A 72,089-nucleotide genomic window follows, 5' to 3' on the forward strand; every position below is an offset into this window, starting at 1 on the left:
TCAGTGTCACTCCATCAAATATATGAACATTGATTCATCGTACCGAGATCATCTTTAATGACTAGCTAATCAAATATATATTATGTTAAGGACTAAAGATAAAGTGAACTCTTTATGATGATAAAGTCACTCTATAATATATTTTTAGAGCCTGGAATGTATATAATATGAGCTTTAATTAATCCCCGAAGTTTAATCATATCTTATGCCCCTTGGGAGTAAGAAATTTACTATTTAGTATCTCTATTTCCTATAGTGAAGCTGAATTAAACCGACTTTCGAATCCTTCAAACTTGTGGAGGCTAGAAATGGAATTGTCTTAATGCAGCCTTATTATTAAAACGGTTACCAACGGTGACTGCCCGTTTGTCGTTTGACCTTTTTATCAAGATTGTTACCGCTATTATCGGTAGGATTTCACTTGATCCTTTAGCACAGTTTATGTCTACCTTATTAGCCGTTTAATTCATTAGTAGTTACTAGATCGATAGTACAATTACACATTTCTAGAATCAATTCAAGTGAATTATTATTGGATTGAGCAACATGTGATTAGCCTCATCTCAAGTATAATCACATTTCACTTGTTCTCTATATAATTAAATCGGACTAAAAAAACAATACAAATTTCAATTGTTAAGTGTTAATAGTGTTCTTTTTTTTTTTCTCCTATTGTTATTAGCAAAACGATTACATTTTAATATCAAGAGTTCAACATCATATCCTCTACAAACATACTTACATAAAATATCGTTGATACTTGCAGTTATGGTCTAAGAAAGATCACATTAATGCAAACACTTCAACGGATACTTCGAATCCTCTCTTGTAACAATTTCAAAGGCACCGTAATTAATGATGATACCTCCTTATTTTTGTCTTCTTTCCCCGTTTCTCACTAGGCAAGTTATTATGGAGAGGGAGGGGGGATGAGTTGAGTTTGTGTCTAAAGGCCTTTCGTAAATGTTTTCCCTTTCTGTTTCCCCTCTCTTGAGTGCAAGAAAAAAGTGGATTATAGGGAGAGACCTTGCATTGTTAAGTTTTCTGATTTTGTTTGCCAAGGTTAGCAGCATAATTAATAACTCATGTTGTAGGTTTGACCTTAAATTCTTGACGTTTCACTTTGCTTTGGCTATAAAAACCACTCCTGTCTCGCTCACTTCTCTCCAGTCCCTAGGATTAGAGAGAGAGAGAGAGAGAGATGCAGAGAGTGACATACAATGAGTGCCTCCACAACCATGCTGCGAGGATGGGCAAATATATGTTGGATGGCTGCAGTGAGTACAGCCCAAAGAACCCTAGCACTGACCTTCTTTGTGCTGCTTGTCGTTGTCACAGGAACTTTCACAGGAAGGTGGCCATCTTTGACCTTGAGATGACTGAAGCTAGTGGCAACTACATTACTGGTGGTCAGAACATTATCACCCCAGAGGAAGAGAGTCTCGACCTCGAGGTAGCCCTGCCGATGCTCGACGCCGGCAGAGAGGAGGAGAGGTTGAACCAGCTGGTCGCACCGGCACAGCCGGAGAAGAAGCAGAGGAGGCGCAAATCCAAATTCACAGACGAGCAAGTCAACCAGATGCGAGCTTTTTCCGAGTGGCTGGCGTGGTCGACGAGGGACCGCACCCGGGCGGAGGAGATTAAAGAGTTTTGTGCTAAAATGGGCATCAGCTGGACAGTGTTCAAGACGTGGCTGCACAACAACAAGAAGCATTATGGTCGTGGATCTAGCTCTAAGAAAAATTGTCTCTCGTCGAGGGACAAGATCTGAAGTTCACAGTGTCGAAGGAGGCGGTGATACCCAGCAGGGTTTGAGGCGTTTTGTATGTAGAAAAAAGTTAATGCGCCTCGTTGGGTCAAGCCTCAGTTTATCATAATTTTCCATTTTGTGATGTTCCCTGCTTAGCTTTTCTGTTCAGTGTTCTTATTTCCTTTCAAGCGAATAAAGAATCCTAGCTGTTCCTTCAATCGAATGAATGTGAATGTATCGCTTTCGCCCCATAAGCAAAAACAAGTAAATAACGTATCGTTATACTTACGAAATATGATTTAACTATTCCCTTTGGCAAGTAAGTTGATCCCTGCCGTAATTACATCCGCTAGATTATTGTGGAATGGGAAATCAGGTAGAACAACATGAAGAACAAGCATGAGATAAAACTCAGAGAAAGTGCAATGATTTACAACTCTTGATTTGTATTCCGATGCCGTGTTAGACCAATCTTGTTCCTCCTAAAGCTTATTATGTTAGGGAACCTGTCAAAACTTGTAACGCTCAATAACTAACTAATCGAATCTATACTACGTTAACGGCTAACGGTCAAGTGAATCCATAACGATATTTACGCCACTCTCTTAGAAAAAAAAAAGTACAAATGGATAACAACTAATCAAGTTCAGTAATTACAGGAGTGATTTGATTTACCATACCAAGATTAGCATTAATGACTAGCTAATCAAATCTATATTACATTAACGACTTAACAGTCAAATGGATGTATAACGATATTGATGTCACACTGTATAATATTCAAATGACCAACATCGAATTATAGTCGGTAATTACAAGAGTGATTTGATAAGCCATACGAAGATCGGCATTAACGACTGACTAATCATATCTTTATTATGTTAACGATTAACGGTCAAGTAAACCCATAACGATATTAACATCACTCTATATAATATACGAACGGCTCACAGCAAATTAGTGTCGCTAATTACTGGAGCAAATTGATTTACCATACAAAGATCGACAGTATATGATTGACCAGATTGCATAAATTGTACTTACAACATACAAATTATGCCCTTATGCTAAAAATATCATTAGCAAAGCACACTAAAATCACTTGCATTGAATATAGAATCCTCACATGTATTAATTTCGGTCAACCTTATTAATTATAATAACTCTATTATGTCTTCTTGTCCCCATCCCTCCCGAGGCACGACTTGGAGGGACGACTAGAGATGTATCTGATCGCTCTTTCGAATATTTGACTCATGGTTTGGTTAGATGTCATTGTACCGATTATCATTTTCAGTAACTGGGTTTAAAATTGATTACAAATTATTTTTTAGGCTCCGTTTGTTCAACGAAAAATGAATGATTTGAAAAATATTCCTAAAAATGATAGCTTGTATCTCGTAAAAAAATGAACGAACGAAAAACATTTTTATCGTTTATGAATATGTTTAGACATAAATGGTTGTCGATAGTGAAAACATTCTTCTTGACTGATTATTTCAGGCTATACAAAATATCATTTTTAGGAAAAATATTGTTCAAATCACTCATTGTTCACGAAACAAATGGAGCCTTGATGTGTTGGGTTTTAACTGAGGCTTACAAATAATTAAATTTACTCTCTAGGGAAAAGAAGAGAGAGAGATAGAGATTCTACATTGTTAATTTCTCTTTTGGCTAGTTTCTATGTGGTAACTCAACTTATAAATGACCACTAAATTTCACTTCTTTTACGGCTTTATATAATAATAACTTTTTGTATATTATTGACTTCGCAATGGCCTCGACGATAAGTATGCACGCATGCGCGCGGGGGAAGAGAGAACGAAAGATAACATTATAGGGTAACATTTAGTGTTGTACGTGGACTATCGGTTGAGAGGGGGAGAGAGAAAACATTACAGCCTATTGCATTGACGTCAATTCAGTTATAAACTTTTTATTGGTGCCTATTCAGTCATAAACCTTTTGCATTGATGCCAATTCGATCTTAAACCTTGTATTAGTGATAATTCGGTCTTAAATCTTATGTATTTATGCCAATTCAATCCTAAACATTTTGTATTTCTTTTAATTGAGTCAATCCAACCAATTTTGATCGAAAACTTGCTGACGTGGACATCGGTTGTTATACATGGCATGCCTGGCACTGACATGATATTTTTTTAAATATTTTTAATAATTTTTAATAAATATTTTGATTTTGTCTTCTTTTTCCTTTCTCAATCATTAAAAAAATTATTAAAATTATTTGTAAATATTAAAATAATATTTAAAAAATCTATATCAGCGTAAGCCGTGCCATGTAGGACAAACGATGTCTACCTCGGTGAGTTTTTGGCCAAAATTGATTAGATGGACTCAATTAACAGAAATACAAAAGGTTTAGGACTGAATTGGCATCTATGCAAAAGATTTAGGACTGAATTGATACTAATAAAAGATTTAAAATTGAATTGGCACCAATACAATAGGTTTAAGACTATTTTGACACTTTTCCCTTAATTTCTCTTTGACATATTCCCTTGGTAGGACATGTAAATTGTCAACAATATTGCCGGAAAAAAAGGTGCAAAAATTTCTAAATCTAATTGCACTTTTCTCAATTCAATCCTAAACTTGTTATTGGTGCCAATTCAATCCCGAACAATTTTTAAGTTTTGCCGGTTGAGTCTATTCAGCAATTTTTGGCTAGTAATCGGGCCGATGTGGATGCCGATAATTCTACATGGCATAGCCGATACTGTGTGAAAATTTCTTAAATATATTTTATTATTTATTATTTGTATACCTTTTTTCCTTCTTTAATTTTTTCTTTTCCCTCCGATGGCTGCTACCGGGCTCAACAATGGCATGTGGAGGTCGCCGGTCTTGGGCGAGTTCAACCCTTGCCGACCTTGCACAAGTTCAACCCTTGCCTTCATTGATCTTACAAAGGGCTGCCCTCACCAAGCCAAGCAAGGGTGGCCCTCACTAGGCCAACAAGGGCAAGGGCTGCCCTCGCCTGGTCGTCGGCCATCGACAAGGCCTAGCTATGGCCGGTCAAGGAAAAAAGGAAAAAAATAAAGAAGGAAAACATAAAAAGAAAAAATATTTAAAATATTATTAAAAATTGTTCGCGTCGTTGTCCGCCATGTCATATAGGATGGTCGGCGTTCACGTCAAAGATTTCTAGTCAAAATTAGACGAATAGATTCAGTTGGCAAAATATAAAATGGTTCGGGACTCAATGGCAAAATGAAAAGGTTTATGATTGAATTGGCAAAAGTGCAATAGGTTTAGAATTTGTTGGATAATTTTTCCTAAAATTGCCATCTGGACACACATTGTACAATGTCAACTTTTCTTTGGCTTGGTTTCCTCGACATGTGTTTGAATGCCTGCACATTATCGTGCGTATTTGTCTCTATTATAACTCATCTTTTGGCGCAATATGTATATTTGATTTACCAAACCGATGATGAAAATAAAATCAACATGATCAGTTATTGACATTGCCTAGGTTAACCAGGAAAGTTTCTACATAGTGAAATATCTCTCTTCCTCCTACGGAATTCGAACCTCAGGATCAAGATAATTGTGAATCCAAGGAGATGCTCGTATTAGTCATCGAAAGACTTGATTAGGTCGATGAGAGCCTATCGAGTTCATGTGCTTAGGCAACAAATAGCCAAAATCTTGAGAAGCAAACATTGGTGGCACCACAGGTGGAAAAATTACCAAAACAAACTAAATTTATTGTATTTGTGTCAATTCAATCATAAACTTTTTAATTATGTCAATTTAAATATGAACATTTTCATGTTCTATCAATATAATCTATCCGACAAATTTTGACTGGAAATCGCTGACGTGGTTGCTGGCTGTCCTACGTGACATGGCCAGCATTGACGTGGACAAAACTTATTAGTATCTTTTAATATTTTTATTTCTACTTTACCTAGATTTTATTTTTCTTTCTTTTTTCCTTTTTTCCTCCACCGGTGTCACGACCTAAAAATCGGATTTTCCAATTTTAGGTTAATGGATTACCAAATTAATTAATTAGATTATTTAATTTAACTCTCTCAAGTTCTACCAAATCGTGACTTAAGGTTCAAGTGATTATTCTGCAAAATATTTTTATTTTGTGGAGCCGCCACTAATCATTTATTGGTAGGTTGATTAGAAACCTAAATAAAATAGCAGAAGAAAACTATTTTATTTCTGCAAACCAAAGATCTTAAGTTCGGGACTTGTTTACATTAATTTTTCAATTAATACCCTTTTGATACCAATTTCATGAAAAAGGTTTGATTTGACAATTTTGATGAATTATGACTTGCAGTTCAAAGGTGCAATTTTTGGGTTTTATTTTTATTTTTATTTTTTGTGTTTTTTATGTATTTTCAAAATTAAAAATTAAAGGAAAATGAGAGTGAATTGGTTCAAGATTATCTTAAATTTTTTGGATTTAACTTGCATTAATGCCCAAAAATTTTTAAGAAAATCTCTTAACCCTATGTCTGCATCTTTTAATATCTATCCTAATGGATTCCCAAGATTTTGTTTATTGAATGTAATCCATGAGATAGGATTTCTAGAAAATCTTGTCTAAGAGGTGGTTTTTAAGAAACCATATCTTCCTTAATTTTTTTTTTTCTGAGATTTTCTAACATGAAATGAGGCATGAATGATTTTTATTTGTTCCATTTTTCCGAATTTTCTGATTTTGTTGTGATTTTGGGTTTTTATGAATGAATTTAAATTTAAATTGCGAATCTTTTAGTGAAAAGGATAATTATCGCTGAATCTTTCGAATTAAGTTTCGGTATGAAGCCTAACAGATCGAGCCTAAAAATTCGAAATTCCCGCTATGGAAATAATTCCATCTAAAGCCCGATAGATAGACTTATTCTGATGTACGCGGTTGCGGATTAGGAAATTTTCCTAATCGATCACATTTTGAATGATTTTTGATATCTTGAGTATATGCAAGGATTTTCAAATTTGTCCCAATTAAGCAAGTAATATATCACAAGATGTTCAAGAATATTCAACCTAGACTTCAAAATTGGCAAGTGATAATTACAAGATTACACGAGAATATTCAATTGTAGATATACATCAACCCCAAAAAAACAATCAAATATTCTAATCTTGCAATAGAATTTTTTAGACATGCAATCTAATCTTCAATCCATGCAAAATAGGTAACACAATATTGCAAAAATTTAAATTCGGAAATATACCTAGATTGCGATATTGTTTTCTGAATTTGGACTTGCGCCAAACTTGTAGATTGAACTTCAATTCTTCGGACCAGTCACTCAAGGGTGTCGCACGGCTACGACTTGAACTGTGATGAGGTGAATTCGCAGCAGCCAATCTGAGCTTCAATTAGCACTAAACGACAAGAATTTCCCCTCCCAAAGTAACATAGAAATCAACCCTGCTTGTGAGCAAAAATCTGCACCGATTAGTATCAAATAATCGCCCAAAACAGAGCTGTCTCGGGTATACACCAGCAGAAAAACAGCAACAGAACTGTGAGTATTTGAGCACCGAAACAGCAGAAATTTCAGTGTCAAAACAGCAGCCAAATAAGTCCGGAATAGCAGCAAACTCCAACACCAAAGCAGTGATAAGTCGGTCCTTGAATAGCAGAGAATAAGCTGCAAAACAGCAGCCAGAAAAACTGCCCTGACAGTTGTGAAAATCAGCACGAACGGCGGGCGATTTGGTCTTTGAACAGCCCCGAACAACTAAGTTGTCGAGCTGAATAGAAGCGCGGCAATTCTGCCGGAACTGCCGCGCCGGTGGTCGACTTCGGGCACAGTAGGAGCTGCGAACGCCAGATGAACGAAACTTGGACCGCTTTTGTCTTTTTCCTCCACTGTAAAAACACCAACAACCACTCTCTCACTCTCGCCCTTTTCACGTGAATTCCAAGATTGTGAGCAGAGTATTTTTTTGCTGACCCTCTCGCTGAATGTGTCAACCTAGCTCCTTCTTTTATAGGCATGAGAAGATTGGACTCCAAGACAAAAATTGAAATTTCACGCACGATTCCCTTCTAATTCCTTAACCGTGCAGTATAATCCCTCTTTGAAATATAGTCTTGCCTCTTTAAAACAAAAAGAATATACTCTTGCCATTAAAATCTTACAGATTATATTCTCATCAACCCCCAAACTTGACGATGTCAATCCATGTACATATGAAAAGATAATCTTGATCCCCTTGAATAAATAAATAAAAAATGCTGCTAATCATGGTGGATTGTGGAATCAGCGGGCGGCTTTAGCCGTGAAGTGAAAGTATTGTCAAAGCTACTGGATCTCTTATTGCAGTGTTCACCCAAGATTCTCGCAGGAAGGAGACTAAATCTAGCAGAATTTTTCTGAAGGTTCTCTCTTGGTTGAGCTCATCTTTTCCAAAGTTTTAATATGCCATTGGAGAGGCTTAATTCATTAGCTGAGGCATTTAATCTCCAACAATTTTTTAAGGAATTTAAGTTTTGCTCAACCATGTACCTCTACTAGCAAAGAAAACGGACATCTGTCTATAATGAGTCCTTGGTGTCGGTCCGAGCTACTTGCATCCATTAGATCCAATTCAATCCTTTAACCGAGCTCAAAACAATTCAATTATGCCCATCTACTGCCGATCCGATGCATGATACGAAACCGAATAAATTATTTTTGGTAGGAACTAAAGTTTAATTCCTATTTTTTATGTAAAATAAATTACTATCAAGATTAGTCAAAATTTAAGTGTCAACAACCGATTACCAAGCCTTGGCGATGGCTTACGGTCGGCCACAAGCTACAACCCGTGAGGGTCGTGCTCCTCGGTTGCGGGGGAGGTCACACTCGCCGGGACCTTGCCGGTGGAGCAAGAAGGAAAAAAACTGAAATAAATAAAAAAGAGAAAAGAAACTACAAAAAAATAAATAATAAATTAAAAAAATTATCAAAGTAGGACTGTCGGCATCTACATGAGCGATTTTCGATTAAAATTAGTCGGATAGACTACATTGGCAAACATGAAAATGTTTACAACTACGTTGGCACAATCAAAATGTTTAAAACTGAATAGACACCAAAAAATATCCAAACAGTCCTATACTAATTTAACTTTGGCCAATTGAGTCTTAAATCTTATAATTGTGCCAATTGAGTCTTAAATCTTTTAACGATTTTTCAATTTAGTTATTTCGATAAACTTTGACCCTAAATTGTTGACATGACAGTAGTCATCTTACGTGGCACGATCGACGCCGACGTAAACTTTTTTAATTTTTAATTTTTTTGTTTATTAATTCTTTTTCTTAAGGGCTAACTGGGGTTGTCGGTCATCGGTCGAGGCTCAACAACCCCACCGACTATCGAGTGAGAGTCGTAACCCTTGCACGCGGTCGAAAAGGTTGACAGCCCTCACTCGGATCTAGGCGAAGGCTCGTGCCCCTCGTCGCCCACAAGCCAAGGCCCGGTGACCCCTATCGCCCGTAGAACGAGGGCATCATTAGTTGCGGTCAAGGGCCACGAAGCTATGGCTAGTGGCCGGCGGCCCCCTACCACCCTTAACAAAAAAAAAAATCGTAAGAAATTTAGAAATATCTGAAAATTGTCAAAAATTTTCATGTCAATGTCGACTATACCATGTAGGTCGGAATGACTAAATTTGACAAATTGTCAAAAGGTTTAGGATTTCATCAGCATAATTAAAAAGTTGGGGATTGAATTGGCCAAAATGCAATATTTTTGGATAATTTTTTCTAATTGGCACAAGTGCAATTATTCAAGATTACTTCATATTCAATCTTTGGAATTATGTTATCCTTCAAGCTAAAGTAACTCTCGCCATGCTCATAAGGAACTCTCTCTCTCTCTCTCTCTCTCTCTCTCCATCAGCCAACGACGTTCATTAATAGTTGCAAATGCAGTCCCACCTAAACCTACGATTAACAGTTAGACACCGAAGACAACAAGACTTCGGTCTGAACTATTACAAGTCATTTGTTGCGTAACATGAATCTTTGATTTACAAACCCAATGATCAAATGAACATACCCAATTATTGTTATTGCCCAGTTTAACCAGGAAATTTTTATGGCCCATTTCCCTGCAAAAGTACCAATTTCAGGCGGAGTCCAAATTCTGCCGAACGTTCCTTTGTCACATAAAATGTCAGAAAGTTTCACTTGTGTTGCCCAACGTGGCAATTCCACGTTAGTGATAAATCTATATAGTACCGTTCATGAAACTCTTCATAATCCCGACCTCACCCGCAACGCCTCATCCGAATCTGGTCTGATTCCACCCAGGACAACATCCCGGCCAGCTCCACCATGGAGCCGCCTTCACTTCGGGACTCCCCTCTCTCTTACGACCGGGACCTCGCGGTGGTGGACAATGACGATGAACAGTTATCTACCGGCACTGTTCGTCTCGCTATCATTCACTCTCTCTCTCTATCACGGGTGAGCTTATTCGCGTCGGAGTCAAACTTACCCCGTCGGAATCAGGAAATCAGTTTCTTATTTTTTTGGTGCCTATCACGAGTTCGAGATTTCAAGCGAAACCTCAAGAGAGAGATAGAGTGACACTCGCAGGCCGTCGAAATCGATTCCATATTTTTTGTGTTTGGATCCTACTCTACATGCTTTGGAACTTGAGACTTATTCTGTCACGAGCTCCCGAGTTTCCCGAGTCAACTTCAGAGTCCACTCAAGTTGCACATATATTCTTAATTGAATGATTGTAATGAACTATCGCCTCTTATGACCACCATTTATTACTATAATCCATTAACTATAATTTATATTTAGACACACGAAGAATATAAAACATTAACAAAATAAAAATCTCGATCATAAATATTACCGGAAATGGAAGTTCGGACTAATAGTTCCATATAGCACACGTATCATCAGACGCCATGAAAGACCGTAGGATCGCACTAAAACATAGAATAAGAAAATCCTAATGACTTGTTCCGGGTTTCAGGTCTTAGAATTTGAAATCTATCCCTTTGAAATCAATTCCCTAATTTTTGAAACTTAGAACCTATCTAGCATACTCTAGAACCTACCCTGTTTCAATCAACCCGGTCTCGGCTTTGCCTTGAAACCATGCTCACTCCCAATGTCAAGCAACTAACGACGACTTCGGGTGGCATCTTAACAGATCCCAAATTTTGAAACTCGAGTGAAAGTTGATAATTTATATAAGACGGAGACAAGTTTGGGCCAAATTGTGACTCGACCTCAAGTAGATGCTTTGTTAGGGAATCAAGCGAATCTTCTACATTAGAAAAATATCCCTTTCCCTCATAGTGGAATTGGAACCACATGATTCAAAGGAGACGCTCGTGTAAGTCAAGAAATGACTTAAATTAGTTCAACGAGCCTATCAAGTTCATGTGCTTAGAAAACAAACAGCTAAAATCTTGAGAATGCTCGAGCAAAAATGTTCTCTTACAGAGTCTCTCAGACTCTTAGGTTATTTTCTGAACATAGATTCTCAATTCTCAAGCTCTGTAGCAAACATCGTTAGCACCATCACACGGGCACCTCTTGTATTCAATCTCCGAAACCATGTGATTTTTTTTTTTTTTTTTCATCTTCAGCAACTTCCCCCACACTCACAAAGAAACTCTCTCCCATCAGCCAACAAAATTCATTCACAGTTTGCAAATGCAGCCCCAACTGAACCTACAAAATACAGTCAGACTGAAGACAACAGAAACTTTCGAAAACAGAACGGGATAAATGTACAATGTATTGAAAGTCCTCAAATTTGTAGTGAAATTGCAATTGAGACATAAAACTTTCAGAAAATGCAAATCAAATCATAAAACTTGCAACGAAAGTGCAAAAACTTCAAGAAAATGCAATCGAGTCCTAAAATTTTCAAAAAGTGCAATCAAATCCGAAGACTTTAAAAATTACAATCAAGTCTCACAACTTGTCACAAAAGTGCAATCAATGGAAAGACTTGATTTGCACTTTCTAAATGTTTTAAGACTTAATTGTACCTTTTGAAATTTTTAGGACTCGATTGCACTTTCGTGATAAGTTTTTAGAACTTCTAAAGCACTTATCCCAAAAAAAGAACACTCTCTTCCAAAAAGCCCCCATCCCTTTCGCCATTAATGTGACTCAATCCCCTCACGTAAGATATATTGTTGAAGCATAAAGAGATGCATCCAGCTGGACCAACCTCATGCTCAAAAAGCCAAATGAACAGGAAAACCGAACCTAAGTCCAGCTCTAAATCATGCTAAAGTATCAAGGTTGAATCAGCTTTGCCTAGAAGTATACTGGTGGAAGTGTATTACGAAAAACCATATTAGTAGTCTCTCGGCAAACAAGCACGGTGACATTTGCATGAGAAATGTGTGCTAACCTATAGCAAACAATGCACGAACTGTGTACAAAAGACTCCGCAGGCATCAATATGTACAGGGTACTCCATTCAAGCACAGATTCACATGAAAGGGGCAATGGCTTCACACTTAAGCATAGAGAGATTATGGAGAATAAATTTGTCACCCTCCCGACAGGTAGACCCTATGCTTTGAATACAGATGATTTGCTGCAATACTAGAGACAGTATCCAGAAATGCATTGATCGATCATTGAAATAGCAAGAGAAAAATGGACAAAAACAGAACATGATAGTTCCTCAACTATCAACTTTAAGGCTGGTCAGCATAGGAAAAATATGAGATAGATCAATTTCTAATGTCTGCTCAACATTTCAGTAAGAACTGCTGCAAAAATTTACCTGAAAATACAATAGATACCAAACTCATTCACATTGAAACAGTGGCAACCAGAGTCTACTGGATAGCAAAATTAGCAGTGGCAAAAAATTCTGGACGTCTCAATTTCAAAACATGCATTGTCACAAAAATTCATAAACTACAAAGTACATTAACCTCTCTACAAATGACCTTTGGTGTAAATACAGGTAAGACAGGCCATATGCATCAGAACTCGCTCAGCAGCACGAACAATGTAAATCTACCTGATAGTCACAAATTTGTTGGTACCATGTTTGGCCCAATGGGTCCTCAGGTCAATTGGGTTAGCAAAATTGTAGCCATCAGTTGCAAGTTTCTCCAGAACCTTCTTAAATGCACCTAGGCTCATTTTCCGCCCAGCTATTCTTGCACCCCGTCGCTTGGTGCTCATCGGCAACGGATACATTGATACCTGTGTGGTACAACACGCCGATTGCCAACCACCACAACCCCAGCGGTAACATTGCTGAGGAGCACCAGTGCACGAGCAGACTGGTATCGGAATACCTGATATATCCATGTCCATGCCATTGATAACAACGTCCATGCTCTTCTTTGGTGGCTTTGCCCGCTGAATCGGAGGGTTTGTATTGTCCTTCGGCTTCCTGCTCTTTTTGGCTTTGGGGGTCTTAGGAATACCATTGCCCTGCCTTTTCTTCAGTTGTGGACTCTCCTTTTTAATCCCCGGGCTTGGCTCTTCAATCCTGCCCATCCTATCATCCCTCAATGAGTCAGGCATCTGTAACATTTGCAGATTATGGGCCCCAGAACTTTCCGGGAGCATAGCATAATTATGATTCGGGGGCAACATGTTGAAAAACTTCTCTCTCTGGTTCATCCAATTGTCCCTCCCGTAATTGTATTGGAGAGGAGCATCCGAAACAATAGAATCCCTAGGATGATAAGCTCCATTGGGAGCTACCAGAATGGTCGGATCACGCCCAGGCAGAAAAGGTTTCGTATCTCGCTCAGGCATGGTTGGCATAAGCTGTAGATTGAGGTGTCCTTTGCAGGATGGTTCATAGTAACCCCAATTTCGCATGTTCAGTGCGTCGTCGTCCATAATAACTATACAATTGCGAGAAAACAATGAAAAAGTTTCATTTTTGCCGCATGTTCAGGGTAAAAGCACAAACCAGACGATGCTCAAGCAAATAATGTAACAGAGAAACACGTAGAAAACCACTAGATTTAACAGGACCCCAGAAAAAAACACATGATTATAAGCAGCAACCTCGGAAAGTCCCAAGAATTTATACACATAGAAGATAGAACTGGTCTTGGGACAAAAAGACGTTCCAATTGCTTGTTACCCATTGAATCAAGCACAAAAAGGAGAACTAGAGACATTGCCAATACAACTATTGAACCTAATCAGACTAACAACTGCCATCTCCGAGCTTAAAATAACACAAAGCTAAGAAAGATTCATTTCACAGGTAACAGAGAGCAAATCTATAATGCCCTACACGTCTCGCGATCAAACAGATCACCAATCAAACCTTTCCCAATCTCTCCTGTCAGAACAACGGAGCTAAAGATGCTTCGATCAAACGCAACAGCAGGAGAGCTAAAAATGCTTCGATCCGCAGGGAATTTTGAATGTTGCAGGAGAGCTAAAAATGCTTCGATCCGCAGGGAATTTTGAAAAGATTCAAAATCCCCAGCCGGATCCCGTCCTCTACATTTTTTTTTTCTCGCGATCTCGCTAGGGCACAAAGAAGCAATAGCTAAAAGGGGGAAAACCCAGAGATCGGAAAATTAAGCATTTTGATGCCAGATCTACACATCCCAATGAAGGAATTAGCGAACCCAGGTGCCCATCTAAGCTCAAACGGGCGCCGCGCATGGACATACATAAGAGGAATAACAGTACAAGGACCCATCTATTGAAAATTATGGAGAGAGAGTGAGGGAGACAGAGAGAGAGAGAGCGCGAGAGAGAGAAAGAGGAGAGAGGAGAGAGAAAACTTACTTGGGTGGGTGTAAACGGCTCTTTAGGGTTTGCCCTTCTGGAGAGAGAGAGAGAGAGAGAGAGAGAGGAGAGAGGAGAGAGAAACCAATGAGAGAGAGAGAGACAGAGAAAGAGAAAGGGAAAGAGAAAGAGAGAGAAGGTAGGAGAGAGAAAGAAAGCTCTAAAATTTGAGAGAGAAAGAGAGGCAGACAGAGAGAGACCTAAAATTGGTGTATGTATCTATCAAGAAACAATATTTATTTCTATTCTTAAATTAAAGTGAAGAGAGGAAAGAGAAAAGAAAAAAAAAAAGAATGAGCAAAATCTTAAGGCATATCTACAATGGAGGGCAAGTTGCCCATGTGACAATCTCAAAGGTTTAAACCTTATCCTCCTGTTGCCCGCAGAGGAGCCCACCTCCCCTGTTTCATCGTTTTTCCTCTTTCATATACAATTTTATAAAAATACAATTACCTTGTGCAAAGCATACTTTACTTTATATTTAAACCTATGCTTTCCCTATAAATATAATGCAATCTATAGGTGTTGCCGCACCAGCTGATTATTGATTGTAGTTTGTGTCTTATTTGGATTTTTTTTTTTTTTGGTGTTCTCGATGTTAAAAAAAAATAAATAGAGAATTTGCCCGTGATGGTAATTATAGAAATGATTGGTAAGTTTTGAGAATTGCTGATGACAAAAAAAAGCCATGGATAGATTATGTAACGTTTAATGAATTACCGAATCCTATGTCACATGTCAATAGGCATGTAGCATCGCTAGTAAAGGGATTGGGGGTGAGGAAGCTAGTATCAGAAATGTGTGGTTCGACTCAGGTAAAAATCAAAGAGTGTAGAGTAAGAAATATGACGGACAAAAAAAAACCTATGTTAGATCACCAACCGCTATGTGATAATCTCGAAATTTATCACAAGCAAATTACCAATTGTTATCACCATGGAGCTTAACCAACCTTTATAGATTATTACCAACCTTACTTCAATTGAGTTATCAACTTCTCTTCGATGATGTTTTTAACTAGTTTTAAATCAATGATTTTTATTTGAGCTGCGCTTTTATTCAATTGATGTTGAATTGTTAAGTTTTTTTAATAACTTAACCAATTCCGTTGAAGTTATGGACTCCCATATGACATTACCAACTTTACTTTGGGATGAAGTTACAAATCGACTTTCTAGGTATCTCTATTTGAGCCTCTCAACAATGCTTATTAAGTCGTTTTGGAATTGCCAATTATTTCAATGATTTACCCGATTTTTGTGGAAGTTGGTAACTTTCTATGTGGCATGCAAATATTTTTGAGTTACTTATCAACTTTTGATACCACGAGAATAATTTTAGGTGATGGTAATAGTAGGCGACAAACTGACTCGATTTCGTATAAAAAAAGAATTAAGGAAGACTTGATTGCACAAATCAAGATTGTTTTAGGGTGTTAATTAGAATAGGAAAAAAATTTGAAGCCTGCTCTTCCAATTGTAAACAACCACCAATCCCAAAAACAATCGCATGTTCCATTTCTTGTATAGATAGAGAAAACGAGGCGTGTTTTGTCTCAACTTTGCATTCTTAATTGCTCCGAGTGTCAATTACGTTCCTCTACCGTACACTCTAAAGCTCCATTTATTTTACGAAAAATAAATAATTTGAAAAATATTTTCGTTAAAATAATTACTCGTATCGCCTACAAAAATGAATAGACGAAATATAATTACATCATCCGAGAAAATATTTAGACGTAACTTGTTATTGGTAATGAAAATATTTTCACCGACTAATTATTTCAAACGATTAACTTTAGGAAAATATTTTTCGGATCATTCATTTTCCGCGAAACGAAATGGAACCTAAGCATCGGCTTGCGAAGCATCCGATTAGCAACTCTCTCCCAGTCCAAACTCGTCGAAAAGATTAAGGTGCGATCAAGTCGTCTAACTCCCTTGTGTTACAAGATTAAGTACTTGCGTACTTTCTCTCTAGAACACGCCTAAACTTCAGTTTGACACGTTGATATGAATTAGTGATAAAAGTTGTTCAGTATCGCCCATTTTTTCTGATCAAGTCACCGGAATTAAGTCGAGCTCTTTATGTATGAAAGTCCCTCCGCCTTCAACTCATGTTAATTGGATTTGGCAAGAATCTGACGAAAAGCTCAGAGTGTCGTGTTCGCGTTGAGAAATCTCATTGTTTACGGTCTAGTCACGGGGCTTCATCTCCAAAAGTTTTAGTCCTGCGCATTCGATGATAGTCGACTTCATTGATCCCAAACGAGGGAGAGCAGAGATGAGACCTGTACTCCCATGAGTGCTCTTCTTTGCCAATGAAGCTGGAGATGGACAAATAACTTTCATGTCACCCACCAACGCAAGTATATCTTCTGTAATTGACGAATGACACAGCAATAACAAATAAGGCGAGGAACGAGAAGTTGGGTGCAAACGGGCGAAACTAAGACGCTCTATAGGAGAAGATGGATCCCAACTCGAAGGAGCTCCGGAAGGTATGACATGCAGGCGCTTGCCGAGATTCAATCGATTATCTCGTTCTGGGGGTTCGCAAAATCGGCGAGAGCGTCCTACGCGACAGAAGCCCAGAGCTCTAAAACAAACTCTTCCGTACTTGGAAGCTCACTTTGATCTGAGCAGTGCGGCTGATCTACCATTTGAGATACGAACTAGTAGCCTATCAGTTGGTCGATACACACCAGAGTCCCTGGAATGTGCGGGCCACGATTGAGGACTGCCGAAGAAGCTTAGCCCAGTTCAATTTCATTCAAGCGGCCCGCTGTCTGTAAGAGACTAATCAACTAGCCGACTGACTGGCCAAAGCCCAACGTAAACAGGCCCTTTCTTTTTGTTGGTTGTCTAAACCCCCCCGGCCTCTATGTGATTTTTTTTATTTTTCGAAGCTTAGCACCTATGTTTTAATAGTGGTATTTAATGAATGAAGCAGGTTTTTCGACCCCCCCCACCCCCCTCCTCCCAAAAAAAAAAAAAAAATTGGGCGGTTAGATTGTTGGCCCACCTAGGCCCAAAAGGGTAAATGAGAGAGCTTGGGCAACATTCTTACACGAGAAAGCTCCGCTTGCCCAACTTGCCCCTCTGCCCGGCCCATTCAGGCTCGAACTTTTCTATGTGAGTTTTACGCTACGAGCTGGCATCGATTACACATTAGGCCCACCTTCGGACTCGGCCCGATTCGATCCCACCGAATGCTCGCCTCTGATGTAATGTAAGTATAACCGAATCAACATTCCGCGGTGACTTTAGCCACACGGCCAACAGCAACCTGGGCAAAGAAATGTCCTAAAGCCTAAAGCCACATCTCTCCTCCTAAATAGTTGCAGACCCCATGAGGCCCACTCGTTCCATTTCCATCAGCAGCATTCAGTGCCGAGGCTCGTACGTTGGACAGGTCTTACGCACTTGGGGCATATTTGTCTCTGACAAAAAAAGGCCCAAAAGACCGCCCATATTTCCCCCCCAAATCCTCCTTGGTACCCAACTTATCCTTCTAATTCCTGGCACTGTTCTGCACCACTCTCTCACATTTCTGTCTTTCTTTTTCCTCTTTATTTCGTTCTTGTCTATAATATCTTCTTCACTCTTTAATTTTTTTTCCAATTCTTTCGATTCACCTGTTTCATTCAAACTTTGCATTATGAGGCAATAGGCAGAGGCCATATGCACGTTTTGCTTTTCAGAACCTCTGACATTACCCACCAGACAAATTTTGTCAGCTCCACCTCTCCTCTGTCTCTGTCTCTGTCTCTGTCTCTCTCTCGGACTCGACCCCACAAACAAATTCCTCAGCAAAAACATGTTATAACATTTAAATAATATCTCGTCCATCCTATTACAGTTTAAATTTTTAGAACAGCTGACATACGATAATCCAATAAAAGCTTATATGATATTAGAGTATAAAATCAGTTCAAATCCTTTTAGGCCTCGTTTGCGTTCCCAACATGAGGTCAGCTCAAATCTTTCAGGCCCCGTTTGCGTTTCCAATTAAATATGTTCACGTCGGGCAAAATCTCACAAAATTCAAAATAATAATAATAATAAAAAGCAGAACGAAGAAAACAAACAATGGAAATTCTAGACAAACGGACAAAGTCTAACGAGAAAAAATGCCCCAAAGAAAGCGAGTGCAAGAGACTGGGGGTTGCGTCTTTGCAAAGGTTTCTGGGTCCTACTCTTGGGAGATGATGGTCATCGTTTTGCTGGATGCTGTGTCGTTGTTACTCGTGTGAAGTGGCCAAGTTGTGGCTCACGAGCTTGCCAGTGCAATGGTGCAACCGCAGGGGCCATTGGTTTGGCTCTTCCCACCATGGAATAATGGGGAGGTTCATCATCCAGGTTGATTTCACCGATCACGTCAATCTTCTTTCTAGCCACCCACAAATATCACGACAAGCCCTCGTGATGGCCTCGAGGAGGGTTATCATCTATGAGATTCGTATTCGTGATCCACACTCTTTATAAATGTGGTGCGATGCTCACCTCGCAATCTGTCAAAGTTGTTCAAATGAAGTTCATACCGAAACCGAATTCAGAGAATTGATTTCATCACTTTTCTTGAGATGAAGATTTAAACCATGTACACCCTCATGTCATCTAAGAGAACCTAAAAAATTGCGAGTCAACATAAAGATTTTAGATGCTTTTACAAACTTTTGAAACTCCCTTTTATGTCTTTCAAGTTAAAACTTCCAAAGTAAAGGAGAAAGTCTCCGGTAGTTAATATTAGAGTAAAATGATTAGGGAAAATACCAAATAAGGGCCCGAAATGTCCTCGTTTTTTCAAATAAGTGCCTAAAGTAGCACGACAGTTTCAAATAAGAGCGTGAAGTAGTCATGGCTGTTTTGAATAAGGGCTTGACCTCGCTGATTAATCGCCTAAATATTCCAGCTTGTCAAGGTTATTTTCATCAAAATACAATTTTTACCAAATTTTTAATTAAACTATAATTAAAAATAAAATGTTAAAAGTAAAAAAAAAAAAAAAAAAGGAAATACAAGAGAGAGGACAACCCTCTCGCCCGTAGCCGCCACCCCACCGGCCATGGTTGGTAGGGTTTTAGGCACCTCAGGAAGAAGTGGCGACCCCGATGGCCATTGTTATAATTTCTTTTTTTACTTTTACTTTTTTATTTTTAAAAACAGAAAAAGGGAAAAAACTTTAAAAATAAAAAATTAAAGTTTAAAGGACGAAAATTCTCTTGACCAACCCGTGAATCGGGCCTTTTTATAGAATGATATGATCACTTCAAGTGCTTCTTTAAAACAGTGTTCACTTCAAATCTTTATTTAAGAAAATGATAGCACTTCGAATACTTTACATCAGATTTTTATTTGAAAAATAATAATATTTCAAGCCCACGTTTGAAATTTTATCAAAGATTTAGGATCTAACGCTGCTAGTCAAATTCGCAAAACCCTAGAAGGCACTTGCCTTCGAGTCACATATGTCATATCACATTTATGACATCATGGTCGAGCCTTGGTCGGTGGCTTTTGTCTAGCAAATTGCCCCAGCACAGGTAACGTGTACTTCTCTAGTTCTCAATATTCAGAATTGAAGGGTGCCGAAGGAGAAGTTCTGCCGTTTAACATGGAGGGGTAAGCTTTGAAGGGTCGCTCTGGTCGGGGCCTCCACTCGACACAAGGCATCATCAAAATCAATGGATGCCGCAGCTTCATGGGCATTTTATGTCTCATTTGCGCACATATGATCCCTTGCTCCATTCGAGTCCGAAACCACTGATGATATTTGTTGAACATATCTCACATCGCTCCATAATGAGGTTTGTATGCTTATTATATATATGCAACTTCTCTCCACTCATTAGTTAAAAAAATTTTTATTTACACATTTTAACATAATTAGAGTAGGATTCAGTCCATTTCACTCGGGCATTCACCCCCTACCCTTCCCCCAAGTTAGTTAAAATCTATGTGACACTCCCGATCTGATTTGCACATTAAGGATGGTATTTCCTATCGTCTGTGACAATTGAATTTTTATGTTCTTCATATACGTATGGCCTTTCTTTACATATCAATTTTAAGTTTTGGAGTCGTATTTTCAAGTAAACATTCGATATTGGTGGTTTTGGAACTTTAGAAAGTAGAAGGGCACGGAGTGGAACTCTTCTTATTTTTAAAAGCCGTGTCCGTGGGGAGTAGATTTTTTTTTTTTTTTCTGGTCGAAGTGGGGAGTGGACTTGGAATAAGCAAGAATACCAGTTGTCCCTTTATCCACATGGAATGCCAGAAGACTTGAACTTTTTTTTCTATCTATGTTTAAAAAAGGTGGTGGATAGTTAGACTTTATCCCAAAGTCAAGCATCATAGAAGAGCAAATGGTGACACCTTTAGATATAAAATAATAATTTACCTAGATTTGGAATCCTAAACACTTGGGGAAGATGATGGCTGGTGATGCCACCTTCACGTGCCACAGAAACCACGTCTCAATAATTTATTACTCCATCCATTCTTTCCAACTCATTACCAAAATGGAATCCTCTCTCTCTCTCTCTCACACACACACACATCAAGAATCTTAACCCCAAGAAGTACCTTCCATACTAGTGAATTCATTGGGTTGTCATTTATTGTACTTTGGAAAAATTACATAGACGATATCTAAATTTCGATTCAATATGTAATGTCGTTCTTGAATTTTTAATTTGTTCAATTTTAATACATGACCCTTTTGTATATGTTCAATATAATATATAAATCTGATAATTCATGGATTAAATTGAACCCATGTATATAAATAATCCATGGACTAGATTGAAATTTGTCCTAAAGTTCGGGGACCACGTTGAACGGTTCTTGAATCATATTGAACAAATTAAAAATTCATCAACGACGTTGTACAAAGGATCAAAATTCAGAGACTATATGTATAATTATCTCATGATGCGATTGCCAAGGTATAAAGCAACTGTTGCTCTGGTTGGGAAACTTGATACTGTGCAAATTACAAGCCCCAAACACGGAATTGTCTGTAAGGGGACAATTTTGTAATTTTCTCGTTAATAGGAGCTTGGGACCAGCGAATGAGAAAGGAGAGGGCACAAATTGGAAAATGACTGCCAACCTTCCTTTCACCCATCTTTTCATCGTTGGGTTTCCAATCCAACCCCTAAGGTACCCCAAGCCAAGTTCTCCCCTGGTGGCCTATTCCGATTGTTTCATCTCGATTCAACTGAAAGAATTTAAGAACGCAAAGCTAATGTCAAAGGAGATGGCTAAATGGATTAAGCGCTTAATTTGAATTTCCATGATTCCTGGGTTCGAATCAAGACATCTTCAAATTACAGTAATCTTCGGGGGCAATGTCCATCATCCTACGATTGGAGTTTTACAAGATAGATGGGGAAAAGGCGATTTATCCACCCCAACGTAAATTACTTGAGCCGAATTGCTCGGATACTCTTGTAAAAATAAAATACGATACTTCTCACAAATGAGAATTGCCTTTGATGCTTCCATCCATCTTTTAAAAAAGCTACTTTCGGAACATTAATAAAAAAGCATTGGTTAGCTCCATCATCAAACTCCAACAGCTACTTTGGCATCAGTCAATGAAGACAACATCATTAAAAGTTGCTCTCCCGCCTTCATTTCGAAGGAGATTAGATCAAGATGAGATAACAAAAATAAAAGTGATGTGAGGATTAGACACACAAGCATAACGAAATAAAGAGTAAAGGCGAGAAAGAGAAATCAAGACACGAGATTTATTTTGGGGTGTCCTTAAATTGGGGCTACATCTAGTAAATGATCTTACTGTAATTTGCATGGTGAATTTTGTTGGAGTTGGCAAATACTTCGGGGACCATTGTTTCTCATATTGGGCATGCCCACGTGAACTTAGGGAAACCGAAACATGAACCGACGACATAGGACCCCTACACATGGAATGCGGGGGTTCGAGGGCAGCACCCCCGAAATGGGGTTCCTGTCGCCCGATCATCGGGTGGGGGTAGGTCGGAGGACGATTGTCTTGCCTACCGGTGAGCGAGCGGGGGTTTGAGGGCGGCGCCCCCGAAACAACAATGGGTTTGGGCTTGTGTTTAAGTTGGCCCATTTGTTGTGGAATCAAAGGGGTTTGGATAGACTTAGGTTTTGGACCTATTTTTTAGGTCATATATATTGTGCTCGTATGAGAGATCAGTGTAACGAGTTGTGCAACTGTAAACCTAAATCATAATGAAGACTTTTTGCATGACATAGCCCTATTCTGGAGTGAACCTGGGTAAATCGTGCTTCATCTATTTTCTATTATCCGTGTGATTGTTATGATTCAGATTAGAATACAATCCATTAGATTTTAGGTTCCAAAAATTAGCGAACTTGTTTCGACGGGCAGGTTCCAATAAAACTTGTCTTCGCATGATTACGTAGTATTCTATGGCACCTAATGATGAGTGTATAATTTGGAACCATTAGTCCGAATTTTTATTTTCAGCGATATTTGCGATCGAGACTTTTACTTTGTTAATGTTTTATATTTATTTATATGTATAAGAATGAACGTTGTTCACTACTAACAACTAATGGTCAATGTGCAGAAGATCTTGAAGTAAGATAGTGAAATCAGGTGGAGCTGCACCCGCTGATCCTCAGGTGGACGGACTTTTGGAGGCCCTAACCCACGTAAGAACTTTATTTGAAGGACAACCTCAACAGCAAGCGGATGCTAATGCAGGAGGTGGTGAACATCGTGTACAAGGGCTTGTCGAACAATTTCTAAAGCTGAGACTACCCCATTTTTATCGGAAATGGAAATCCGGAGGAGGCAAAGAAATGGGTTGGTGGAATGGTGAAAATATTTGGCCTACTGAACTGTAATGATGTCGATAAATTGACCCTAGCCGAATACCAACTTGAAGGAAATGCGGAACATTGATGGAGAGCATCAAAGGAGACAGTATATCCAATTGGTATGACGGGTTACATGGGAAGATTTCGTTGGAGCATTCAACGATAAGTACTTTTTACTTTGTGCCCGAGATAAAAAGGTGACAGATTTTATGCAATTGACTCAGGGCAACCTGACAGTAGACCAATATGAGGCGAAGTTTGCTGAACTGTCAAGTTTTGTGCCCAGATTGATTGAGAATAGAGATGATAAGGCAAAAAGATTCTTGAATGGATTGAGGACTGACATCAGATAGCAATTGGTGCCTTTTGATATAAAGGATTATAACTTTTCGACCCAAAATAATATAAAGGATTATAATGCACTCTATAGGCTGGCTCAACTCGTAGAACAAGAGTTAATGAAAGAAAAGGAGGAGACAATGACTCATATGAAGTCGGGCCACCAAGTAATGAATGTTGGACGTGGTAAAAGGCCAATGCAATCTAAACGACCCTAGTTTGCCAATAAGAAGCATAATTTTGGGAATGATGTAAAGATAGGAAATGATCGAGGAATAGAGCAGATGCACATAAGAAGGATGTGCCTATCAGATAACAAGGGTATGCTATGGTTATGGGCAATGGGGACACATACGCATAAATTGTCCTCGAGAAAGATAGCCACAACAACCAATTCCAGCTAATGCTCCAATGCCGTAAGGAAACCTGCAAAGACCCCCAACGCAAAGAAGAGTTTATGCGGTTACTTAGAAGGAAGCAAAAGCTTCCAAAACTGTCATAGCGGATACACTCTCTTTGTGCAATCAAAAGACTTATGCTTTGTTTTATAAGGGTGCAGCCCATTCTTTTGTGTCGGCGCAGTTTGCGCAATTATATGGATTAAGGTCTAGATTACATGAGGTGCCGCTTAGCATTTCGACGCCACTAAGGACGCGGCTATATCTATTTTAATATGCTTGGATTGTAGAGTTACGATAGGAGGACGAAGTCAGTCGATAGATTTGATAGTAATGAATATGTATGACTTCGACGTCATCGTAGGGATAGACTGGCTTCATAAAGTACAAGCCAATGTGGATTGTTATAGGAAGACAATCTAGTTTAACCCATTAGAGGAACCCATGTTTGAATAAACCCTTATGTGCCATTGATTTTGGCACTCCAAGCACATCAAATGCTAAATGATAGATGTCAAGGGTACCTGTCATTGTTTCGACAAGTAAGTTTCGGGTAAAAACTATATGGAACTTGGAACTGCTCGCCTCCATCGCTATCCCCTGAGACCCTCGCTGAAGCAGCTCTCGGATCCTCGAGGAGCGGGACCTCGTGACTTTCTGTTAATGGGGAGTATGAACCATGCTCATAACAAGTGAGGGAAAAACAAAATAACGAGAGGAGATGTCACGTGAGGAGGGGGCGAGGTCACGTGGGGCGGAGGCCCGGCCCGCATTCATTCATGCAAAACGTATTACAGTGCCATGATGAACAATGACTGTTTGTTTCTTGTGGGGAGGATGTTTTCTCGTTTCTGTCCAAATGCTTGTGTTGTGTGTGCGTGTGTGGCTCGAAGTTTGAAGCAACGCGATTGGTTCAGAGTCACTTCTCTCTCTATTCTCTCTCTCATCTGAACAGAAGCTTGAATAGCAAGTGTTTGGCTCCTCAACCTTCACCTGCTGAGCTGACTACTGTGGGTGGGGGGTCAATTGAAAAGGAAGGGCCAAAAAAAAAACCCCACAAAGCCAAGGAAAGCTCTCAGAAAGAAAAAGGCTCAAAAGAAAGCTGGTTTCAGAAAGCAAAGAGCTTTTCTCTCTTCACGTCCCCTCTCCTCTCTCTCTCTCTCTCTCTCTCTCTCTCTCTCTCTCTCTCTCTCTCTTTCTGCCCATTATCAGGCTTTGTGCTTCAGTAAAGCTGAGTTGAACCCACTGTTCACCATAGCTCCACCACCACCACAAGAGCTCTGTGCAGGCGTGGGGAAGTCCATAGATTTTTTCTACAAGCACATAAATATTAGCCGAGACCCTCCACTCCACATATGTTCCATAACCCTCCGCCTAACTCTCCTCCTTCCAACGCGGCTTCTGCCATCAACCCCACAGAGATCAATGCCTTCTCCAACAGCAAAAGGAGGAGAAGACCTGCAGGCACTCCAGGTAAAAAGGAGAAGACGGCAGTGAGGAAAGAAAGATCGATCCGAATTCACCGCAAAAGCTCTCTCTGTCTCTCTCACGTAATTCCACAGATTGATCTAAGCCTGATCAAGAACTTGCCCTTTTTCTTTTCCCTGCAGATCCGGATGCAGAAGTGGTTTCGCTGTCGCCGAAGACCCTCCTTGAGTCGGACAGGTTCAGATGTTGAATTATGTCCCTCGCCGCTCTCGGTTAGGCTCGCGGGTTATCTGTGTATACCCGTGTGTCCACCGCCTGTGCATGATAGCTTAAGGTGTTTTCTTATTTATTTATTTATTTATTTTTGCAGGTACGTGTGCGAGATCTGCAATCAAGGGTTCCAGAGGGATCAGAACTTGCAGATGCACCGGAGGCGGCACAAGGTGCCGTGGAAGCTGTTGAAGCGGGACCGCGGGGGGGCCGCCGATCAGGACCAGGCACGGCGGAAGCGGGTCTACGTGTGCCCCGAGCCGAGCTGCCTCCACCATGACCCGTGCCACGCACTCGGCGACCTCGTCGGGATCAAGAAGCACTTCCGCCGGAAGCACAGCAGCCACAAGCAGTGGGTTTGTGAGCGGTGCTCCAAGGGCTACGCCGTCCAGTCCGACTACAAGGCCCACCTCAAGACCTGCGGCACCCGGGGACATTCTTGTGACTGCGGCCGCGTCTTCTCCAGGTATAATTGATCTTCCATTTGCTCTTGATCCGAATTCTTGCCGTTCTTCTTGTTTTCTTTCCTGGTTTGAAGAAGCTATGACTGTAGTCAATACGCGAATGTACTTTTCGACGATTTGTAACAGCTTAAGCTTTAAGACAAAAAGGCTGCGCTCCGAGCAATTTTGCATGATGTTGGGTGGGGTTTATTTTTGATAAAACCCTAGGGTTATGTTCAAGAAGAGGAGGCAAGCATGTTTGGAAGCAATTTGGATAACCCTTTTGTTTTGTTTTGTTTTTTTTTCCCCCTTCGAGCTTTGGCCTATATAAAATATTTGAACTTGCTGGGTTGCCTTCTGAAATTATCATCATTGTACATTGCTTTTCCTTTTTGTTCAGACAGCAAGAGTTTATTATTAGTCATTCCGAATCCAAGAATGATTTCCCAGGTACGGTTTTGCTAGGCCAGCCTCATGTTCCTACTTCTTATTTTTACTTTTATAACAATCCTTAGCCTGCCATTTGACTCATAATGAGCACTGCATCACTTTTTCCAATGGCATTTCTTTTTGGTGTTGATGACACAGCCTACTCCTGTGCGGAATTGTTTTGGAAAAATAAGCCAAATCTCCAATTCAAGTATCAGTCATTAACAAAGGCGCTCCCCGTCTTGTTTCTGTTGTTTATTCCTCCTATAAATGTTGCAAACCTAGTCATCTGCGCATTTTTTTTATTTGCCTGTCTCTTGTTAACCCTGCATGAACAGGTCTTCACTGTCGTTTCTTGACATGGTTTGCTACAGACATCCGGACAAAGCCAAAGCCAATATCTTAATTCAGTCTTGTGATCTACCTTTTGTTTTGGTCCTTCCAGGGTTGAGAGTTTCATAGAACACCAAGACACGTGCACCGTCCGCCGAGCTCAGCCGCCGGAGATGCAGGCAGCCCAGCCGGCCTGCTTGTCCCAAACCGCTTCGAGCACTAGCCCTTCAAGCGAACCCAATTTCGGCGTACTGCCCTCGTCGTTTCCCGGATTCCGAATGCCAAAACCAGCGGAGACCATCCTCCTCAACTCAGACATGTGCAATCCCTCAACCTCTTCTACCCACCACAACCTTGAGCTTCAGCTATTGCCGTTGTCGAGCCCGTGCGCGAAGGGGAACTCGAAGGAAAAGTTAGCAGACAACTTGAAGCTTTCGATTGGTTCGTCATCCACCGATGCAAACAAGGACGGATTAGCCACCACCAAGAGCTCTACAGTTTGGGAGCGTTATTTCAGGCGCGAACCCGAGATGTTGGAGGCAGCGAGCATAAGGGAGCTTGCGAGCGAGCAAATGAAGCTGGCAGTGACCGAGAGGGCTTTCGCCGAGGAGGCGAGGCAGCAGGCGAAGAGGCAGGTCGAGATAGCAGAGCTCGAGCTGGCCAACGCCAAGAAGATGAGACTGCAAGCTCAGATCGCGCTCGAACGAGCTCAGGTGTTGAGAGAAGAAGCCACGAAGAAGATAAGCTCCACCATCATGCAGATCACTTGCCCGGCTTGCAAACAACAGTTCCAGACAACGTCTGTCGTCGCGGCAGCATGCGACGAGACCTCTCTCGCCATAAGCTACGTGTCTTCAGCTAACACGGAAGGAGAGGGAGAGTGATTATTGTGTTAAAGAGGTTGAACAATAATTTAGATTTTCCTTTGAGCTCAAAGTTAGAATGGTTTTATTAAGTTTATTCTGGTTGAGAAGTCCCTCCTTATTTGTGCCTTCTCTCTCCTTTCCCCCATCTAATTCATCACTCGTCCTCAATTAATTTTCTGTAAAGCAGGGCCTGACAAATGCTTTAGTGTCTCTGCTGCTTTTGATGGTTTCCTTCTTTGAGTTATGCGAGATACAGACTAATGTACAAGATTGATGTTCTAATTGGCCTCTACTAAAAGTGCGTACTTCGACAAGTTGGGATGCTACGACTAATGTCGAAGTAGAAAGAAATTGCAGAAGTACAGTCCGAACGTAAAGGACGTACGTGGTTCGGTGGCATTTCTTATGCCACAGGGAGAAATCGACTTCAGTATAACTGGCAAATTAGATATTACAACCGCCCAATCACACACACACACACACACACACACACAAGTGCCTCCCGATTCTAACTTAACTCTGAACTCACAAGATTTAATCATAAAAAAAAAAAACTCTCCGCTCTCTTTGATTAGCATCTCTCGATACTCTCTACGTCTCTCGTAAATTTTTACAAACATTAAGTACACTCATTATGCAACCAATACCAATTAGAAAAAAGTCTTGGGTAAGATTAATTTCCCTTTTTGCATCATCCACTCCCATGTTGGCAAGTGCGTAACTTGGATTTTCTTAATAGGGTCCCGGAACTTTCCTCCCTCTCCCTTAGGGTTTCATCTCTTTCACAAGCCGCCATCTAGTCCTTCTAAAACCACATCCCAGAGGGAGCCTCTCCCTCTCCCTCTCCCTTTCCCTCTCTGTCTCTCTATCTATCTATCTCTTCATCTTCAAGACTTCTTCGTTGATTTTGCGGACGACACAATCGACCTCCTCTATGAAAGTAGAGAGTTTTGCTCTGTGAGCTTTGAAGATTGAAGCACGAGCGCTTCAAAAGAATATGCTCTCTTCGAATCTGATCGCTCACTCTGGCTTTTAGTGCCTACTCCAGTTAATCGAGCACCCCGCGAGTCTCCAAGGCTCCTCTACCGTTACCTTCAACAATAGGCTTATCTGATTGTAACTTTGTCATCAATTGATATCTCTTTTGCCACTCTTCTCTCCCGATCTAGAGTTAGATCAATATAGATCTGGTTATTACAATACATGTTTTGTGCTCTTTCAACCTACTGATGTTGTTGTTGTTGTCTCTATACGGTGATGGTGCGGGGGACGCCGAACCTAGACTCATAGCCTTTTACTGAAGAGGGAAATCTCAGCCCGTACTCATCACTAATGATGATGCGAGATTTGGTGATCGACCATCAATTTTGTTATGATACTATGAATATTTGTCATTGTGGAATGAGCGAGCATGCTATACCATGTTGATTTATTTTTCAGATTTACTTGTTTATCAGATTTACATTTTCGTCTTGAAATTATGTACCTCTTCTTTCATGTGAAATGAAAATTTTCCTTCGACCATAAAAAAAAAAAAAAAATAGGGCCTGGGTTTTCTTTCAATCAAATTATGGATTGGAATTCAAATCAACCATGCTTAACTTCCAGCCATAATCAACAAATCTCCACCTTGGCGAGTCTAACTTCATCTACATTGATGTGTGATTCAGCACCTAAACACCATAACCTCTAACCTTTCAATCCTCGTGCACGGCCAAGGAGTATCCACGTTTTCACCCTCGATTCTACCTTATCATTAGAGGTGGCAAAATGAATCTAGAATCTATAGTTTAAATCGTATTTAATGGTGTGTGTCTCAAAAGGGTTGCCTTATGTTTTAAAAAAAAAAGAAGCTTAAATGGATTATAAATGGATTAGTTATGTAATAAACTTAAGTGAGTCATAAATAAGTTATTTTTGAATTCTTTTAATTTTCTTATTTTTTTTATAATTTTTTAAAAACATTTCTACGAAATCCATAAAGGGCCTCCGGTCGCCGTCGGTTGCCGGACACCGGTCCCACATCACTGTTGCTGTTCGCCGCCATTCGCCAGTAGTTCTTGCTCGCATCCGTTCACCGATCACCATCACCGTCGGCTGCCAATCTTTGCTAATCGTAGGTGGTCGTCGCCCAACGTCAAATGTAAAGGAAAGAAAAAGAAAGTATAAACTATAAGATATACAAAACAATTTTTTTTTTTCATAAAAATGTATTTTAGCAATATATACTCTTTAAAAAATTTATAAGAAACAAGTTTTTATAAACTGGATTCAATATTGAAATGTTTTAGCTATCTTGGTCGGGTTAGGTATGAATTAGGTTGGATATAAGTCGCTAGATTTGTATTGCATGAAAATAGATCAATATGAGTATCGGCCTAACCCACCTATTTGATTGCTCTATTTATCATCCATGAATGAGCATATGTAAGGCATCTAAAGATTTGTAGGCTTCGGCAATTAGCAAGTTGACTAATCTCCACTTCCTTTGGAATCTAAACTTAATAAAACATGTTGGAGATCTATCAATCCAGTGACATTCCACATTCACATCCTCATTCGAGAACTCTCGTGACAAACTAACGTTCAAGAGAAAACTCGGTGTTCTCTCAAGTAAAATTATATCTCCTTCTAGATCACAAGGGTACCTCTGATGGCCTTCAGACATCTATACTTTGAAATATATCGACAACCCATAAGTTTAAATGCCAAGAAAAATTTGACTCTTCCTCAACTCCAGAGCAAGTTGAACATCTCGCGATGTTTCAATGATCCCACATGCATCCTATTGGTAACCTGGGCTATGATACCAAGATATACAAGTTATTATACGGATGTTGCCTTGACGAAATGTCCGACGCTGATGAGTTCTCTATCAATGATGAATAAGGCATTGGGCGTAGCGATGTTTATAAGCTGGAAGTATCCGAGTAGAAGGTCAACAAGCCTAGAACGAGAAGTTTGGTAAAGCTTAGAGGGACCTTAGATAGGTGAACAGTGAGGTAAAGCCACGATTCCTAGTATGCTTGGAGATACCAGAAGATGAAAACTCAAGTGGAGTTCTGGATATTGCATCTAAAGTTAGTATGTACTCGGACATTGACTCGGATGTTGACGCAAGACCGGCTTAGACTTTGAGGAGCTTAGAGGTTGACGAGCTCAAACTCCGAGGAGAGTTCAGAAGCAACGTTCGGATTTAGACGTGAATCATTTCTGCGGCAGCTAGCGATGTGGCTTAGATTTCTTTCTTATAATAGACAAGCTGTTTTCCATAAATGGAGAACTCTACTTATGGAAACCTATATTCAAATTGTATGGCCGACTAAATCCATGGAGATTCTGATTTCAATCTCAATAGCTACTAAATCTTCTTTATACAATCTCATCTAACGGATTGATTGGAGAGTGGTCCTCTAAAGACCTTGCAATGTCTAATTTGAAGGTGGAGGAGTATAAAATAAGACCAAAGTGCTGAAGAGCAAAGTGAGATCAAGAGTAAAAAATTCCAAAGTTCAAAGGAGCTTCAATTCTATACACTTTTCTCCCATGAGCATTCAATTGTAAATTCCTAAGAGGTAGTATTCAGCTTGTGTTTAGGTGTGAGATAGAGTCATATCTGCTTGAGTATTAGCAGCACCTACTTCGAGAAGAAGTGTTTGGGTATAAGCAACACTTGCTATCGTAACCTCTAATCGATAGATTAGTGAAATCTAGCCAATAGGCTATTCGCGTGGGAATTGGACGTAGGCTTGATCAAAGCCCACTATAAATTTCGTGTTCGATCTCTCTATCCCTTAAACTCTTATTGATATTCTTGATAGTAGAATTGTACACGATCATATTCTAAAGTCATCTCGGATCTTATTTGTGATCAAATTCTGTTCTAAGTCGTGAACTCGTTTGTTTTAAATTCCACATTATTTTCATGACTTCTTTGAAATCACCTATTTATCCCCTCTTGATGATAATACTAGCCCCAACACATCCTCCCTATACTAAGCCAATGGCAAGCACCTTGAACTTAGTGTTGTTCCCCACAAACACCGACCACGCTTAAACAATCGTCCCTATGCAATGTCATGTGATACAAGCATCCAAAATCAATGATCCACTCGTCTTTAGTCGAATGGGTAGATATACACACATTAAGATAGAAATTTTTCTATATTTTCATTAAGCTTGGGTGGGTACTTATATACCTAATAGTACGTTCTAGAAGACTTGATTTGCAAGATAAGAAATACATAAAATAAAAACCTTTCTAACTTCCAAAGAGATGGTTCCAAAATCAATAGTCCTACATTTGGTTAAGACACCCCACAAGAGGAAGAGAGGAAAATTACCAAAAAAGTCCTACCTATTGCAATTGTGTTAATTCGGCCCTAAAACCTTTTTTTTTTTTTTGTTGATTTAGTATTAAAATTTTTGCAATTGTGCCAATTCGGTTCATCCGGCGAATTTTGGCTGGCTGGCTAGCATTGAGATGAACACTGGCTAGCTAACCGACAACCTAATACTTTAATAATTTTTTTAATTTTTTTCTTTCTTTTTTCCCTTCCCCTTCCCCTCCCCCTTGCTTGTTCTACCTCCTACAATCAATGTAGGAAGATTAAGATCAATAGCTCCACTTTGCAAAGCACAACAATTACAAGGGGTTGGGCAAGAAAAGGCAACAACCGAAGTCTTTTCATTCGCTCTCTTGCCCCGATGGAGCCTCGTTCCGCATGCAATTCCGCAGGGACAATGGGCACTTGGTCCTCGAGGCTATCTTGGCTCCTACAGAGAAGAAATTTTGAATGCAATGCTAGGATCTTGAAACATGGAATCACTCTCATTTTGGTCTTCGTCCAAAGATCACCCATCTCATATGCCAAGTACAACGAGAACCTATTAGATCCCGTCCGGGAGCCAAGGGTTCTCGTGCGGATCTCAAGGCTCTTCTTAAGGTGCTCTTAGACCGCTTTACCAGGGGGTGAGTGAACATAAGGCGGTGGGACCTGTACGAACGGCTCTTTGCTCTTTTGGGACATGATCAAGCTCTAGAGATAGAAGTGGCTCAACTTATCCGGATCCCAACTCTCTTCTAGCTTGACTTATCCAGATCTCTTGTTAAAGAAAGAACCAAACTTGCCTCTCTCTAGTTGTCTTTCTTTGCTCAGCAGTTGCTCGCTTCTCTCGTACATCTTTTGGTGGCCTCTCTCTTCGCTCGGAACCCAATCGCTCACCTCTCTCTTCGCTTAGTACCCAATTGCTCATCTCACCTGGAATCGAGTTTCTAGTGCTTTTTCTAGTTCTGATTTTTTTTCTCAAGTTGCTTAGATGTTGTGCTTGATTGAGGATATTACTGCTCGAGTAATGGATTTTTGGATGAATTTCCTTGTGCGTATCATATAAAAGTTGGGAATTATTATATGGGAAAGGGATGAGTCTTAATTTCTTTAATTACTGGGCAAATATAAGTAAGTAAAGTTATCAAGTAGTGCTAGTGAAGTTGTGACATAAATATCTTTGAAGAAACCTTTATTAAGAGTGTTGAGTGAAGTAAGTGATCGAAAAATAAAATAGAATGTTTAGGGATAGAGTTATTACTTAAAGTATCACATGGAATCTTGCACAAGTTTTATGCAATAATGATAATATTAAAGCTACGGATGATGATACTGGTGATGGTACAGTATCTATTGATGATAATTTAAAGTGTAATGTAGGTGAAAAGATTGTTCAACCAAATCAAAGTTTCGCAAGGCAAGTTCAAGGAAAGAAAGGAGAAACTTGACTGAATCTGCTAAGTTAGCATCGCAAATTGGCAAACTTTTTTCAGCTATTGAAAGTAGGAGAAATGGAACATCTTTTGTAAGGGAGTTTGATCCTTACAAGGAAATTATGCAAACATTAAAACCCATACATGATATTAAGCACGATCGTAAGTCAAACTTTTTTGCACTCTCATAGTTTGCTAAAAAGAAAGACAACATGCAAATCTTCTTATACTTGGATGGAGATGAAGAAAATGTCCAATTGCTCAAGTTTAAATTGGAAGAGCATAATAATCATCATTAGAATGTTAGCTTCTTATTCGAACTATTTCGTATGCTGCATTGTTGCAATGTGAGGCATATTTCTAGTTGGTGATTTGCACTGTATTTGCACTACTTGTTAACTCTATTTCTATTAATGTTCTAATGTGAGACATGTTTCCAGTTAGTGTTCTTTTGATTGGATGAAGTTTGCATGTGTGTGTGTGTGTGTGTGTGTGTGTGTGTGTGTGTGTGTGTGTGTGTTATGGATGAGAATTGTTCTAGCAATGGATGATCTAAATTATTCACTTTTTTTCTTACTCAAGTCTTGTTGCTTTGCTTCTATAGATAAGGCGGAGCGTCCTTGGCTGAGTCACGGATGATTCTCCCGAAAGGGAAAATCATGAAAAAGAGGAAGAGAAATATTGGCAACTTGTGGGAGTTACTCAATCTGCAATGGCTTATAGGCATTATGCCATCACAATTAACCTTGTATGACATCATCATATACGAGAAGTATGTATTTAGGAGAGTTAGTAGACGAAGATGATAATTTGATAAGGTGCTATAGGAATAGCCTATGGTCTTGAAGGAACTAGGAATATTAGTATTATAGAAATGGTTCATATGTTTCTTCACAATTTAGGACATGGTTTAGGTAACAGGTTAGCACAAGAGCACTTGGGAAAGCCATAAGTTGGTAATTTAGCTTAGTTTTATATAAAGTATGTGAAATGGGAAAAGATTTGATCCCACCAACTAATCAATAATTTGAAATTTTTTTGGAAAATATTAGATATAATAGAAGATTTTATCCATGTTTTAAGGTATGTATTGATTATTACAATAAAGGGAAAAAGTAAATATACATTTCGATTATTCACTAACATTTGCATTTTCTTGTTAGGATCACAATGGAGCTATTGATGGTGTTGAGGCTAATAATTAACCTAAAAGGAGGGGTTGAATAGGTCGAGTGGTGACTTATAAAAAAATTTGCGCAGTAATAAACAATCATTAGTGAAGATGGTTACGTGCAACAAATCAATATGCGTGATGATGATAAGTAAATCAGATAATAATAGAGCAAATCACACATAGATGTATAGCGGTTCGACTTATAAGTAAGGTTACGTCAACTCTCAAAATAACAGCCTTAACAATGGCTGGATTCCACTAGTAATTAGTACTCAAGATTACAATTGGCAAGCTCATTCCTATATCATGATAGATAACACTATCGGGACCCGAGCACTGCTCTTATACTTATATGAATACTTAGGCTATGACGGTGAACATAGACAAATATAGAGAATGAGTAATGACGCTGGTTTCACAAGGAACTATAGAGTGTTTGTAAGGTTCTAAGTATTCAGAGTGTTTCTCTCGTTGGTTCACCTCTCTCCACGTCCCCCCATCTGCACTTTGGCATTCCTTCTCTTTATCTAGACTCTTAACTTCATAATAGCTATTGGATGTCTTCAAAGATGCATAGCTGGCCATCAAGGACGTATAGTTGGACAGCGAGCACATTGGACATCCTTATCCGCGTGGGAGACCAAATAGTACTAATCAAGGCTAAAGACAAAAAGTACTGGTCTTAGTTCGAGACAAAAGATACATCCCAGGTCGGGATGTTAGGTAGTAAGACTTTAGTCTTTGTCAAAAGATAAATTAATACAGCTCCTATCACGTGCAGAGAATGATCTTGTAAGGGGTACTATTCACCCATACTTTGTAAAGTGTCGGCTTTCAACATTCCTTCTACAAGTTTGTCTATGGAATCCAGAGCATCAAACAGCTCTGAAGTATCAACGGTCATACTAGTCATCGACTATCACATCATTGTTACACCGATCTTTTTACTCTAAACCAACAAGTACATGCACAATTATCAATGCTACTTGAGAGTAACTTGGCCAACAATCTCTAATGATGATATCCACCCAAAGACATATTCAGATAGCTACAACGATATTACTCTCTTTCATCAGTACCAAAGACTTCCAAGAACACCATATGGACTGGTCCTTCCAAGCTGCCATGATATATCCTCTTGGCACTTGTTCACTCATCTGTCACAACATGGTTTCTTATCTTTGCTAACGGTGTAGAATCGTTAATAATGATAACTAAATTCACCATCTGCACTCATTATTATAAACATTAGAATTCGAGATGGTGTTGTAGTCATCAAAATACCATAGGGATGTTTTCCAAGAGATAGCACACAAATCACATTGGTAGTACCTCCGTACGTAATATTCGTTTTATTGGTCGAATAGGAACATTGAATCAAAATGAATTAGCGGTGTGTAATTTTAACATGGAATTTATTTATGTTTAGGCTGGTTGGAAGGGATAAGCTCATGATACCCGTATCTTCTATGAAGCCCTTAAGAGATGTGATGTACAATTTCCTCGTATTTTGCTAGTTCATTGATTAATGGCTTTTGTACATTAATATGTATCAATATGGTATATTTTGATTAAATCAATATTATATTTGTGTAGGTAAATATTATTTAATAGATGCCCAATATCCAAATCCAACAGGTTATTTAGGGTCATACAAAGAAGTTGTATATCATTTGCTAGAGTTTCGATAAGATCGTACACCTACAGGTTGTTGGGAAAAAATTCAACCATACTCATTCCTCACAACAGTCAAAAATTGAGAGAGCCTTTGGCATATTGAAAAATAAGTAGAAGATTATAAAGCATATCCAATTTATCCATTTGAAAAATAAGTGAAAATTGTGATAGCAGCAATGACTTTTCACAATTATATACGAAGAAGGCCATCAATGATATAGATTTTGCTAGAGCATATTTGAATCCTAATTTATATACAATTGGCCTTAATGATGTAAATGAGGGGACTAATTCTTCAAATGATAATTTATCTTCTAACATGACACGTCTACGTAATCCAAAAGTCACGAGTTTAGCAAATAATTAAGGATGCTTGAATTTTTTAATGATAACATATTTCTTTTATTATAATGAAATTACATTTTTAATGGAAAAATAGTCCAGTTTGATGTGATTTGTTTTAACTAAAAAAGCTTAAGTTACTCTCATTATATTTTTTTGTACTTGAGAGTTTCCTATCTCATACGGCTCATCATTCAATTCTTGTGGTGTCCTTTTTTTTACTCAATGAAGAGTTGTAAGATGCTTTTGCGAAGGATGAATTGCTCGAAAAATTAAAAATTAAAATGTTTAAAGTGATCACACCAAAGGACTTTTCAAATCCGTTTCAATCAAACAATATTTCTCTCAAAGTTGCTTCATAGTGCACTTCCAATTACAATTTATCAAACAGTATTTGCTTTTCATTAAAACCCTTCCGGTGAATGTCTTTTGTGTTTCCCTAAAAGCTTTCGGTAAAAGCTGAACCAAACTGGGCCATTGTTTTCTAGAGCTCCAAGAGATCAAGGTAGGACCAAGAAGCATAGCATACCATTTAGTTGACTTCTTGTCGTCAGAGCTATCTATTGGAAAATACAATGAACGAATAGGAAGTAATTTAATCATACTTTGAGACGTGAATTCACTTTCTTTTGTTGTGGCTAGTGTCATCACCTAGAGGGGGATAAATAGATTATTTTAAGGATTTTCAAAAAATTGATGCGAAATGTAGACGAGTATGCTCGGGGCTTCGTTCAGCTGATGAAAAAGCTAGTAAGTTTAGAGATATTCTCAAATGCAGCATTTTGCATAATTTAACTATCACATTAAGCAATCAAAGGGAATAAGAGGAAGAGAATGTGCATAGAGAATTTATATTGGTTTGGCTTTATTCAAGCCTACATCCATTTCTTTACGCTGGCAGCCGATTGGCTAGATTCCACTAGTGAATAGCTTAGATATTATAATTCGGTGAATAGATTTCTCATCTAACACTCTTACACTCGTATATTCTTCTCTAAGTATTACAGTGTAAGATCAAAGGTACGAAAGGATGTGAACCTCTCTTGATCTTGGAATTTTGAATTATGTTCTCTCGTGCATTCGTTTTTCAACCTTGAAGTGTCCTTTTATACTCCTTCATCTCCAACTACCCATTGCAAGATCTCCGGAAGATTGCTCCCCAAAACTTTCAAGTTTGGACGAAACTAGGGAAAAATACACTAGAAGTGTCAAAACTTGTGTACGACATTCACTTAAGTGACATAACTTTCAAAACGTTCACTTAAGTACCATAATTTTCAAAAATCGTTCACTTGAGTGCTACGTTGGAGCCAAATCGTTCACTTGAGTGCTACAAGAACTTTTCTAGCGTGCCACATCGGCTTTCCGCCATGCTATAGTAACTTCCGGCGTGCCACGTCAACTTTCCGGCGTATTACAGTAACTTTTTCGCGTGTGCCACGTCGCCTTTCCGGTTGTTACGTCGCTTTTTCCGGCTGCCACGTCAACATGGCACTCAAGTGAACGATTTTTGAAAGTTATGGCATTGAAGTGAACGTTTTGAAAGTTATGGCACTTAAGTGAACGTTTTGAAAGTTATGGCACTCAAGTGAACGCCGTACAAAAGTTATGGCACTTCTAGTGTACTTTTCCCGACGAAACTATATACAAAGGATTTCGTAATCGTTGAGGTCGACGAGGGAAAGAATCCCTCTTTAGATCAAATCACCCATACAATCTTGATCTTGAGTTGTCATAGATAAATTACTTCATTAGGTGAGTCATCCTCGTTTCCGTTAATCCACGTTCTTAATTAATCTTCATGATTGAGAATCTCTAAATAAGAATCCAGCTTGATTACTAGCCGTTATGATGATGTAATATATCAATTAAAATCATTTTAAATACATCTCTTTATAATATGATCGTTACACGAGAAATACCCCTCTTAGAGCTTGAGCATCATTCCAACGTCCGAGCTCGATACATTGTCCGAGTCCCTTAAAACAACGTTTGAGCTTTTCTTTTTCTCGTCGATTCAATCCCGTGCAATCCACACCTATGGATAATTTGCAAAACAAGTATTTATTACATTAACTCAAATTAAGAAATTATGGATCGTTTTGTTAACTTCAAAATCAGTTAGGGATTTTTCTCAACATCTTTAAGGAATTATTTTTCCCCACAACATTGCTAATGGTTCTTGGCAAAAATCCTTCAAGATACAACAAAGTCTCAAGATGCGGATATCGGATAGCAATTTTAACATTTCTCCAAGGACTTTCAAGGAAAACAAGTGAAAACGATGGCTGTATTTTCTTGAAAGGAAACGAAAATGGAAGTCGAAGTTGTGAATTGAACAAAAACGTTCAACAATTATAGCGAAAATCTTTGAACAATCACAACCTTTCAAAGGTTAAGAAGTTATGTCCGAACAAACACAACTTTCCGGAAGTTAAGCGGTTATGTTTCAATAGACATAACCTTCCAAAAGTTGTAAGAGCGCCTAATAACCATTAGATAGAAAAATAAAATTTGAAACTAACTATATTAAGACATAATTGCAAATTTTTTGTGAATAGTCGCACTGTTCGTTAGAACATAACGGTTATTTGATAAACATAATTTCAAAATTAAATAAATATAAATAAAAAGATAATCATTGATTAGTGCTAAATTTAGTCCACATGCGAATAACATCTTTTTCACATGGGACAAGGCACCTCTTAGTTTGTTTTACAAACAAATCATCAACACTACCAGCCTAATCCACATCGGAAAAGGCTTGCAAAAGAGTATCATTGGATCGAGAAAGAAGCAAATCAAACGACTTTGTATGTTTGACATAACGCAAGATGCATTTCACCGTTTGCTAGTGGTCTTCGATCGGTACATGCATGAAGTGATAGGCTTTATTAACGGCAAAGTAGGGATCTAGTCTTGTTAATGTCATATAAGAGGCACCCACTATAAACCGATACACGGTAGGATTAGACATCAAAGCACCCCTTTTCTCAAATGATTTTGTAGTCATAGACAAAGGAATTCGAACATGCTTGCTCTCGGACATCCCAACTCCGTGAAAAAGATCATCAATATAACATCCTTGAGAGAGAAACAACCTTCAGAGTGAGGGACAAACTCTATCTTATGGAAGAAGTGTATAGTGGACTAAGATCCTTAATGGGGAAATCTACAGACAATTTCATTAAAATTGGGTGATAGTAGAAGAAGCATTACTCGTATCGGATCGTCGTCAAGATATAAAAAAAAATGACATAAATGTGCCTCTTCAATAGACAAACAATGAAGGATCTGTTTGTGATGCCAAGAATACCAAATGAAGGAAAAATTGCGAAAATCATCGAAATGATGCTCTTGGATCCTACTTGAGACCACATAGAGAACAATGCATCTTGTAAATATAACCACGAAGCGTTGGGTCTTCAAACCCCGAAGGGTTGCTCCATGTGCACCTCTTCAGAAAGCCCTATGTAAGAAGGCATTGTGCACATCTAATTTTCGCACTTGCTACACCCTTGACAGACAATAACAAATAAAATGGAGTAAGCAGTGGTAATCTTCACGGTTAGACTGAAGGTTTTCATATAATCCACACCTTCTTGTTGCTGAAAACCCTTAGCAACCAAACGAATTTCACAGCGCTCAAGATTGTCATTAGTTTTGCGCTTAACTCTGTAAATCCCCTTACACCCAATGAATTCATGGAAGTGCGAGGGATCAAAGACCATGTGATATTTTTTTAACATGGCATTAAATTCGTCGAACATAACCGCACACCACTCGGGAATTTTGTTGGCTTGGGTGAACAAGGTTGGTTCGGTGAGGGGTTGGTGGCGATATTAATTTGAGGAGGACATGAGCAAAGTTGCATAGCATAAGTGTGTGTTGGCTAAGGTGGAGGCAGTAGTGGTGGAGAGGTCGACAAGGAGGATGAATGATAAAGATCATGGAGAGGCCCGATTCGTAGGGCAAAGGAGGTGGATAAATCAGTATCGGATGACACTGTGCGAGCCAGAATAGGAGGCTATGATCTCACTATCGTGGTAGGGGAGTACGGGTCTGCCGAGAGGAAGAAGGTGGTGTAGACGGATTCGGGGGGGGAGAAACGTCAATAGGAGCCGAAGCCCGGGGTACCGGTATCGGCGTATGAAGTGATGAATTAGGTGATGTGCTGAGAATGGAAGGAGTTGCAAAGGCTTACATGATTACTCTAAATGATCTATGTGTCTTTCGAATGCTTTTCACATGTTAAGTGCACTCATTAGGTCCTAGGCCAAAGTCAACCGTGGAATATACAAAAAACTTTGCGTTGTTGTACGACGTCAACTTCGACATCCACCTCAACAAATCATCAAATGAAGGTTTGCGTAAACTTGATATTCCTTTTTGCATCACCCATGATCTCATTGAAAAAAGTCCAACTTGGACTTTCCTAACATGGTCCAGGTTTCCTTAATTCAATTACGGGTTGAATATCAAATCCTTCAGGATTAACTTCAAACCGTGATCACCATCAATCGAATCACCTTATATAACAACTTTTATCAATCATTCTTGTGCATGATATTTTAGTTTCCCGTTTATCTCTTACGCCCCTTACTATCCGCATTTGCTTCCTGGGGACATGGTATTTTGGCCAATTTCTAATTAAATTTTGAATAATGACATCCTTAACTATGAATGTCTGAAAGAGAGGCATCACCAATCAATGCATTGAACATTGTTATTGATAAAAGAGCAATAAAAAATTTATTTCAAAGATAACAAAGAGTACTTATAGGCTTAGCTTAGGGTTAAGCCTAATAATACATTTACACAAATACCCCCAACTTGCTAATACTCTAAAGTAATAAACACAACACTCCTCCTTAAGTTGGAGCGTACATATAAAAAAGTCCTAACTTATGACAAATATGTGAAACTTGCCCACGTCGAAGAGGCTTTGTAAAAATGTCTAGTAGTTCCTCTTCGTAACGTGTCCACCTCTATATGCTTCGTTTACTCGTGAAACACCGGATTGCTAGTGAGTAGTACGAAAAGAGCTCATAAATTGACTTGCCTTACTAACTGCAAATGAAATATCCGGATGAGTAATGGTAAGATAATTTAACTTGCCTACTAAGCGATGATACTTCTCTGGATCATGAAGAAGTTCTCTATGCTCATTATCAAGCCTCACTCCAGGGTCCATAGGTATGTCACTAGGCTTAGCATCATATAAACCAACCTCCTTAAGAATGTCAAGAGTATACTTTTGTTGGGAGAGAGCAACACTGTCATTAGCATAGGTAATTTCAATACCAATAAAATATTGAAGACAACCTAGGTTTTTAGTGTTAAACTCCTTTTGTAGGAACCGCTTGAGTTGTTGTATACCTTTAACATCATTTCCTGTCACAATGATATCATCAACATAGACAACAAGAATAACTGAGCCTTTTGAAGTTGACATACTGAATCTTGAGTGATCCACATTGCATTGATGCATGCCAAAGGTGATAACCGCATCACTAAAGCGATCAAACCAAGCACGAGGAGATTGCTTAAGTCCATAAAGAGCTTTTTGCAACCAGCACACCTTTTCCCCCTGAGCAACAAACCCAGGTGGTTGCTCCATATACACCTTCTCGTGAAGATCACCATGGAGGAATGCATTTTTTTACATCAAGTTGATGAAGAGTCCAATGAGACCATGTAGCCAAGGAAATAACAATACGAACGGAAGGAATTTTGACTATAGTAGAAAAAGTCTCATCATAGTTAATACCATAAGGTTGAGTATAGCCATTTGCCACAAGATGCGCTTTTAAGCTTTTAACTGAACCATCTGGATTGTTTGACAACAAAGACCCAGTGACAACTTACCAATTGTCTATTAGGCGGCAACGGGACCAGCTCCCAAGTCTTATTATGATGCAATGTAACCATTTCCTCCTCCATAGCACGAGCCCAACCTAGATGGGCCAAAGCCTCCTGCACACAACTCGTCACGGACATAGATGCAAGGGATGACACAAAAGCGGACATCTAAGGGCTTAAGTTATGATAAGACACGAAATTAGATAGAGGATACCGAGATCGAGTGCGGTGAGCAATAGGAGAACTGTTAGGAGATGGTGGAAGAAGATTGGAAGCCTGGACTGGAGGTGGTGGTGGTGGAACGCTCGTTGGTGGAGATGTGTGGCCCCAAACCGGGTAAGGACCACGTGTATAAACCTGAAGATGAAACTATGCCGATGATCCCGATCCGGTGGAGTATCATTAGAATCAATAGGTGGTTGCTCCGGTTGAGAGATAGGTGCTAAGGGCGGCGGAAGATCCATGGTTAATGGTACTCGAGGATGAACATCGCCAAAATATGTTTGATCCTCAAAGAAAGTCACATCAGTAGAAATATACTCCCGACGACGAGTAGGACTATAACGGACATACCTCTTTTGAGTATGGGAGTAACCCACGAATATACATTTTTTCAGCATGAGGTGATAACTTGTCCAACCCAGGAGATAAAGAATGAACAAAACAGACACATCCAAAAATACGAGGACGAATAGACCACAATGGATGTTCGGGATGAAGAAGAGTATAAGGAATAGCTCCTTTCAACATGGAGGATGGAAGACGATTAATGAGATGACATGATGTAAGAAGAGCATAGCTCCGGAAGGACTTAGGCATATGAGTATGAAGAAGTAGGCAATGTGTAACATCCAACAAATGACCGTTCTTACGTTCAGCAACTCCATTTTGTTGCGGAGTGTGAGCACAAGAGCTCTGATGTAAAATACCATGAGACTAGAGAAATAGAGTGAAAATAGAAGAAGAAAAATACTCACGAGCATTTTATGTACGCAAACACTTAACGGAATGATTATACTGAGTATGTACTTCATTATAAAGCTGGCGGAAAGAATGAAAAACTTTAGTACGATCTTTTATTAGATATAACCAAGTGGTACGAGTACAGTCATCGATGAAAGTGACAAAATAACGAAGATTAAATGAAGACTCTCGACTAGGACCCCACACATCGGAGTGAACTAACTCAAATGGTTGGGAAACACGACTCAAAACTCGAGGAAAAAAAGACGCACGATGGTGTTTGCCCAACCGACAAGTTTCACAATTAAATTGAAGACTTGAACTAGACATAAAAGGAAATCGTCGGAGTACATCTGGCGATAGGTGACCAAGATGACAATGTAACCTATATGAATCATCCACAACTTTATTACGAACTGTTGTAGCAATAGTAATAATCTCGGGATCTAGGATGTACAATCCACCAACCTCATGCCCACCACCTATTCGGCGTCCGGTCTTCCCATCTTGAAGAACATACGAAGACGAAGAAAAGATAATATCGCAATCAAGATCACGAGTAATAGAACCGACGGATAATAGATTGTGAGGGAAGTGTGGAATATGGTAAACAAATGGTAAGGAGACAGAGGAACTCAATGATACACAACTTGTACTAGCTACTTTGGATTGAGAACCATCTGCTAAGGTAAGCGACGTAGAAGGAACAGATGAAGTGGATGTGAGAAGACGATAATCATCGGTCATATGATGAGTGGCATCCGAATCAATAATCCAAGGATGAATACTAGAAAGTAGACAAGTAGGATCATTATGTTGTGCCAAAGTAGCAGTAGGACCGGACACAACACCATTAGTATTCTATCGTGCTCTAACCTACTCATCATATTCTGCATGAGTCAAGTTTACTGTAGCCTATCCAGAAGATGATGATCCAGGTGAAGAAGTCCAAGGCTCAGTATCAATGGAGGCATGTAGACCCGGCAGCTCGGGATGGAGGTTATAACAATAATCAATAGTATGCCCAAAAAGTTGACAATGCGTACAAAAGCGGTTCCCTCGACCATTACCTCGAGCTCCTCGAGAAACATTATTACTACTACCACGAACACCACCTCGACTTTGAAAACCACTACCACGACCACGATTAGAGCTATCATAACTCCATTATCCACGACCATTAATACGACTACGAGTCCCTTGACCTCAACGAGCCACCATGGCACTACTATCCGACATTCTCGAAGTCTTGGGACTGGAAGTATAACGAGCAACTCGAGAATACACTTCTTCAATGGAAGAGAGAGTGCTCTGAGAGGTAATCTGTTATCGAAGCCCATTGTGATCCGGACGAAGACCTCGAGAAAGAGTACGGTCATCATGTCGGCTTCACGTTGTTGCATCTAAGTAACCTTGATGGTCCGGTGGAAAATAAGACTTGAGATGCCGATACAAAGACGCAAAACGAGCATAGTATTACGCCAACCCAGCATCGCCAATTTTGGCTTCAAATAAAACCTCCCACATATCACAAACTCGACTCATATTATTCTATCCGGAATATAGTAAAGCGCACTTCATCCATACCTGACGGGCTATTGCATAGTCCATGAAAAGATGGCAAACCGATTCAGCCATACTTCCCACAACAATGTACACAAAGTAGCATCAACAAACTTCCATTCTTCTAGACTGGCTAAATCTTCATGTGGTCCTTCTTCAAGCCATCTAGAGTGACGATTAGCATAAATAAATGTCGAAAGAGCCATTGACCAAGAAGGATAATTGGTACCATCTAACTTGACCAAGGTATTATGCAAACCGGTCATACTATTGTAGGGACCAAAGGATACTGAACTCGAAGGAGCACTAGGGGGAACCAATCCTGAAGTAATGGACGGAGAACTTGATGAGTCGGTAGACATCTCCACAAACAACTAATCAATATAAAAATTCATGTCTAGGAATTTGACCCACATGTAATCAAATATCGACGCACTCGCCTACCAATTCCAACAAAAAACAACCTTACACCAAGCACCAATTCAGCCACACAAAATTTAGAACTCCAAATTCAGACAAAACCAGCCCCACATTAAACTATCCGAGCCGCTACTTTGCAAAACAACACATTCAGCTAAATAGCACCAAAATTTACTTTCTTCTAAACAACCATTCACTTCCAGTAAATTTAACAATATCCTAATGACCACACGTCTATCACCATCAACTCACAAACTCACAGATCACAATCCTTTAAACACCAACCGCACAAACTCACAAAAATACCCATTTACAACAACATAATCTGCAAAATCAGCACATTCAAAATAGAATTAGACCTCTGACGATGCTCGAACTAGGTTCGTCGGCCCGAGCAATGTCGGATCTTAAGTCGGCGGCATTGGATCTAAGGTCCTCGGAGATTCATCGGCCTTAGCAACGCCGCCCCTAGGTTTGCCAAGCTTGGACGAGGTTAGGCGAGACCTGCTCCGGGGTCACCTAACCCGGGCGAGTCGGGTGACGCTTGCTCTAGGGTCACCTGGCTCGGGCGACTCCTCCTAACGTCAGATTTGGAATGGCCGACTTTGGAGCTTGCTGGATTTGGTCAACGTCGAAGAATTCCAGCGAGAATTGTAGAAGCGGTGGTCGTGGGTCAATTGTTTTGTAAATCTAGGGTTTAGGTTTTTCATTCAAGCTCTGATACCATGTTATTGATAAAGAGTAATCAAAAATTTATTTTAGAGATAACAAAGAGTATTTATAGGCTTAGCTTAGGGTTAAGCCTAAAAATACATTACACAAATACCCCCAATTTGCTAATACTCTAAAGTAATAAACACAATAAACATGATGGCCCTGGAAAACTTATTCGTCTGAGAAATGTGCTTCCCGCAAAAGATTGAATGAAAAGGGACGCCCAATATCCATTGTTGTTCTTCAAACACACCTAGCATTTTGAACTCGGGACTTGATTGCCAGTAAGAATACATCAAGCATTTCCTTCTACGCCCAAAAAATAAAAACAAACGAAAAAATCAAACGGACTCTCCACCATTCTTGAAAATAAAGAAGAACAGAACAATGTGACGCATTTGCATCGAGCGCTTACGTGATATCCTCATTTCGCGAAGTTGGGACGTACTGGTCATTGAATTTTTCATGCAGAAGGGGTAAATGTTGCCCAAACGCATCGAAACAAAGTTAAAATGCATGGTACTCCCCCTCGAATGGAAGGGATTAAGTTTGGACGTGGGGGACCATCTTTTTGCAGGAACAAACGTTTTGGCGGGGAGTAAAAGCAAAGATTGGGACTGATGACCTATCTTTCAGCCCAAAATGAAATTCAGTGAGACTGTGAGAAAGAGAGAGAGAGAGAGAGAGTCTCTGGGAAGGAGACAGGGAAGGGTCGTTTTCACTGCATTTGATGTCGTTCACACCTTTTTATTTGAATGCAGAGACTGAGCCGAGGTGAAAATGAAGCCATACAGGGACCATGTTTTTCAGTGCCATAGTTTGTATAGCTGTGTGCACAGTCCTCCCTCTCTCTCGTCCCTCTCAAACCCCAACACAAAAACTCAGTAACTCTCTCTCTCTCTCTCTCTCTCCTCACATTCACGCACAAACACATATGAACACAGCCCCCACATTACTCTTCTCTCACTTTTTATCTGCAGCAGCAGCGACAGGGGTTGCAGAGAGAGAGAGAGAGAGAGAGAGAGAGAGAGAGGGCTGAGAGCCAAAAGAAAAGAAAAAAAAGGAAGAACCTTTAGCATTGAATGAGATGGAAAGGGACCAAAGGGTCATCCAGGTCGCTCCAACAGAAAACAGACAAAGACCCATTAGGTCCCATTTGACATTTCCAGTGAATTGATTGAGCTCTGTTTCGTTTCTTCTGTTGGGGCGGTAGCTGCTCCATCTCCTTCTCGTTTCATTTTCTTACCATTTCTTGCCCGGTTCAAACCAGAGCAAACGGGCGAGGGCTCAGCCAGAAGGCGCACCCAAAAATGGCTCCCATAGTCCCATTGCATCATCAGCGTCACCTGGTGTCGTTTCTGGCCACGTGCACTTTGGCACTGGCTTTTCCTTTTTCCCTTCTCTCACTTTGTTTTTACTCACCTTTTCGATGCAGTCTCTACTTTTTTCCTCTCTTTTCCTTTGTCTTTTGGAGAGGTCAGGCGAGGAATGCACGGACGGGCCAGATGTATTTCGTCGTAAATTATTGTCTGACTACTGCGGTTGATAAAGGAACCTGTCGGTTTTTTATCGTCAAACCACAGACATTAAAAGCAAAGCAAAGATTCGAGGACTCGTGTTCGTTCTTCGGCTATCACTCAATCGAAACGTCGTCGTCGTCGGCACAAAATCCGAAGATTTTTAGCTACCACATATCACCTGAGAGTTTGGTTTCTTCTCAGTCGCTCACTCGAGAAAGAACTCAAAAATTTTCAGCCTAAGGCTCTTATAGCACTAGCCTGTCCCGGTTGCTCCCGACGGGTTGAGCGATACCAATGGATGTGGTAGTGACCCTTGGATGACAGTGTGGGCCGATCTGGCCCGACGAGCGATTCATCGGCAAGACCTCACTAAGCCTCGTTCCACCGGGGAGGAAATGGTGCTACCGTTACCTAAAAAAACCAATCGGTCGCAATTTGGCTGCCGCCGGTCGACCCAAACCGGACCAGACGGCGTAGAATAATCTATAACTAGCCATTTGAAAGCTGAGAAACAAGTTCTGAACTCCCTTTTCCCCCTCTTATTGACACCAAAAAGTTTTCACCTTGAAGTTCATCATTAACATTTTTAGGAAGGGATAAAATCCGTAGGTACCATCAGAACTCGACCTTCAAACAAAAACATTCATACTACGATGTTTTCCCCAAAAAAAAGGGAAAAATTTATCAGTACAATGCCATTACTAGGCATAATTAACCGATGAAATTGCCCTATTTTTACAAACCTGAAGTGCTGTACACTTTATAAGATCACTTCCAGTTGCATGCACAATCCTCTCAACCGCTGGAGTGTGGTTCATACTCCCTGCAACAAGACGTGAGTTATGCCCCACGCCGAGTCGGCGGAGGTGCGAGGGAGTCGTCCCGACGGAGATCTTAAGGTGGCGGCGCCCTTGGATACTAGAGAATTTTTATGATTTAAGCTCATATTTTTTCATTGGTAGTTTGGTCTTATGTTTATGAATAACTACTACTATATATACTCTTTTTCGCTTATAATTGAGTGATACAACGAGAGGTGCGAGGTGCTAATTACAGTGGATATAATTCTAATTTAAGGGCGAATTAGGATAAAATCTCCTATCTCGACTTCTCTTTATCGCTTTACGTTTTACTTCGATTTGATTGTGCGTCGAATCCTAACATAAACTACACATTTCAATTACATTCAAAAAGTTTATGTTGTAGACGATTTGAAATTGAATATTATTTTGAGGGCGGAAAGGAAAAGACATGGGATAAGGTCCATCTCCCTTTCCCAAAAGTAAAAGCCCCGAACTGTTCAAACAAGAAAGTGGATTCGATGCTTTACTTCAAGCCCCATTAAAGCTCCGTGAGGTGAATCTACATGAACCATTGTGATAAATCTTTGTAGAGATATAATGACTATTGTGCTGTTTAGTTTAAGGAATGTGTTCGGGTTCATGATTAGATATGTAATAAAAGAAGGATTAAAATAATATTTTTCTCAAAGTAGCCATAATGTCAGAAATAGATAGATATAATAAATATGACTTTCTCTAGTAGTCAATCATAACCCATGACTTCAATACCTCAGATATATTATCAGATATTGTGTTTGATTATACCAGTAATAAGTCTTTTCATATTTCATTCACTATTATAATTAATAATTAACACGTGATTATGGTAAAGTGAATATTTTACTATAGTAATTTTCACTTTTGTAGCCAGTCATGACGGGAATACCACATAAATATCAAGAATTAAATTTAAAATATACATTTTTATCAAATATATAACATATATTTAATGTAAACATAAAATATTTTACTATATTAAACTATTATTCTATTACAACAATTTGAGCATTTATTGGTATAATTGGTAAGTAAGATAGTAACTAAAAACAATAATATAATATCTAATTTTTGGAAAATTTACGTAATCACACCTATTAGTAACTAACTAACTAACTAATATAACAAAAAAAATTATGTATTATCAAATTATGTAATTATTATTTATATAAAGTGAAGGATTTTATGTCAAAACATTTTTTCAAAATACAAATAGTGTTTGAAAAGTGTAATTAATAAGTGTATTGGGAAACAACTTTTATTTACATGTTGTTGGGAAAAACTATATTTATAAAGGATTTTAGCTATATTTTCCAACTATAAAAAGAAGCTGAAGCTTAGCAACTGGCAGTGCAATGAAATTTTTTTTTGCCAAATGTCTTGACATCTAACAAATACTGTAAACTATGACAGATAGTTAGATTTACAATGAATTGATAAGGTAATAGTTATCGGGATTTTGCTAGCATAGCAATCTTTGGATTATTACGAGAGTAATAGGATGTTGTGAGCTATAAATTTTTGAAAAAGTAGACGGATTGTTGTCCTCATAATAGATTAAAGACCGTTACTTAATCATTTCTCTAGTTATTATTGCTAACCAACGTGCTATTACTTCTGAAAGGACGAAGTTTTAGGCGGAGAAAGAATACTAGTCAAGTATAATCGAGTTTTCCTTTGGGTGGATGACCTATCCTAATTGAACACACGTGATCAATTGTACCTTTTGGAAGTTTGTTCGTGGAGTCGTCACTGGTGCTCCTGGTGTTTTTAGATCCTCGTATGTGTTCCCTCTGCGCATCGGGGATCAGCCCGGGCTCCCGATGCCGAATAAGCCCGCCCCTCGGGCTGTGCCCGAAGCCGGACGGCAACTTCAGCAGGGTCGCAACCTCAGTTCTCATGGGGTTGTGGCCACCGGTTTGACGGAGCAGTTGTTCATGATTTGGGGCCAGATCGAATTTGAATCGGTTTCAATGGGGGCAAGATTAAGGCTTTTCATTGACTTTCCGCGCGCACGTAGCTCCTAAAACTGGTGCCATCATAAATTTCTTCACCGCGATCAGGTTTCGATTCGGCCCATCTTCTTTTCTATGGGCTTTTCTCCCGAGCCAACTGAACCTCAAGCACCATTCTCACCCATGGCCCAACAACAACTCTCCCAAATTGAAGAGCAGTAAAAGTAGAGTGTATAGGTTGTGTTGTGTCGGCGTGTGCTGTTTGTGACTGTAGTTCGTGCGAATTCGCGTTCACATCAATTAAAGATATGATAGCTTTCATTTTCAACAAAGCCAATAAAATGAGCCATAAAGCATCGAGCGTCCGATTCGATGCCGTCTAGCATCCCACCGAGTTTCCGTTCTTTGTTACGTGCTTTGCTTAGCACTTAGCGCCGTGGTCCGTGGTCGCGTGAACGGATCGCGTCCTGTTTCCGGTCCTCACATCCAATGCGAACATAACTCCGAACATAACTCCGAAGAATCCTCGTGATGCATTCGAAATGGAATTTCATCAGGGAGGGCCTTGAATGGGCTAGCTGAGCTTTTGTAGCAGAGAATATATACATACACATACTAAGGATTTCAGGCTAAGGACACGGAAAAAAAAAAAAAAAAAAAACAGTATGCATTCTTTGTTGAGCCAAAACTTTCCAAGTAGCAGCTAGATACAGGGATCACGAATCATCAAATCGATACAAATTCACGAATTTTCTTTGTTTTTTTGCTTCTTCTTGCAATTGATCATACTCAAAACGAGTGTGGAATCAACTGCTGCTGCTGCTTCCAGCAGCAGATCCGGGGCTGAGCTCTCTGAGCATGGCCACAACCTGCAACATGTTTGGCCTCCTGGAAGGGAACTCCTCCACGCACTGCATAGATATCTCCATGTACCTCACCATCTCCTTCACCTCCTCCGCTTCCGCCGCCTCGTCCCCGCTCCCTCTCGCAGCCGCCGCCACCAACTCGGGGTCGATCACCTCCTTCTGCTTCCCTTCCCTCACCTTCATCCTCACCCACCCCACCAAATTGGTGTCACCGAAGTCGTCCTTGTCCGTGGGCCGCCTCCCCGCCAGGAGCTCTAGGAGCACCACCCCGAGCGAGTACACATCCCCCTTGGCCGTGCACCGGAAGCTCTGGTAGTACTCGGGCGGCACGTAGCCCGGTGTGCCCGCCAGTGTGCTGACGCTCAGGTGCGTGTCGAGCGCGCTTATGAGCCTCGCCATCCCGAAGTCCGAGATCCGAGCCTCCATGTCGCGGTCCAATAGCACGTTGCTCGACTTCAGGTCGCGGTGTATTATGTGGGGGATGCAGTTATGGTGCAGAAAGCAGAGCCCCTTTGCCGCGCCCCTGGCGATCTTCTTCCTTTCGGCCCAAGTTAGTCTCTGCCGGTCCTGACGCTCTCGAGTCCTTCCGTGGAGCACCTCCTCGAGGCTCCCGAACTCCATAAACTCGTAGACCAAGAGCCTCTCCTCGCCGACCTTGCAATAGCCCAGCAGCGGCACGAGGTTCCGGTGCTTGATCTTCCCTAGAGTCTCCATTTCGGCCATGAACTCACGGTCGCCCTGGCAGCTGAGCCTCACGAGCTTCTTGATCGCGACATGGGACCCGTCCTTGAGTGTTGCCTTGAAGACTTCGCCGAACCCACCCGAGCCAATCAGGGTTGAGGAAGAGAAGTGGTCGGTGGCCTCTATCAGTTGGGAGAACTTGAGCTTCCTCAGTTGCCTCTGGAATGTGGCGACATTGATGCTCAGGGGGTCTTTTTCCCTCTCGATCTTCCAGGTCGTGGCGGCGTGCGATGCTTGCAGGGCACTGAGCATCTTGATCCCCTCGGCCTCTCTTTGCCTTATGCGCATCACCACGGCCCACACGATCAAAATGCCCGCGAAGGCAATGGAGACTAATATCCCAAGGACCACGTTGTTAGCCCACATCACGGCTTCATGCTTTTGTCTTCCTCCGATATCGCCCGAATTCGGATTCGTTGCCGGTTGGTAGTTCTTGCATTCAGGCAATGGAACCCCACAAAGTCCTGGATTGTTCGCATACTGACTCGCAGGAAGCGTGCTAAGCTGCCCTCTCTGCGGAATCTGCCCCGTCAAGTCATTGTTTGAAAGATCTATCTGCACCAGGAAAGACAAGTTCGAGAAGGAATCGGGAATCTGACCCTGCAATCTGTTGTGCGACGCGTCAAACACACCTAGGTCCTTGAGGTTGCCAAGCGACGAGGGAATCTCACCCGAGAGCTGATTATGGGATATATCAAGGACCTGCAGTGCTATCATTTGACCCATTTCGTCAGGAATTTTCCCGTGCAGCTCATTGTAGGAGAGGTCTAGATACTCCAGCGTCTGGTACCTGGTGAAGAGACTGAGGATCGGACCGGAGTACATTCTCGTGAAATCGCAGCTCTTCAATGTCGGGACCTGCAATAGCTTTTCGGGCCTAATCCCTGCAAATTCTAGCAAACCGCCAATGCCGCTGCACGAATTACCAACATTCCTTACAAAGACAAGAGTATTTCCCGAGAGAATTCCGTTCAATGATTTGGCCCCGATCTGCCTGCCGAGCCTGGCTGGAATCTGTCCAGTGAGTTTGTTGCTGTTCAAGTCTAACCAAACCATGCTGGTACAATTTGCTAATTCAGAAGGTATCTCACCACTGAAACGGTTGTGTCCAAGCTGCAGGACGGCCAACCTCGACAAAATGCCGAACTCTCGAGGGATTTCGCCAGTGAGTTCATTGCTCGTGAGCGATACCCATTCCAAATTACTGCACTTAAATAAATCGATAGGGATACTGCCGCTTAGGCGGTTGTTATTGAGGATCAGATTCTTCAGATTCTTGCAGTTTCCAAGCTCCGGTGGAATTGTCCCATTAAGGCCATTAAACCAAGCAATGAGCTGTTCCAAATTCTGAAGCCTACCGAGTTCTGCTGGAATTGGACCGACAAAATTGTTCAGGCTGAAGTCAATCTTCTTGAGCTGAGAACACTTTGACAGTTCGGGCGGGATTTTCCCATTGATGAGATTATCTGGAACTCTCAACTCTTCAAGCGATGCAGCTGCAGGACATAAATCCGGTGGGATGATGCCGGAGAACTCGTTGGAGCTCAAATCTATCACCCTCAGCTTCTTGCAGTACGAGATTGTAATGGGAAACGGCCCCGAGATGACATTTTTACTCAACAGGAGGCTCTCCAGGGCCGTCATGTTCTGAAGAATCGACTCCGGAAAAGGCCCTGAGATGATGTTGTTGGACAAGTCGAGAGTCTGCAACCACGTGCACAATGAGAATGAGGCCGGGATCGGGCCGGAGATGTTGTTGTAAGAAAGCGTAAGCTCCAGTAGTGACTTGCAAGCACTCCCCAACTCGGAAGGGATCCAGCCGCTGAGGTTGTTGTGCGAAAGATCCATCCTTTGCAAGTTCCTTAGTTGGCCAAAGGATTTTGGAATTTCCCCGGTAAACAGGTTTGATCCCAAGTTCAAAGTTTGGAGATTAGTGCAATTCGATAAGGAAAAGGGGATCGAACTCGTGAGATGGTTTCCGGACAGATCGAGCTGAAGTAAAGAGCTGCATGAATGCCTCTCGATCCTCAAACCTGAGGCCGACCCGGATAGACCATTATACGAGAGATCGAGATTCCGAAGCTTATCAGCACCGGAGAGGAAATTCTCAGGCAATGAACCTGTCAGGTTGTTGAAAGAGAGGTTCACATCCACGAGGTCGGGGCACACAGAGAAGAGGCCCTCAGGGACAGGGCCTAGGACACCTGCAAAGGACAGGTCAAGCTGTCTAAGGCCATACGGGAGCTGTAGCAACGAAGTTGAGTTGATTACGAGGGAGTTTGAGGACAATTTCAGAACGGACAATGTGTCGAGAGACCGAAAAGGGTCCAAAGAGACCAAGCCGACAAGGTCGCTCCCGCTGAGATCGAGCTGAGTCGGTCTTCCAGGAGTACTAGAAGAGCAGGTGACACCATACCATGTGCACGGGTCTTTGTTGAGCTGCCAACTCGACAAGGCACCATTCGGGTCCTTCTGGATCATGTTCTTGAACGCGATGAGCGCTCCGGCGTCAGTCTTGATCGATGAGGCCGCCTGCACGGCGGCTGAAACGAGTAGGATGCTCATGATGAAGAGAGGAGGAGACAGAAGAGGGTGTAGTGGCTGAATTGGGTTGCTCCTCGCCATTGAGGGAACGGACTTTTTAGCAGCGGTCTGAGCATTCACATTGATTCACAGAATGCGTGTAGCACAAAAGTTGGAATGAATACTCGGAGAGGCAGGCTCAGAGATTGGATGAAAGACAATGAGAAGTTTTGCTAATTCCTGAGCAAGAGGGGAAGCTTTTTGAAAAGAGCCACCTTTCCCTTTAAACGTCTCATGTGAATAAAGAACAGCCAGACGTGCCAAGGAATAAGAAAAAGAAAGGGATTTGGGGATTGGAGCGATCATATGCAGATGTTGAGGTTGGAGAGAGAGAGAGAGAGAGAGAGAGAGAGAGAGATTTGAGTTGACTTTGAGTCAAAAGAGACAAGTTCTTGCTGAGAATCTGTGCTTTTTCCCTTTCAAAAGAAGTACTTGGATTTTGGAGAGGCTCTTTTCTTTTGCTTTTCTTTTCCTTTCCTTCCCTTCTGTTTTCTTTTGGCCAGTTTTGGCTTTAGCTTTGTTAGGACTTTTCACACGTGAATGGGGCAAAGGCCACTACAAGATGAAACCATTTCCATATGTCCATATTGTTGCTCCTACTGAACATTCAATAGCAAATATGTAAGTCACAAGACTTGATGGCATTAGAGGTAAGTTTATTTAGACTTCGTACAATCCATTTAGGGTGCGCGTGAAAACACTTCTCCATGAGAAATCAACTTCTGATGAGAAGTTGATTTCTTTACTTCTACTCAAAAGTAGAAGTTGATTTTTCTACTTTTACTCCAGATTGACTTCTGATTAGAAAAATTTGTTTGATAACGGTTAAAAATTTCTATTTTTGAAATATTATTAACAAAATCTTCGGCGGCGATGGTCGACGGTGGCGGTGGTCGGCGGTGGTTGACGGCCGCGGCGGGCAACGGTGGCGGTGGTCGGCGGCCGCCAGTCACAACAACGGTGGTCGGCGGAGGCGAGTGTAGTCCAAGAAGTGATTATGGAGCCGAGAAGTCAAAATTGTTTACTTCTCAAAATTGGTCAAAAATCCTATCAGAAGTGAAAAATCTTACCATAAGTGAAAAATCCTACCATAAATCAATTTTTTTACCAAACGGATTTATACTTCAATCAAATTTTTATCAAACACATTTCTTTGCCGGATGGGCTTCTGGCAGAGAAATGTAATTTCCGAAGTGTTTTCATGCGCAACCTTAGTATAAACATCAGCCTTTTTTTGAATAAACAAGGCGTTTAATGGTTATGAAACTACAAGTGACAAAATTCCATAGAATAAGCATGAGGGGCACATCCGTCGTATCGTGCTCACAGACGTTAGATCGTGAGTTTGGAGAGATCTAAGACTTGTGTTGCCGATCGGTTGCACGTGGAACAGCGGCTCATGTCGTACCCGATTTTCGGAGAAAAGAATAGTATTGAGAGTATGACAAGCATGAAGGAAATTTTCAAAGGCAAATCTCATCCAAAATTCCGTGGGCCAATGTCTTGAAATTTTTTTGGGGGGAATTTTGATGATTCACCTTCTTTGCCCCCTAGTGTTAAAGTGCTTCATCTGGATTTAGTGGAGTGCGCATAGCAATTTTTTTTTTTTTTCAAGAAAAATAGAGAGAGAAAAACAGAAAGGCCCCCACAATCTTATGATAAATATCATGATGACATTCCTGGGGCCCCGTTTCTTCAATGATTCTTTGTGACCATAGATGGACTAAGCCACTTTTTTTTTTCACATCTTTTTTTACATTTTTACCCTTCAAGGCTTTTACTCTGATTATCTTTTGAATTTTCATCCTCCATTTGAGGAATTTTTCTTAGCTAGTGTGGGACTAATTGGAGCCACGTGGGCTCTTAATTCTTCTTAGTGGGTCTAGAACATTATTATGGATAGCTAATGCTAACTAGCCTTGCCTCGCGATTGGTGTAGCATTACAAGTCGCGATACTTAGTTCACGGGTTTTTCTTCTGTGGTGTCATGCATCGAATTAGGTCGACCTCATAGATTCCATCTTGCGAGGTCCGCTTTGTGGTAGTGTCCTTAGCTGACCAGCAAATTACAGTGACATCAACAGGGTGATACAAAAGCCACGTCTGATAGATTAGACCCGCATGATTTTCTAACCGAGCCCTAATTATGAAAACTAAATGGACATTTGTTAATACAAAAGTCTTGTAACGCATGCATCTCTTATTGGACTTCTGATCATTCCCTTGGCCCTACATGGGTCAAAGTTTGATGAAATTCGATCCGGTTAAGGATTTTCTTTGACACCCGGTCGGTCAACTCAAGCCCCTCTTTTTGACAAAGGTTGCCATTTCATTGCAATTTAAGTAAAATTTCTGTAACATTCCATGAATTTTACAAGGCGAATTTCTTTTTTTTTTTTTCTAACAATTGATATTTACTATTTTTTTCTTTCAAGCGTTTGAAGTTTGGATTTTATTCGATGTCTTTTCAAAAGTCTTGTACGTGTTGGGAGTACGAAATAGAAGGCATTGCATTTACCTTCATTTGGAGATGTACCGGTACGTTCTTATTTGAGATGAACGGACATTTTTTCTTCTGAAGATACATTTTCCTTCGGTCGATGTCTCGCTTGCTTAGTAAACAAACTATGCTTGCACGAACCCTTCTTCTTTTAAGATAAGAAAGGTGGCTCGAAAAGCTTGCTTTGTTCCTTCTCTCGGCCTAAGAGAAGGGCTCTTGGAATTTGCTGGGGTAAACGATGAGTCATCTTCTAAGACTACGACAAGTTAATCCAAATATTTACTGATGGGACTACTGGGTTCATTGCTTGGGCAGAAGAGCAGCAAAGCAGACTTACCAAAATAGGGATATGCATTTAAAAATATCTTCAAAGGAAAGATCAACTGATCAATTCGATGAATCGGACATCGGTTCGAACGGATCATTAACCTTATGAATCATATTCAAATCTTGCGAGAATAGAGATTTGAACCTATGTTCCGATGAAAAAGGACTGAATCACAGCCATGGTTAAGTCTCCAAAATCACATCAGCTATGATGAAATCAAGAAATCACATTGGCTGTGATTAAGCCCCGAAAATTCTGCCCGCTATGATTAAATCGAAAAAAGGAATCGGCACACATTATGAATGTCCATTTCAATTCTCAGAGTGTGTAATTATGAAACAGGTCAATCATGAGATTAAATCCAAAAATACAGTAATTTGGATAATATTTTTCCAACAATAGTAATTCATAATTTTTCACCTTGTAGATAATGAAAAGCATAGAATTGATTGAGAACCACTTACATGATTCTTCGAAAACCAAGCTAATCCATAGAACAAATAGATTTCTAGAACTCTGTCTCAACAACTAAAACTCCGGTAGTGATGCAGGAACATCGAGTTCTATCCATCAACTCGCAAGCTCAACTCAATCCTCGTAGGTTAATCCAATTGATGATGCAGGAGCAACTAATTCTAAGGAACAAACCACAAGCTCAAACATGATTCCATCGGCAAGTCAAGCAACATCAATGTTCATTCAGGCCAAAACAGATTTTGGTTATAAACTTGCTACAGTGGATCAATAAAGGAGATGCCGAAATGAAGGCTAGCAACCAAAATGCCAACTAAGGAGATGCCAATTCTTCCCTAGCCGAATAAATTCCGTTTCACCAAGATAGTTACCGCTTTTGAAGAGGACCAACAACATATCGACGGGAGGCTATTCTGAGTCATTTCCTTGATTATTTGGTGCTATTCAAAGATGGTTATTTGCTAATCAAGATTGGTGGATGAATTTTGGGAATGATCCACAAGGCTGAAGAATCAATATTTCAAGTCTCTAAAGTATTATTGCATTTCTTAGGTCCTAGGACTTTATGAGTCCTAATTCTTTTTTAGGTTTCAAGAATCAAAGTCCTAGTTTCTAAGTGTTTTATTGCACTTTCTAGTTCCTAGGACTTTAATGAGTTTTCTAGTTCCCACGCCATTGTTGGTTGGGTAGTTCTCGAGTCTTTATTGCTTAGTCTATTTCCTGTATATTAGCCCCTCTATAAAAAGAGGTGAAATCTCAGTTGTAAGCCGGACCTGATTTGATGAATAAAAACTTGTGAGATTTTCCTCTGTATGAGCGAATTTCTTTGGAGAGTGAATAACTCATATCTAGTCTCCTTATCCTTGGAAAGTAGATTACTCCTTGGTGGTGAGCCAAGAAGCCATTTATCCTCGGTTGATGGTTCGTCCTTTACGCCTTGATGGTGAGCTTCTCTTATCCCGAAGTCCTTTATCCAGAGGGGTGGTTCGTCCTTTAAGCCTTATTGGTGAACTTCGTCGATCCCGATCTACATCATCGGCTAGTGGAGAGTCCTTTACGTCTCAGTGTAGATTGTAATATATCCTGCATTTGCATCATCCATCGACATCCATCCTCTCGCATGTTGTTCTGTCCTCGATTCCTTCCTTCATCACTAAAAAAACGACATTCGTCGGCCCAGCACATGCATCAAGTAGTCATCCAGTAACATCCTTCTATCCACTAATAAACTCGACTTCTTTTAAATAAAAGAAATTATAAATGATATTTTTTGTTTCCTCGTACCACAAAATCTAATAATCTTCCGTGTATATCCAATGATCTCCAATAAAACAATCCAAGTGCGATTGAAATCAATAAAATAGGCCATCATATTATTTTCTAGCACAACTTAACTCTCTTGTTAAATCTTACTTCCATAATAGAAAAAAAGACACCAAAAGTGTCATAACTTTCGTATGGCGCTCATTTGAATGCAACAATTTTTTTTTTTATCACTTAAGTGCCATAACTTATGTATGACATTCACTTAAATGTCATAGCCTTTTTTCCGTTCACTTGAGTACTATAGCTTTTAAAAAAATGTTTAACACAAGTGCTATGTCACATAAGATTTTCGGCATACGAGCAGACGTTTAAAAAAAAAATGGCACTTAGATGATCGATTGAAAATTATGACACTCAAGTGAATATTTTTAGAATTTATAATACTCAGACAATCGAAAAAAGGTTACGATACTCAAGTGGACGTCATACGAGAGTTAAGAAACTTATGATGGTATTTATCCCTTCTGTAATGAGTGGATGATATCCTTTAATTCAATATAGCCAACAACAATTCAACATCAATCTCAATCACTAAGAATATCATTAAATCGGACACATTGAAAAATCACATATATGGAATCAATCCTCACATTTCTTTCAATAAATTACCAAAAAAGTAATAAACATATTGCAATTGTGTCAATTCAGTCTTAAACCTTTTTTATTTGTGTCAATTCAGTCCATCCGGCCAATTTTGACAAGCTTGGCGCCGATGTGGTGCTGCTCGTGATAATGTGGAAACTTTAATAATATTTTATTATCTTTTCAAATAATATTTTTAGTTTTTCATTTTTTTCATTTTTTATTGTCTTTCTTTTTTTTCTTTTTCTTCTTCATCTAGTTGGTCCCCGGATTGGCAACCAAGCAAAGGCAAGGGCCGACGAGGCCGAGCTCCCCCAGCCATAGCAAGATCGACCTCGCTGGCCCTCATCTGCGGCCGGTTGTCGAGCGATTGATTGAAGGAAGAACCAGAAGAAAATAGAAGAAAATAGAAAAGGAATTTTTTTTGAAATAATGTCAAAATATTATTACTTTTCACATCAGCGCCGACGGGTCAAAGTTGGATAGATGAACTGAATCAACACAAATGCATATTCAATTGGAAAAAAAATATTTAAGATTGAAGTGGCACAATTACAATAAATTTAGGACTTTTTTGGTAATTTCCCCCTTCCAACAGTCCACATAATATTAGAATCTTATAAGGGATAATAACATTAATTATAACGCATACAACTTAGCAACTATTATCTCAAATAAAAATCCGGGTTACCACACCCACGACTCGAACAATTTGGATCGCCTAACATTGGAATTTCCGTGACATACTTACCATTACTTAAATTAGGCCGTCAAAATAAAAATAGACTTGCATCGGCAAGTTTGTCACCACAACTTCACCAAAATGTTAGTATATCCAAGAAGCCTCTCCGGACGAGTACCTTCTTTTATTTTCTTTCATGTGTTTTCCCTCTTGGCTAAAAAGTAAGACTTGTCCGAAAAATGGTAACCATATTCCACATTTTGCTCACCACCAACTAAACATGGTAACTGGATAAGATAAGTTGCTGGTTTGCATTCTACCTCCCAAGCACGATGATTGCGGGAATTATTATTATTCTATTGAGAAAAAAAAAAAACAAAGAAAGGAAAGAGGAAGAGTGGTTCTTTTGATGCAACTAGCTAGGGTTTCAGCTAGCCAGCAATAGGGGAGGGGCATGGACAAAATGTCATCTTGAGCACGCCAAAACGGGGTGGGGGCGTGGGGGTGGGGTGGGGGGGGGCGGGGGTCTCTACACCACATCTCCCACTAACCCTAATGAGATTATTCTATCTTATGCCAAATGATTGGTTCTGACCTCGAGAAAGCTTCATCCTTTTGCAGTGTGTATGGGGGATCGTAAAGGAAGACAACCCTTTGTCTCTTCAATCCCAATCTCTCCCTCTCTCTCTCTAGCCACACACGAAATCATTGCATTTGAGAGCCTTTTTTGAATGAAATGAAAGGATGATTCCCCTGGCGTGCATGCCTTTGATTGACTGGTATTACTTTGATCATTGCCGCTTTCTGTTGGAGCCTCCTTGGCTGGGAGAAAAAAAAATATATGGCTTTTAATTACTTTTACTCTACGGACTTTGTTAAATGATTGCTATGGATAGAGTCGCAGCCCTGTGTGAAAAAGGAATGCTTTGAAACTTTTTATCTTCTTTAATGATCTTTAATTTCGGATCGAAACAATTGAAGGCGGTACCGAATCGATCTCACTCGCTTGATCCAAAAACTAACTCTGCTCATTTGGTTTTTCATTTTATTGCGGTAATCGAGTTCTGAGTTTAGTTTTGAAAAACCCCCCTTCAAGAAAGACCAAATCGAACAACAAACGATGCTATGTATCATCGCGAAACGTAATTAATTAGTCTTTCTTTTTTTCTTGGGAAAAGGTTGGATAGCTAAAACCACCAGAAGCTGCAATGGTGGGTGGGGAGAGGCTTACGATTTTTTCACCATGAAGCTTTCGTGGTGGATCTCCAACATGCCCCACTCTCCATGACAATGTGCAAAAGGGGAATCATTACATCTCTGCTTTTTAGTTTTGGTTTCTATCCTCGCTTCTCATTCTCAACGGCTGACTATAAACACCAATCATGACATACAATTAATGCCCATTCACTCAAAATCCAGACCCCTAGCAGCATTCGAGCCAATAATTTGTCGGATGTATTCGGTAACAAATTTCAAAACAGGCCATGCGGTGGTGGTTGGGATGATTTAAACATGAAAGCAGATACCAATTGAGGACAGAAGATCTCATCAATTCAACTGTTTCTTGAGTAGGGCTTGAGAGAGATGCTAATTATGAGGTTGAACGGACGTGTTCTAACCATCGATAATTAGCTCTAGGATGAACAAGCATCAATTGAGATCATTGATATAAAGATAGTGCAGGATATCACCCAATATCTTCAAGCATCAAGAGACTCAAATGAAAGGAAAGGTGTAGAAATATTTCAGGATTCCAGGGAAACGGAAGGACTACATATATTCAACAACGAAAAAGAAAAATGGACGTGAAGGCCACCAGAGCAAGAGACTACATGACCTAATGAACATTGATTGAATCTACCAAGAAAATAAGAGAAAAATCTCTCTTCCAAATTGCTTAGATGGTTATTAATCGAGGGAGACTGCTATTTTTGTGTTTGGTATCTACATTATCGGTAATAGCGAAGACCAAATGAACAACAGTGTATGATTTTTCTCAATTGAATACTAAATTTATTTTTTTTAATCAATTGAGTCTTGAACTAATGTCACTTCTTTATCCGAGTCATTCTTTTTGTCAGAAAGAAAAAAGAATCATTGACTCGGACTTTCACATCATACTACATCAGCGCTGACTAGGCTTATTGTGGTGACACGGAGTAAGATTTAATAAAATAAAATAAAAAGGGAGACGAGCCAATCACAGAAACACACATACAGGAGGAAGGGAAACTGAGGCGGCTGAACTCAGCAACCGACGAAGGTCTGGCATCCTTCGTCCAGCCTAGATGAAGCAGTGGCGGTGGATGCCACCAATGTTGGTCCTAGGTGGACACACACATGCACATGAACACCGGCACACACAAGAAGAGAGAGCCGCTGCCACAAATCCTGGCCAGAGCCACGACCCTCGCCACAGCAACCGTCACCACAGCGGTGGAAACTGCAATGACCGTTTCTATTGAGAGGGTCGTCACCGGACATTCAAATTTGTAGCAGGGGTTTGTTCTTCCCGACAGTCATGGACGGATTGAAGATCCAAGTGTCTTGTCCCTACAAACCTAAAAATATTTGTACTATGGGTCTTTTTCCAACCAGAAATGAGACTAGGCTTTGACTGAGACAAGCCTAAGGAACTACGCCAAAATGAACAGTGTGCCTAACATTAGGAATTTCAACCTCCACAAAAATGAGTGCAAACATGCAGAGAAAAGGTTACTTCGCACTGGGGCCATTTACGAAGATATAGAAGATGTTTCCAGTGAGGAAGTTGGGGGATACATAAAAACCAAAAGATTCTCAGCACATAAATGTTGACACAAGTCCCATACCAACACATTATCAACAAAAAGATTGGTGCCGCCGGCAGCATCTTGAGGCCTAGCTAAATGTGCAAAAGAGATGTCAAAGATACTCCCCTGGCAGCACATGGATTTTACATCTAACCCACTTCATAGACTATCCAGAATGCCTATCACCTTGTATGAGAAACTACCGACCTCTCTCCATGGCGGAAATGAGTGGAATTAGGACTAGCCAATCCACTATTCACACTTGATCGACTTGTAAATGTGACGAACAAAGAGCAAAGACGCACGGAATCCCACCATCCCGAGCATAAGAAAGAAGCCATAGCAGATGCAGGCCATGTACCCAAAGAAGAAAGAAGTTTGCATAAAACCAGACATGTCTGAACGGGCATAGTAGTAATACAAGCAGTATCCATAGATAAACAGCCCAGTTGACCCACCGCAAAGGAATGACCTGAAATAAAAATAAAAAAAAAAGTTGAGCATATTCTCCGTTGCATCATCTTTGCATAGTCAATCAATAAATTTACTACACTTTTTTGCTTTGTAGGCAGCACAACAAATTTTCAATCCATGACTTTTAAAAACCCTACCTCTGACAATATCAGATCCTAAACCACTACATTAGAATTAGGATGTCAGCTATAATTTAACAACAGAAATAAAAGCCAACAAATATAAGAAAATCAATGAGTAATATAGGAAAATATGGCAACGCCAAAAGCAAAGCGACCCAAAACGAATCATACCTCCACCACCATTCATGATCTTCTGCAGCAAGCTGGAAGTACGTCAGTGCCACAGTGATGAAAGCAGTCACAATCAGAAGGATAATGAATACGATAAACAGGATGCTGTATATCGTATAAATCCTGTGACCCCATACACTGGCAAATATATAGTAAAGCTCAATATAGATAGCACTGAAAGGAAGGAAGCCCGCCATCGCCATTTGAGGAACTGCACTCCGATACCAAGGCAGTGGGGGAATCTCCCGAGGATACTTTGTGGTGCGACAAGGAGCTTGAAACTCAGCCTTGCTATTTTTGCCAGCAATCCCACCCAATACAAGTAAGGGAGCTGTGACCAGTGTCCATATGAGGAATATGACCACAATAGTACCAAAAGGTAATGCCGCCGTAGAATTGTAGGCAATAGCAACAGTGTTAAGGAAGCAGAAAGTAAGGAACAGTGGCCCACAGAAAAGGCAACCTGTCAGCAACAGATTCCTCACCTACAAAGTTCAATTGGATAGTAAAATCAGCCCACATCATCAGGCAAAACAAGAAAATATTTGACATAAAAGCTAACACCACACAAGCAAAATGCTGTCCAATACCCAGTTTGGTCCCTCAAGCTGGCAATAGAAAGAGGTAGCTGTATATCCGGCAATCCCCGAGGTGAGTGCATAGATGACCACCAGTGCAGTGAACAGAGCCCCTCGGTTATAAGGATAAAACACACCAACCAGGGCAAGCATGAATATGAACACCGTTCTGAGCATTAAGAGAATTGGATACAAGTTAAAAGAATTCTGTAAAACTGCAAAACCAATGATTCGCAAGTTCACATAAAAAGGTCCCTACAGTGTAAACAGCTGAGTGCCAGAACCAAGGGATGCAGCAAATAAAGATTTATGCTTTGGATAACGAAATACATCTCCGTGGATGTACTTCCATCCAGTCTCCTCTTGGTCATCAGCTGCTTCCTCATCCTGAGCATACCTAAACAAAACCAAACAAAATGAAATTGAAAAGATCCTGAAACAAATAAAAATAACAAATTCAAAATGGATCCTCACAATGTAGTCAAATGGAAAACTTACTTGACAAAATCATTTTTGAGCACTCGCATGAGAATTGTTGCAAGGAAACCAGTCAAGAGGAGAACCGTTACACATGAATTGATAATTGAGAACCAATGGATTTCCAAATGATGTGGCAATGATGAAGAATGTGAGTACTTATCCATTCTTTTCTCAAAGGGAGTATCTGTTTCCTTCCATTTCACAGTGTACATAAACTCCACATCCACATCCTTGTCCTCTGTTAGGTCCACCACAGAATGTGGGTCCATCTTAGCGCTAATTTCAATCACACGATCCTTGTTATAGAGAACATCAAATTGTATGTGTTTGTAGAGGAAGTATTTGTACTCGCTCGGGTCAGTTTTCCCTTCCTTATCAACCTTCCCTATGAATCCCCATATTGGCAAGTCATCATAGTACATCTGGAAGTAGTAGTCCTTCTTCACAGCAGCTCTGAACCTGGCAACTTCATCCTTTGATAGCTTCCTTTTGCAAACAACTTTGGAGTCGTGCTCCTCCTTGAAGTTAAGTTTATAGGGAGCACTGACAAGCCGATCTCCATTGAGTACCTCACCAAGAGCTTCTGGTTTGTCTTTCACATGATCTGACAAGTGATAGCGATCTTAGCACATGCGAATTATTCTCACAAGAAAAGATCTTAAGCTGATCAATGGTAAGAGAGAAAAAGCCTCTCTCCCCAACTGCAACCCCTCCCCCTCCCCCCCCTCCCCAAAAAAAAAAAAACCTTCTCTTTTCTCGTCGGTCGGAGTCTTCTTTAGGACGGTGGGAAAAGCTACAATAATCCATCCAAAAGCCGCCAAAGGGAAAAAGTAGATAAGAGGTAAAGGAAGCAAAACCATAAAACCATTTCCCATGCACAAGGTGACTGCTCCCTTCTTCTCTACTACACATGCAATTTATTATTTTGGACTGCATTAACTTCAGAAAGTCAAGGTCTTAAATACCATCCAAAATAGAGGTGGAACCCACTATAGGACCATATAACCTTTGAGCTTGACTTTACTAATGAAGGTTAAAGCCAGTTATTTTTGTTTATGTGGCTTCAATGGATCAGAGACCTCAAATTAGGAGAAATTAATCATAGTTTCCACTTTACGACCTCTCATTAGCTAAACTTGCGACATCTCCTTTTTTTCACCAATAAGTATTATGACTCGGGCTTACTGACTTCCTTCTTCCTATAATAAATTACTGAGCTTCCATATAGTCCAAAACCCTCTAATATTTAAGGATAATAACACAGTTCATTATAAGCGCCACCCTTAAAGTCCAACAGTTTGACATGAACATCATGAGTGATTCATTTCTGTTAATTTCCAGAAGTTTTCCCAGAATTTCTGGCGAAAGTGCTTTCTCCAGCACAAGCTTCCCTTTCCACACGACCTCTTAAGTGAAAGAGGATCCGAAAAAGCTCACATAGTAACAAAACTATATTGAAGCTAACAGCTAAGTGACCCCACACAGCAGTAATTTGCACACCATGAATTAAACCGGAAAACATGTTGAGCACTGCCACCTTCATTCAGCTCAGTGGTAATGGAGAGTCACGTCAAAAGTTAGCACTTTCTTCATTTGTCAATAACAGCATCATATCACTCATAAATCACTCATCTAACTACAAATGTTCAGTCAAGATAGAACCTAAAACCGCTTCGTGAAAAACAAAGAGAGATGCGAAGCGCACCTGGAGAGCAAAACGGTAGATCAAAGAAGCGGTAGGTTTCACTGCGAGCAAAAAACGAGCACATAGCTCAGCATCAGCCAAGGCCAAAAAAAAAATTCTGCAAACGCCACGCGACATCGAGTGAACCAAGACACGAATAAAACAACGTCACAGTCTTAAACGAGCTTCATAGTCAAGTCTAGCAACTCATCCGATGGCACCCAAGGAAGTGCACTAAAACGACAACAGATCCGAACGAAGATCTAGAACAAAGCTCGGAACCGAAGAGAAGTCGAATCAATCGACGAGCAAGGAGGGCGTGGGGGGGCGGCAGGAGTTACCTAGGGTTGTGGAAAGGCCCGACCTTGTTGGCGTAGAGAGGGACGGCCTCGCCGTCCTTGTAGCGGTGGTCGGAGGCGTCGGATCTGACGCCGATCGCGAAGCAGGCGATCGCGAGCGAGATCACGAGGAGACCGGTCGGATGCTTCCTCATGCCGTTCAAGATGCGGGATTGATGATCCTCAGGTTCTTGCTCGTTTACGGCGAGCGGACGAAATCTTCTGAGCAGAGAAGTGTGACCCAAAAAAAAAAACGAAGAAGATAAAAAGGAGGTTCCGGAGTAGAAGAAACAAGAAAAAAGCGAAAAATATTAGTCGAAATTTGTTTTTTTTAATAATTATCTTCTTCGGAAATTGCATCGCAGTCCTTAGGATTTGATGATTTTATAGTTTGGTCCCTAATAGTGGTATTTTTAAGGATTTTGCGCACGGCAACCAAACGAAGATCATTACTGAGCAGGTCCTTGGATCAAATCTAGCCTTTCACTTCTTGGAAAACCACGTATATATCTTGATGTGCAATACCATCCTAAACTTTTAATTTATTCAATATAGTCCTTGAATTATTGATAAATGTTCAATATAGCCTTTTCCATTTGTTTAAATGACAAATTAGACGTTATTTAATGTCGCGAATTATTATATGCTAAGTTGTAATATTATAAACGATAAGTCAACATATTCAATTTTTTTATCCGTTTACTTTAGAAAAGGAAAAGAAAAATTAAAGCATCAATATATCCATCGTTTACGTTGATGACGTTGATTGCATATCTTGACTTTAGGATGATTGCATACTTGGATAATTCACATGTCACTTTTTCTGTTGTCCACCGTTCAAATTTAATGAATTGAAAGTCACATCGACAGATTCCATTAGCTTGAATTTTCTGCAAGTATGTATTGAACATTTTCACATAATCAAGAGACAAGATTACACATTTTTTAATATTTTGGTGACTAAATTAAATAAATTAAAAGTTCAAAAATGACGACGCACAATAGACAAAAGTTTAAGAACCATTGTGCCATCCTCTTTCAAACCTTGCCGGGACTCGAGTTAGCGGGACAACGAAAATTTTAAGGAGTAAAACAATGAAATATCCACTAGAAAGTTGATTAAACATTAAAAGATTGTCTTGGACGATATAAATCTAGGACAAGTGTTCCATCGTTCTCATGGGATTCCAACTATGAGAACACGACATATTGGATGCCCTGAGATGCACTCTTGTGGATGTGATTCATGAACTTAAACAGCTTTAACATGGAGAACAACCAAGGAGAACTTGTCTCAGTACTATAAATACATCACCGGATGACGAAACAGCCCTGAAGACGCCCGAGCCACCCAAAGCGAAGGGAAAGAGTATGCACCGTTACTCCGTGCCTGCGTGTATGTTTGTGTCTGATGTGAAGGCGGATGCATCGTAATGCACATGATCGATTAACAACATTAGTAATGTCATGGAGAAAACCTGGCATCATCTGTACATATCAGAGATGGCTAAGACAGAAGACCGAGCCGGCATAGAGCGGCCATGTGTAAGATCAACAGCTCCTGCCCATGTCCTGACCAGACACAGCAGACGGCGCCTCATGGTATTTCATCCAATAGGAAGGAACGTGATGGGACTTTGAAGCTTTATTGGAGCATAAACACTGTTAGTCGCTCTTGATAGAGCTGTATATGTGCTGGACATACAGCAGAGATGCGTAGAATCCCACGGACCCGCACATGAGGAAGATGCAATAGCAGATCCAAGCCATATACCCAAAGAAGAAAGAGAGTTGTAAGAAGCCGGAGAAGTTCGACCTCCAATAGTAGTAATAGAAGCAGAAACCATAGACATACAGACCAACCGATCCACCGCACAGAAAGGACCTAAAGCGAGCAAAATAATCAATTCAGTCGGTAGAAAGGAATAAAGACGCTTCAATTAAAGGGAAAAGGCCGATCCTGGGATGTTGACAATGTCAAGAAACAGGATCTCATTCAGATAATATGCACATCGTAAGTATTCGCTGCATTTGCAAACGACAAACAATAAATAGCACAGCTATGACAATTGGAGCAACCATTTCACTCTTCTAGGTTGCGTCAACTGTTTTCCAGCCAGCTTTCAAGCACCCTGATAATATAACATTCTTAAGGGTTTCCATGCTAATCTCCATGCTACTTCAGTGGGTCATCCATGATTAACGTCAATGGGACTCAAGACTTAATAAAGGTCCTTCACATTCCATGATACTACAAGCACTTAAAATTCATGACTAGAAGACTAGGATAACCTGGTTAAAGAATTGCAATCACAATTCAAATTCAAACATATGTTACCAAGCACCACATCCCGGTCTTGATATGGGAGGATCGAAGTTAAACAGAAAGTGTAAATTCAACCGCTCAAAATTGGTATTAGGCGTGCTAAGAGCTGGCAATATCAGAGACTGGCTATATCAGACATTCTTCTAAGCCCAATCAAGTAGCATTTAATGAAGACAGATGAGATGCTTGGTGATATGGTTAGTTCAATGTCACTAACAATATATACCCAGTTACACTGCTTCAAGCATGTTTCAATTACTATTGTCTGCGCATCCTCAACCTTACAGTTTCCATGGAAACTTGAGATTTCCAACTTGAAGATATTGATACCTGGACCCATTGAAGCGTCATATTGCCCAAAGAAATACAAAAGAATAAAAAAAAAAGGATCATGCAAAAGAATGTCATAAGTCCACTTTAATGCTTTTAGACAAGCTTGGTTCACGTGGATAGGGCCGACTTGGTATTGAAGGAATTGGAGCAATACACCAGCTGGAAGTATGGGACATATGATATATCCTACCTGCTTGGTGTGTGTCTCAATTCTATGGTTCAAACCTAATGTGTTATAAGTGGGGGAATTTGTAATGTTCAGGTCTCACATGGTGTAGGATAGGATTGCTAAGTGATACATAAGTAGCAGTCTGCTCACAAAAAACCACTGCCAAAGTATTCCTTTGGGTGGCATGGCCCACATAAATCATATTAGATCATCACAGACAAATGAAGTACCGAAAAAGAACGTAGATGGTCTGTTAATCAGTTTACTACATATGGGAAAAAGGCTAAAACACAATCAAGCCAAATTATTCCTTTTTTATTTCTTCCAAGCCGGTAATGCAGTTCCTATAAGCACACATATTCAATTTCAAACATTTGTAATCGCAGCAGCCTTTCGATTCATGTGAAGTGCACAGGCATAGCCTGTTGAACACTCCTCAATTCCTATAATCACATGTCCTACAATTTCATGGATGTCATAGTTATCGGCACTTGATCCTAAGTTCCAATTAAAGTCAAGCAGCATGATTACACAATAATCTGTCTTTAGTTGACAAATTTGATGATATACATGGTGACTGGTTTCTCATATAAGGCTATTGTGTTTTAACATATCTGAACCAACTTTTGTATTGTTTCTGTCATTTTAAACCGGAAGATTGGTGTTGCACCTTCTGATATAGGTAGTGGGGTTTGATCCGACTCATAAACCGTCCACTGTTCTTTTTCTTTTTGGAGGACCATCATTCACCTTTGACATTCAAATGATGAAACGAACGAAGAAGGAAATAAATGGAAGCAAAGGAGATATCACTTCCATCTTTAGAATAAAGTTTGAAAAAGTGAGAGAGAGAGAGAGAGAGAGAGAGAGGTGTACCTCAACCACCATCGATGATCTTCAGCAGCTAGCTGAAAGTGCGTCAGAGCCACGGTGATTAACGAAGTTGTGATGAGCAGAATAACGAAGATGACAAATATTGTGTTATAATGGGTGTAGACCCTATGACCCCACATGCTGGCAAATATGTAATACAGCTGAATGTAGATCGTAGAAAAAGGTAATAAACCTGCCAGGACCATCTGTGGAAGAGTGCCCCTGTACCATCGCAGTGACGGGACCTCTCTGGGGCACTTCGAAGTCTCACAAGAGGCTTTAAACTCACCGTGGCTCTTTTTCCCAGATATTCCACCAAGAACAAGCAATGGTAATGCAAGTGATATCCAAATGAACAGTAATAACAAGATTGTTCCCAGAGGAAGTGCTGCATTTGCTTGGTAAGACACCGCGACAGTATTAAGGAAGCAGAATATGAGGAACAGCGGCACAAATGATAAGGACCCTGTCAGCAGCAAATTTTTGCCCTGTTGTAAAACTCAGAAGATTAGGCTAGAGTTTCATGATGAAAATAATTGTATTCAAATGGAGATGCTAAAGATATAACCTGTTAGAACATACCCAATTCTTTCCCTCAATCTGACAGTAGAACAAGACGGCTAAATATCCAGCAAAGCCAGATGTCATGGTGTACAGGACTATCAATGCTATGAACAAATTTCCTCGGTTGTATGGATAATATACACCCAGAAGCCCAAGTAGTAAAGTAAATGAGGCTCTGAAAAAAAAGAGTGTAAATAATCAGAAGTTTAGAACACTAGAAGTTAGAGGACTGCCGATCGGCCTGTTAAGTAAGATGGTATCAGACACATTGATTGGTTAAGAAACTCACAGAATGCACAACTGAGCACCAGAACCGAGGGCTGCAGCAAACAAAGACCTGTGCTCTGGGTACCGGAAGACATCAGTGCGGATGCACTTCCATCCTGTCTGCTCTCTGTCTACTGCTGCGTCTTCAGGTATCAAACTGCCCAGCGATCAAACATGA

The 72,089-nt window shown here is 40.2% G+C and overlaps 6 protein-coding genes across 9 annotated transcripts in view; 2 read left to right on the top strand and 4 right to left on the bottom strand.

Annotated features, from left to right (window-relative positions):
• The first annotated feature begins 1,249 nt into the window (after positions 1-1,249).
• LOC115739946 (zinc-finger homeodomain protein 6-like) lies at positions 1,250-1,771 on the top strand. Its single transcript, XM_030673267.1, has one exon. It carries the CDS (start codon positions 1,250-1,252, stop codon positions 1,769-1,771), a length of 522 nt encoding a protein of 173 aa, XP_030529127.1.
• Positions 1,772-12,600: 10,829 nt separating this feature from the next.
• On the bottom strand, positions 12,601-14,693 carry LOC115740064 (protein BASIC PENTACYSTEINE2-like). The gene is made up of 2 exons (XM_030673431.2): positions 14,517-14,693; positions 12,601-13,609 (listed from the first exon to the last, which is right to left on the bottom strand). The coding sequence occupies exon 2, from the start codon at positions 13,602-13,604 to the stop codon at positions 12,762-12,764; it is 843 nt and encodes a 280-aa protein (XP_030529291.1). The 5' UTR covers positions 13,605-13,609; positions 14,517-14,693; the 3' UTR covers positions 12,601-12,761.
• Positions 14,694-25,285: 10,592 nt separating this feature from the next.
• On the top strand, positions 25,286-28,166 carry LOC115740063 (protein indeterminate-domain 16-like). Its single transcript, XM_030673430.2, is given in 5 exon segments — positions 25,286-25,572; positions 25,710-25,764; positions 25,898-26,263; positions 27,115-27,868; positions 27,870-28,166. Coding segments are annotated over 5 exon segments (1,338 nt in total). The 5' UTR covers positions 25,286-25,454; the 3' UTR covers positions 27,915-28,166.
• Positions 28,167-51,316: 23,150 nt separating this feature from the next.
• LOC115740060 (serine/threonine-protein kinase BRI1-like 2) lies at positions 51,317-55,121 on the bottom strand. 2 transcript variants are annotated; one of them, XM_048279460.1, is made up of 2 exons: positions 54,682-54,876; positions 51,317-54,469 (listed from the first exon to the last, which is right to left on the bottom strand). In XM_048279460.1, the coding sequence occupies exons 1-2, from the start codon at positions 54,725-54,727 to the stop codon at positions 51,465-51,467; spliced, it is 3,051 nt and encodes a 1,016-aa protein (XP_048135417.1). In that variant the 5' UTR covers positions 54,728-54,876; the 3' UTR covers positions 51,317-51,464. The 2 variants fall into 2 exon arrangements, with proteins under 2 accessions (XP_048135417.1, XP_030529288.1); XM_030673428.2 differs by having other exon boundaries at positions 51,317-55,121.
• Positions 55,122-63,442: 8,321 nt separating this feature from the next.
• Positions 63,443-67,635, bottom strand: LOC115739995 (transmembrane 9 superfamily member 3). Its single transcript, XM_030673326.1, has 7 exons — positions 67,383-67,635; positions 67,063-67,103; positions 65,376-65,961; positions 65,137-65,274; positions 64,890-65,046; positions 64,300-64,784; positions 63,443-64,004 (listed from the first exon to the last, which is right to left on the bottom strand). The coding sequence occupies exons 1-7, from the start codon at positions 67,532-67,534 to the stop codon at positions 63,785-63,787; spliced, it is 1,779 nt and encodes a 592-aa protein (XP_030529186.1). The 5' UTR covers positions 67,535-67,635; the 3' UTR covers positions 63,443-63,784.
• A 1,183-nt stretch (positions 67,636-68,818) lies between these two features.
• Positions 68,819-72,089, bottom strand: part of LOC115739909 (transmembrane 9 superfamily member 2-like) — a 15,781-nt gene continuing 12,510 nt past the window's right edge. For all 3 annotated transcript variants that reach the window (XM_048279477.1, XM_030673212.2, XM_048279478.1), the window contains 4 exons: positions 71,934-72,068; positions 71,663-71,819; positions 71,084-71,568; positions 68,819-69,264 (listed from right to left, as the gene is read on the bottom strand). In XM_048279477.1, the coding sequence (XP_048135434.1) occupies positions 69,045-69,264; positions 71,084-71,568; positions 71,663-71,819; positions 71,934-72,068 (997 nt within the window). In that variant the 3' untranslated portion in view covers positions 68,819-69,044. The remainder of the gene's footprint in view (positions 69,265-71,083; positions 71,569-71,662; positions 71,820-71,933; positions 72,069-72,089) is intronic.

This window comes from Rhodamnia argentea, chromosome 5, assembly GCF_020921035.1.
Source record: "Rhodamnia argentea isolate NSW1041297 chromosome 5, ASM2092103v1, whole genome shotgun sequence".
NCBI lineage: Eukaryota > Viridiplantae > Streptophyta > Magnoliopsida > Myrtales > Myrtaceae > Rhodamnia > Rhodamnia argentea.

What these genes read in the sequence shown, in the direction of transcription:
- LOC115739946 (XM_030673267.1), top strand. Translation starts at nt 1,250, where the DNA reads ATGGGCAAATATATGTTGGATGGCTGCAGTGAGTACAGCCCAAAGAAC.
- LOC115740064 (XM_030673431.2), bottom strand. Translation starts at nt 13,604, where the DNA reads ATGGACGACGACGCACTGAACATGCGAAATTGGGGTTACTATGAACCA.
- LOC115740060 (XM_030673428.2), bottom strand. Translation starts at nt 54,890, where the DNA reads ATGGCGAGGAGCAACCCAATTCAGCCACTACACCCTCTTCTGTCTCCT.
- LOC115739995 (XM_030673326.1), bottom strand. Translation starts at nt 67,534, where the DNA reads ATGAGGAAGCATCCGACCGGTCTCCTCGTGATCTCGCTCGCGATCGCC. An exon ending in CTCAAAAATGATTTTGTCAA is followed by an intron (nt 65,275 to 65,375) that starts GTAAGTTTTCCA and finishes GGTTTTGTTTAG; the next exon opens with GTATGCTCAGGATGAGGAAG. An exon ending in AGCTTGAGGGACCAAACTGG is followed by an intron (nt 64,785 to 64,889) that starts GTATTGGACAGC and finishes TGAACTTTGTAG; the next exon opens with GTGAGGAATCTGTTGCTGAC.